This window comes from Hyperoodon ampullatus (genome assembly GCF_949752795.1).
Source record: "Hyperoodon ampullatus genome assembly, chromosome: 11".
Lineage (NCBI taxonomy): Eukaryota > Metazoa > Chordata > Mammalia > Artiodactyla > Ziphiidae > Hyperoodon > Hyperoodon ampullatus.
In genome coordinates this window covers 58625403-58696914 of record NC_136924.1, presented here as the reverse complement: position 1 = coordinate 58696914, position 71512 = coordinate 58625403, and the positions used below count along the sequence as shown (strand labels likewise).

General features: G+C 50.0%; 1 protein-coding gene across 2 annotated transcripts; it reads left to right on the top strand.

The window, feature by feature from the left end:
* Positions 1-39217: 39217 nt before the first annotated feature.
* CALCOCO1 (calcium binding and coiled-coil domain 1) lies at positions 39218-51524 on the top strand (the record flags this gene model as incomplete). Of its 2 annotated transcripts, XM_079716007.1 has the most annotated exons (14): positions 39218-39373; positions 39711-39813; positions 40768-40958; positions 42533-42691; positions 43079-43227; positions 44885-44975; positions 46842-46997; positions 47200-47454; positions 47916-48041; positions 48543-48638; positions 49008-49116; positions 49350-49552; positions 50152-50258; positions 51216-51524. In XM_079716007.1, the coding sequence occupies 14 exons, from the start codon at positions 39218-39220 to the stop codon at positions 51391-51393; spliced, it is 2079 nt and encodes a 692-aa protein (XP_079572133.1). In that variant the 3' UTR covers positions 51394-51524. The 2 variants fall into 2 exon arrangements, with proteins under 2 accessions (XP_079572133.1, XP_079572134.1); XM_079716008.1 differs by lacking the exon at positions 46842-46997 and having other exon boundaries at positions 40867-40958.
* Positions 51525-71512: the final 19988 nt, after the last annotated feature.

Here is a 71512-nt window from a genome sequence, read left to right as displayed (position 1 = left end):
CTGAAGAACTATTCCAGATTAAAGGAGAATAAAGAGACATGACAATGAAAAGCAATGCATAACCCTGGATTGGACCTGGATTGGGGAAAAACATTTTACAAGAAAAAACATTATTGGACAATTAGCAAAATTTGAATATAGAGTGTATTTCATATATATGTATGTATATATGAGAGAGAGCATGCAAGTGTAGCAAAATATGAACAATTGGTCAATTGTGGTTAAAGATAAGTGGGTGTTAATTATACTATTCTTGAAACTTTTCTGTACATTTGATATTTTTCAAACTAAAGAGTTGGGAGGAAATCAAGAATGTCCCAGTAGTAAAGGTTATGAAGTCTCCTTCCCTGAATGACCTTTATAAACAAGCTGGCCATCATTTTTGTTTGAAAGAAAATCTCACCCAGAACAATCCAGCCCCAAATCAGGAACTTTAGATCAGAGGGGTGGGTAGGAAGATAGAACTCCTTTGCCTTTGATTTACAACCAAAATTGTCAGCAAGTAAAAATGCCTGGAAAGAAACCACAACCTTGGCTCGTGTTGGTATGGTTATAAAAACTACATACTGTTATTGTCATTTTGTGGGACTAACACAAATTAATAAATCAGGGCCCTAGACTTGAACTCTGTGAGGCATTGGGGAAGATTTGCAGAGGCTGGAGGCAGAGAAAAATGGTATCTGGAAAAGAAGGATAGCAGGTGTATGTGTAAGAATTACAGAAACCTGGAGAGGGAGGTGAAAGAGAACCAGAATTTTGTTGAGCTGCAGGTAATGCACATATGTTATTTCATTTAACTCCATAACAACCCAATGGAATAAGTATGATTATTCCACTTTACAGACCGAGAGATTAAATAACTTTCCCAAGATCATATAGCCAATAAAAAGAAGAGTTGGAATTTGAACTTGGTTCTTTGTGACTTCAAAGCCCATGTTCTTTCTACTGCCGGACTCTGCCTCCACAAACATTAAAATTAATGGCTATTAATGGAGAATTTGAGCCAATTCTTATCGTAGTGTCCAAGTCAGCCCCTGTCAATGACTTCCTTTTCTTCCCTAACAGATGCTGATGGACCTGGGCCAGAAGTAGTTGGATCATTAAATCTGAAGGCTCTATCTAAACCATGTCCTGCTAAAATCCTAATCCAATTTAGGGCCAAAATGTCTCCAGATTGTCCTTTTAGATGCTAAGAAAGGAGATTCCAAAGCATCCTTGTGGCCGTTCCAATAGTTCCCGGATATAATTTTACATCTAATTATAACTCTTACCCACAACTTTAACCCATCTCCTTTTGCTTGGCTTTTAATGGAAATATAGGCTAATATATCTAGATGTCTATATGTCACCCTTCTGAGACTCTTTTCCTCATGCTATTCCAAATCTTTTCTATTCACTACATCATTCTTAAGAAGAATAAAACCATATTCAGTTCAGGTTAGAAAGTGCTAGAGAAGGAAATGAAATCTTGATTCTCCTTGGCTAAAGGAAGATGGGGGTGGGGGAGCAAACAATTTTTTAAATGGGAGCCCAGTGGCAGGAAGACGGTTGAAATTTCCCTGACAATCTAAATACCTCCAGATTTGGCCTTCCCAAACCTCAGCCATCACCCAAGGCTTCCAGATGTTGCCGGCACACACTGTTAGGAAACATCTGTCACAAAGGACAGCCTCAACTGGGACAAAGGAGAGTGGGAAGGCAGACGGTGCCAGTTTAATGAGGATAGTTTAACAAAGCATCTTTTAAGCTTCCTAATTCACTTGGCCATTTGCTCCCCAGACTTGGCTGCCGATCAGGAGCAGACGGGAAATGTTTGCCAGGGAACAGCGATCTCCTCCAGAAGAACCCAGTACCAGAAAAATGTCAGTATGTCAGTCACTCTAAAACATGATTAACCTCATTCCAGAGCTAAAAATTCATGATGATTCCGGGAGAAAGGAATTCAGCTATATCAGGTCGATCAGTGTGGTTAGATTGCTGTTGACAACCAGAGACCGGACTTAGTAGAATATAAAAAATGGGCATTAGGACTTCCTGGCTGGCGCAGTGGTTAAGAATCTGCCTGACAATGCAGGGGACACAGGTTCGAGCCCTGGTCCGGGAAGATCCCACATGCCGCGGACTGACTAAGCCCATGCGCCACAACTACTGAGCCTATGCGCCACAACTACTGAAGCTCGCGCGCCTAGAGCCCGTGCTCCACAAGAGAAGCCCACGCACCACAACGAAGAGCAGCCCCAGCTCGCCACAACTAGAGAAAGCCCGCACGCAGCAACAAAGACCCAGTGCAGCCAAAAATTAATTAATTAATTTAATTAATGTTTTTTAATGGGCATTAGTGTTCCCATTGTAACCCATCTGTGACCAGCTCTGAGCTCATAACACCTAGAACATTCTTAATATTTATTAATCATCTATGGAAATAAGCACAAAGACCAATGGACATCAGGCATCAACACAGACCTCTTAGTCTTTATTTGGGATCTCCTCGTTATTTTGTAAAGGTTATTATGGAATATGGACTCCAGATAAGAAATAGTGGGTATTCTGGAAATGCTGTGAGTATAGGAAGATCAACAGAGAGATAAAGGATTGCCTTTCCATTTTTGTTTCAAAAGGAAGAAAGCTCCAGATGTGTCCAAAGACAGGGCATTGGCAAAGCAGCTTCTAAGGATCCTGATTTTATTCAGGGAAATTGCATTAAAATTTAGATTAAACCTAAGGAATTTCAACTGAAATCATTGGTTTCAGATATTTGGGAATCACTCTCCTAGCCCTCAATTCAATTCAGCTGACATGAAGTCACTTAAACACTCAGCACCGTGTCTCCACTCGACTTCTATCTAGTAGGTTCCTACAGCTTGCAAATACTGTATATCCAGGGCCAGCCTGCAGCCATACTCTGTGGTCCACCCTCCTGGTCCATAAAATTGGTAACTCTAGACAATGAGATGCTCTCAGATCCCACTCCGATTCACTCAGCAGCCATCAGAGAGTGCTGTCCTTCCTTGAACCAGGCTACAGCCCTAAATCACATTCACCCTGACTGCTGCATTGCAGTACATAACTGAAGTGTGAGTGCCCTCTACCCTCCTTCTAGAAAATGACATGTTCCTCAAGTCTTAAAAAGACACACACACACACACACACACACACACCCTTTCTCCCAACCAGACCTGCAGCTTCCAGCTCTCTGTTAAATCCGAACTTCTAAGACTGTATTTCCAGGACTTTCTTTTCACTGCTCTTCTACCTCGTACCCCTACTATTAACCTTTTCTGTGGCTCTCTGCTTGAACAGGACAAATCTTTCCCCACACGTAAACATCTTGCTGTCATTCACCTCAGCCCTCACACAGGCTGTCCCTCTCTGCCTAGAACACCCTCTTTCCAAATCTTTTTCAGCATGACCCTCCTTCGGGAAGCTTCTCCAGCCACACCTACAGATATCTGATCTCTCCAGTATGCTCTCCTTGGCCCCTGCTCTCCCCTCCTTCGTGTCCAGTGGTAAACTCACTGGCCTAGAACTTGGCACTGGGAGAATGCCCAGTTGGGGAAAAGAGCAGGAGTAGTGGATGGTGACATGGAGCGGAGGAGTGCAGCTTCAACCTGAGGAAGCTTTCAGCTGACCACTCCTTCCCACTGAAGCCTGAGGTACAAAGAGTCACCTGGCCACAGCCAGGGAAATATAAGTTCCCATAACAAAGTGAAAGTACAAAGGGAATAACCCAAATTGTCTGAGACAAAGCACATTATCTGTGACATTTATCATTTGCCCCAGTGTCATCCCCTTGATGTCCAATGACTGAACAGACAGACAATAGAGTTTTATTACTTTCATTGTTTTACTTAATTTGGAAAATAAATCATCTAATGCTTTGCCATTGGGCAACATGATATGATACTCAAACTGTAATAACTAAGCTTAAGATTACACTGCAGAAGGGAGAAATGGTCCAATAGTCAAATGGTTGGATATTGTTTAGAATAGGATTTTACTTGTTTCAGGAAGATAGGGAGATATGCACAAAATGTCCTTAGGTTGTAAGCTCCCAGAGAAGAGAATTTTCTGAATGTGCTATCATTTATCCCATGCTGTCTGTAAATTAGTACACTGATAGATTCTGGGTTGGGTCTAAAGTGAGAAACTGGATAATCCCCATGTGGATTTGGGTTTCTCGTGGAAACCACAAAAAGTTTCCATGTGAGAAAGACTGTATTCAGACTATTAAAAATCAGATGTCAACTAAATGTAAATGCACACAAAGACAAATTCCAAATTAGAAAATTCAGACACCAAAATGATTCTTTGTGCAAAAGAATTCAAGCAAAACCAATGTCTTTTTCCCCCTAAATCATTAACATCACCACCATTACCTCCAAATCACCACACACTCGTTTATATGCAGTGCAAGACAATGGTGACAAACAGAGAATTCCCCTCTCTGGGAATTTACAATTAGGGGCATTTCGTGAATTCTTCCCCACCTCCCAAAAGAAGTAAAAGAAACATAAACCAGGAACCGGAACGGGTATCCCTAAATCAGAAGTGAACAGTATGATATTTACATCAGAGGCAAGGGCATGTCAAGATCCCAGATGACTTCACAGTTGATAGAAGAAAAGAGTAGTGGGCTTCATTTTCCAGTGCTGGCAAGATTAGAGCACATCTTCTGTGCACCATGGGAAGTCTGAGAAGGCTGCATGGAAGAGGGGGGAATTGCTCCATTTTGTCTAAGTGTTTCCCAGGGAAACATCAGTTCAAGCTATGTCTTCATGACAGTGTGATGCTTGGGCTATGATTCAATAAATCCAGCCTTACTGAGGGCTTCCTCCCAGCCCCCCACCAAAAACACAAAACAAAACAAGCCCTACCACACTTTGAACCAGTAAATCCAGTTTGCCCAACTATACAGATCCAGCTAAATATTTGCTACAGATACAAATACAGATCTCGATACTAAAATACAATAATAATAAAAATTCTCAGTCCTGGTCTGTGCAGAAAAGTAAGAGTCTGTCAGAAAGAAACCATTTTAGTGCAATAAGTCTTTTACTTCTTCCCCTGGGGAGAGAAAAGAAAAGCTCAGAAAGCTTCCCTGAAAGGTCGGAAAGAAAGCTGAAGTAACCAAATTCAGCCCATACCAAAGAAAATAAATATGCAAGCTTATATCCCAGGAGTCTTCCAAAAAAACGACCTCACCAAACAGATCGCTTACAAGGCATCTTCTCTCCACCTATGATTTTACTTTGTACTGCATTCTGTTTGAATGTTACTTGGGAGAATACTTTGTCTCCCTTTCTAAAATAAAAACTCCTTAGGGTAGAAGCTGCTTCATGTTCTCTCACTGAGGCTAAAAACCATAATTCTGCAAGTAAATATTGTCAATTGCAACCAAGACTTGAACTTGAAAGCTGTGGCAGCCCCCACATGGCTACCTCATCCAACTAAACTACCTACCCTACAACCGCCAGCACTACACCTCTCAAATCCCTTCCCAGTCTGACAGAGGTTGAATTCCAAGTGAGTGAAAACCCATCCTGATATAGACCAAAACACTCCAGACCAAATTTACACCAATATGGTGTTGACAAAATCCACCCACCCGAATGTAGACCAAAATGCATGCAGATGTAGACCAGAACATTTTTGCTTCTTTCCCTCAATATTCATGGAGTCTGTACTGCAGACACTACACTAGTATCATTACACCATTATTTGGGTAAACAATCAGAGAGCCAGAGCCTCTGATGTTAAATCCAACATTCCTCATTCATGACCTGACACAGGTTTAATTTCAGTCAGAACCCAGTTTTGGAAATTCTTAACCTTTCTATCACACCAAACAAGATCACCAACAAATCCAAAAGCAGAAGCAGAAGCCTCTGCTTATAGAGCCCTTCAGTAACTAGATGGGCTACTAGAAAGAATCAGAATTAGATTTTCCAAACAGGATTCAGAAAGAGAGCTGCAAAAATCCAAGAAGGGTGTAAAATTAAAGGATTAGAAAATGATGTGGTATGTTGACGTCAAAAGTGAAAGTCAGTTCCTTCTCTCCTTCCCCCTATGATTCTCTACTCCCCTTTTCTCAACCCTGCATCCTATCAACCCAGAATTTCTAAATAAAGACCTCAGGAGAGGACAGTAAAAGGAAGTCCGTCTGCCTATCCACCTTATTTTCCAATCTACAACTGTAATACAGGATGGCCTTTGTCTCAGTGAGCACTAATCCACACTCATTTTTTTCCAAGAAGCCTTGCTAAATAGCTTTAGTTCTGTTTCCCCCTCCCCAAACCTTCCTTTCCTTGTAAACATAGAATCTAGAAATCCACCCAGTGGTCCCATGTATCACTATATCCTGTCTCTACCTTTAGACTAGCAGGTGTGAGCAGCCAGAGTCCACGGGCCCCTTCTTCCGTGGACTTCCTCCCAACACCCACAATAGCGCATTGCACACAAGGTGGCTTAGGAGACACCAACTATCTCTCTGGCTATCTTCCTTCATATCTTTAATGGTATCCTTCTGTCCCCCCATATAAGTAGATGACCATCTCTCTTTCTGTCCTCTCTCACCAGAGTTCGCTTGGTTCCTCTTACAGCCCTAGGCTGCTGCTCCACACCCCCACCATCTCCTTTAGAAAGTTAATTTTTTTTGTTTTGTTTTGTTTTGTTTTGTTTTAGGAAAGACACCAGATCATCTGTCATATGAAAGTTGTATCATGCCTCAGAGTCCTGAGGTCTTATCCAAATATAGATCAATATGACTTCTCCACCAAGACCCACCCAGCTCATGCATCATAATCTACAGCAAAGAAACTTCACCACCGTGCTTTTTTTAGGAGATACTCTCTATCCTTTTTCCCTGGTTCTTTCTTTCTTTCTTCCTTTCTTTCTTCCTTCCTTTCTTTCTTCCTTCCTCCCTTCCTTCCTTCCTCCCTCCCTCCCTCCTCCCTCCCTCCATCTCTCTCTCTCTCTCTCTCTCTCTTTCTTTCTTTTTTTAGACAAGGCCCCTGCAGTGGAAGCACAGACTCCTAACCTCTGGACTTCCAGGAGTTCTTTCTGTTCTCCAGTCTGCCTTGTGATTTCTGTGATAATAAGAGGGGGGAAAAAAGGACAAATAGAATGGAATAGAATCCAAAAATAATTTTTATTAATTTGGAATATACTTTTTAAAGGAAATTAAACTTTCCACATGATTTTGCTTAAACTAAAGTTAAAATGAGTCTGCCTTCTGGAAGCATACATCACATGTCAATTGGTAACAGAGGGAAGCTGCCTAAGAGCTGCTGGAGGGCAATAGAAGACAACTTAGAAATAAACACTTGCCACATACAATCAATAAAAAGGTGTCATGCATGGATAAGTGTTGTCTGGGCTCCTGGAGTTGGGGTATTAACCAAAGTGTATGGGGGGTGCGGGCTAAGGAGAACAGTTTAAGACTCCAAGTGCCTTAGAAATCAGAGTTGCAAACATGTTTTGTGATAGCAGCAAACTGCCTCTTGGAGACCCAAGAAGTCAGTCCTACTTCAGGCTTCTCCTCCAATGCTTTATCAATCAATAAATATGCCTATCATGTACATAAAATTCACAGATTCCAAGAGAGAGAACAGAGCCATCAAGTTTCAATGTTTCTTTAGCACTGGATCATTTATAATATACTTGGGACCTCAGACAAGCCTTCATACAATGTTTAAAGACAAGTAGGTGGGGCTTCCCTGGTGGCGCAGTGGTTAAGAATCCTCCTGCCAATGCAGGGGACATGGGTTTGATCCCTGGCCCGGGAAGATCCCACATGCTGCGGAGCAACTGAGCCCGTGCTCCACAACAAGAGAAGCCCACGCACCTCAATGAAGAGTAGCCCCCACTCGCCACAACCAGAGAAAAGCCAGTGCCGTAGCAACAAAGACCCAACACAGCCATAAATAAAATAAATTTTTTAAATAAATAAATAAAGACCACTAGGCAGCCAAACCCCCAATGGAATTTGGTCATCTTTCCTCCCACAATCCAACCTAGCCTATAGTCCCCACCTCAGTTTTTTAAAAATAGATGAGAAAGGCAAGGAGACTACCTTCAGCATATGTAAAAATACATATCTAGCTCCTTGAGCATCCAGCAAGAAGCCCCTCCAAACCTCTCTCATTAGTGTGGACTGCCTTATCAAGCTGGACTAATGTTCTGCAGCGTCCACATCAATGTCCTCCCTAAGAAGATTAGATACAGATACTTTCAGAACCTCAAGTGAGAAAGGGTGTCAAACATGAAGGAGACAGCAGACCCAGGAGGAAGAATCTTCATTCATTCAAAGGTCATGTCTAAGCACACCATGTGCTAGGCCGTGTGGGAAAGAAAGATGAATAAAGCAAGCCCCACACCAGTCCAGAAAGGAAAGGCCAGGACGGAGGACATGGCAGAAGAGGGAAGCACTCTGGAGAAGAAGGGCCAAGGAATAACCTCCCCTAACTCATATTTTTCTAGGACCCACTCTGCTGAGGACTTTTCTGGTTTGGAGGAGAATGTACTGTAGGCCTCCAAATCACTCTAGCTCCAGCAAACCTACCCGCCCCGCCACACCCACCAAGCTCACGAGGTCTCGTCTGCACTCTCCAACCCAAAGTCCTGCCCTGGCACTGTGGAGTACCCTCTGCTCAAACCCCACAGGACTTCTACAGGCAGCAGCCCTCTGGGTCCAGCCTTCTTCCTCTCTGGTCCTGTCTATTTTCTTACCAAGTCTATAACCACAAGAAACCACTTACTGATGGTCTTTTTCTACCTCAAAGGAGAAAGACCTGAGGAGAAAAAATAGGGAGAGGTAAGGAAGGGACTTGGCCAAGCAGCTCGGGGGAAGAAGTTCAGGGCACCCGGGGAGGGGGGGCTTTGGGAAGGGGTGGGAAAGTGTGAAAGCCGTGGTTTAGCCTGGAATCCAGCAGGAGCTGGAGGTGGGCAATGGAAGCCAAGCAGGGCCCTGTATGGGTGAGGAGGTGGAATGAGGGTTTAAATGGAGCTTGGTTGGAGACTGAGCAGGAGGCTATGAATTGATAAGTAAACACGCTTTCCAGGGTCCTGGGTATGAGGGAGGGTTCGAGGAGGGTCTGGGGAGGTGGTGGAGCCCTACACGTGGAGATTTGGGGGCCAGTCCCAGATTCAGTTAAAGGACCTCCACTCAAGAGCCCTTTAGGGCTTCCCTGGTGGCACAGTGGCTGAGAATCTGCCTGCTAACGCAGGGGACACAGGTTCGAGCCCCGGTCTGGGAGGATCCCACATGCTGCGGAGCAACTAGGCCCGTGAGCCACAACTACTGAGCCTGCGCGTCTGGAGCCTGTGCTCCACAAAAAGAGAGGCCGCGATAGTGAGAGGCCCGCGTGCCGCAACGAAGAGTGGCCCCCGCTTGCCACAACTAGAGTAAGCTCTCGCTCAGAAACGAAGACCCAACACACAAAAATAAATAAATTAATTAATAAACTCCTACCCCCAACATCTTCAAAAAAAAAGAGTCCCTTAAACAAGGATAGAAGCAAAACCCCCCACCAGCCTGTTCCAGAATCCTCCTACCAGGTCGCTCTACCCTCACCACCCAGCTGAGCCGCCCTCACCCACATTTCCCATCACTCCAGAGATAAAATAATTAATAAAAGAGAACTGGTTTAAGCTTCACCACAAGGTGAAGACTGAGACAGTCGTTCAGCTTCACAGCATCTTCTAAGTGAATATGCACTGAGTATTGTGCTAGAGGAAATAACGATGAAGGCTACAGTCCCTGCCTAGAGAGCTTCCTGCTCGAGACCTTCAAAAAGTAGGGCTTCCAAGACTCTGAAATAGTGACCAGAGGAAGGTGCCTGCTCCTTCCCAAAATGTTAATCTTCAAACAGAGGCAAGTCTGTGAACTGGCAGCAGTGGAGAAGGTAAGGCAACTTAGGAACTGAGGGCTGGATGGACAAGTGATCAGCCCAAGAAGCCGTCGGTCTCAAGAAAAAGGGGTGTCCCTGCCTTTACTTGATAGTGCTGCTATTCCTCTAAACCCTAAGTTAGGTGCAGTAAAGACTGGGGTGGAGATGGGAGGAAGGGGAGGAGAGGGTCAAGGCAGGACCCTGAAGAGTTGGAGTCTATACTAACTATATTAAAACAGATATTGACATTGGAGTAGAAAGAATTGCTCCAGATCTCAGAAAGAACCTCCACCTGAGGAAAACGGAAAAGTCATTGACCCTGCCCTAACGCGTCTCCGTAGGGCATAGAGCATTAATTGAGTGCCTCCTTTGTTCCAGGCACTATGCTGGATACTGGATGAGTGGCCCCAGCCAAGGGTACAGAACCAAAATTCCTAGAGGCAAAGGAGACAGGCAGGAATTGGAAGGATGTCTGTAATGACAGAACAGTAGGGGAGGGGCATCTGCGCGCTTGATTTATGTCTGTTCCAACAGTCCTAGGCTGTCTTCCCCTGCCTCAAGCTGGGATTTTCCCAGATGTGCATCTGCTGGAGGGAAAGAAGGGCGGGTGCAGGGGGAGGGTCTCCACGTCCTTGCATCTGGCCCCAAGAGCAATCCCTTCCCCTTTCTCCCCGTGCTATCCACTGCCTGCTGGGTAGAGGGTGGAGGCTGGGGGAAATGCCAGGGCCCCCAGATAATCACCAGGTAATGAAAAGAACTGGCCCAGGGCTGGGGGGAATGCAGAGGATGCAGAGTTGGGGCCATAAATCTCCCTTGGTGGAGGGGGTACAGAATGGGGGGACCTGACAGTTGGAGCCCATCCAGGTGATTTCACATGAAGTAGCTGAACCTTGAGGGGTGGGAGGAGGGAAGATGAGAGGCGGGCAGGGGTAGGAGCCAGAGACGGGGAAGAGGCCGAAAGAGACACAGATAAGAGAAGCAAAAGAGAGAGATGGAAGGGCAGGCAAGAGATGGGAACAGTGATGGGGGAGGCAGCAAAAGGAGACAGATGGGAGGAGGTGGGGATGGAGAGACTAAAAGGCACACACGGTGAAACTCATAAAGATGTGATGGTCTGAGAGACCCTCAGAGAGAGGGAGGGAAGGGAGGAGGGAGAGAGGGAAAGAGAGGAGCTGATGGCAGACAGAGTCCTAGAAAGACACAGACCAAAAAATATCGGGAGTCAGAGAGACAGACAGATAGACCCGGACAGACAGATCTGCCTGACAGAGATGAAGGTGAAGGAGGCAAAGAAGAAACAAAGAAAACAGGGATGCGGTTAGGAGAGGGGAGGGAGCGAGACAAAGAGAGAGCAGGAGGCAAGTGCAGAGCAGGAGGAGGGAGCGAGGCCGGGGAGGAGGATATATATTTTCTTTATGATCCTCTTCAATCTCACTCGGCTCACTGCTGAGCGGTTCCCCTCTCAGGTGCTGCTCGGTGGTGGATGTGCCCAGAAAGCTGATAGGTTGAAGCTGCTGCCATAGCTGCCCCCAGGCTCTCTCCCAGTGCCCGCCGGGGGATCCCAGAGACCCCTACATGAATATGAAAACCCAGCCCGCCTCCCTTACTTCCTCCCCTAAAATGCTGCAACCAAAAGAGGCCTGAAGCTTGGCCCGAAATTTTGCAGAGTTAATGGAGCCTGGCACAAACAGTGCGAGCTGGAACAGGGCAGAGGAGAGAGAGGAATAGAGGCAGGTGGGCAAGCAAGGCGGGCAAGTCCTAGACGAAGTGTTGGGGACACACTTTGCTTAGGGATCACTTGGAGAAGAGAGAGGAGAGGGAAGGACTGGGAAGATGTCTGCCTTTGAGAGCTAAATAAGCAGCATGCAAAGGATAAGTGAAATAAGATACTAGTGACTGTCCATTAACTGTGGGTCAACAATTTAGACACATTCTGAGTAATCATGATCAATGCCTTCAAGCAACTCTCCACTATAAAAGGCCCCCATGAATATACACATGAAACATGAAACCCACAAAAAGGAGAAACTGAGGCATACAATAGCGATCCTGAGGCCAGTGTACTTGCGTGAATCTAGGTTTTAAGGGACCAGTGATCGAGCAACCAGCCAAGTTTCTGAAGACCTAAGACTTAGCATGGCAAGCTGGACCCTGCCTTCTTTCCCCAGGCTTTCTTGAGCTGAGCTCTGCAAAGACTAGCTCCCCCAGCTCCTTTCAGGGCAACAACTCATGCAGTCTGAAGGGGACTTGTTCTCCCCACCTTTCTCCACCAGCTGCATTTGAAGGTCCCAGAGGCCAGATGTCTGATTATAGCTAGAGCCCAAAGAGTCTCTTTAGCAGCAGGAAGAATCTTAATGCAGTGGGTTTGGGCCTCCCAGAGGTAAATTCAGAGGCCGCAGGACAATAACTGAGGTCACCTACCTCTTCCTACAGCCATCTCAAAGGGGTATGGGTGGATGGCCACCAGAGGACGGGAAAGGAGGTACACCACGAACCAGGGAAAAGGAAGACCCAATACCCAGGGTCCCTGTCAACGGCTAGGTAGGTCAGTACTTCTGGTATAGGGACCAAGGTTGGGCAGCCCAGGTTCCAGGCCAGCTGATGGACGCTGCGAGGCAGCTCTAGATCTGTTTCTTGGCTGGATCAAGCAAAGCTGCAACTGGGGAGCTCTGTAATACTAGAGGGGATCGCTAGGGAGTGCTCACCAACAGCCAGGCTCCGGAGAGGCAGGAGCAGGCTGACTTGGAGGAGACCGGAAGGCAATCGATCAGAGTCGCCCTGGCAACCAGGCTGAACCTGAGACAGACAGCACGTCGATAATGAAATCATCGTTAAATGACTTCAAGCCCTAATTAATAATCCGGGCCAACCGAGGCCATGCCTGACTGGGGTCGGGAGGAGGGGATGTCATTGTTGGGGGATCACTGGAAGCTTCTGGACAATTAATCAATTAATCCACTCACTCAATAATTGGCTCCTTTGTCCTGTGCCGTGCCCCCCTCCCCCACCCCATCCACCTCTACTGCAGAGAGGGTAAGAAGAGCTGTGGGGCTAATCATTTCCAAGGGTCACGTGCCTCCTTCTCTCCTTTTTATTCACAAGTCTGTTTCCTGGACCAACTCCCAGAAACCTTCCCCAAGGTTGGACTTTGCTATGCTCTTCTGCAAGACCTACCAAAGGGTGAATATTTCAGGACCTGGACCCCTAGCTATCCAGACACCTCCCCGTAACCCCCTACTCCTTATTCCATCGCATCCCCCAAGCGCACGCACACACAGGCACGCACACAGACGAATCACCGACCCACAGCCCACCCTGACTGAGGAAAGAGCACTGAACTCCAAGCCCAGAGGGTCAGGTAAATCCCAGCCACACCAGTCCACCACTAAATATGTGACCTTGGACAGATAACATCTCCTCTCCAAAGATCTCATTTTCCCCATCTCTTACCTGAGGGGATCCAACTGATTTGTAAGATTTTCTAAGATTCCTTCCTGTCCTATATATAGTATCCTATTATGCTAGTAATTGCAGCACCTGGATCATCTCCCACTCCTCTCTACTCAGTTTCTTTACCTTAGGGAGGTAAGGGGGGATTGGAAGAAGTGCCAGGCACTGATTTATCAAGTTCCGCATCCCCAAAGAATTCACCTTGAGACCCGGAAAAGGAGAGATGGCAGAAGAATGTATGGAAGGACGATTCCCCCAGCCCATCCCCCACCTGCAGAATCCGTCTGGTCCTTGCCACCCACCTTGCTTATTGCTCTCCACAACCCCCAGCAGGAAATGAAAAAGGTACAGGAAATTGCACTTTAAATCCCCCAGCTCCTGGCTCCCTCCAAGCCAGGGAGCTGGGGACAGACTAACCTCACAAACCAGGCTTTCTCTGCTTGTAATTAGTAAGCCACTTAGGAAGGGAGGGGGCTCCCTGCAGAAAGAGCCCCTCCCTCCAAAACAGACAGATGGGCTATCCAAAAAAGGAGTGTTGGGGAGAGCGTGTGGGTTTGGAGAGAAGGAACCAGAAGATCTTGGAAAGATAAAGAGAGTCAGTGAGACACCTGGACTGGACGGGTGATAGCCTCATTTCTGGGAGAGCTGATTTATAGTGCCACCTGTAGCTGGGTGAAACGGGGTGTAGCCAAAGGCTGGGATGGGGAGGGAGGGTGGAGAAGAAACCCTCCAGAGAAACCCTGCAGAGAAGACAAGGGAACAGAACCCACCAGGTCCATCCCACTCCCATGGACACTTAGTAGTTTAATAAAGTTCAGAGTGTCCAGGGCTTATGTGTAATTAAAGCCAGGAGCTGGGTAATTACATTTCTTCTCCAAGTTCTACCCTTTACCCTCTTCCTCCCCCACATACACACATCTTTTATGAAAGACATTGAACTTTAGAAAATATCTCCACTAAAGAGAGGGGCTTCATTTCTGCAAAAGAAATTTAAAGTACACTTTGAAAAGTATTTCTTTAGAGTTAGGGTTGGTAAATGCTAGAACAAATAAGAAGAGAAGCACATGCACACACAGGAACACACACACACACACACACAAGTACATACCCCAAAGAGGAAAAGGAAAACACACTCTTGACTGCCATTTCTTTTCATGCGGGATTGACCTCCAGATGATGTGTCCCACATCATGGGGCAAAATACAGTCTCTCTAAACATGAGGAAAGTAATTTCCCCCTAACCCTAAGCTCCAGGAGGGAGATGACTGTTTCCCTCCAGGGTCATGGCAAACATGCTGCAGAAGGAGTATACAGCCCATAGGTAAGAGCCCCACATGCAGGTGCCTAGCCTGGTGTCCCGTCCCCCAAGCCCTCCCTCTTCTGTTTTATCTCAACCTCTCTGTACCTCTCAGTGTCCTTCCTTTGAACTCACCCTGTGAACCCAGTCCTGGGGAAGGGAAAGGGTCCAAAGAGAGGAGAAGACAGGGCCCTGACCTCTGGAATGTGAGAAGAGAGACACACAAGACAGGAGATCCAGGCAGAAAAAAAAAAATATGCATGTAAGTTAATAGAGTGTAGCCAGATCCTTCAAGTACTGAGAGGCCTATGGAAAGGAGAGTAGAAGTAAAGATTGAGAGTATAAAGCAGTATCAGAGAGGAGGAAATGCCCGGATTAGAGGCTAGAAGGTACAAAGGACTTGTGAGGCAAGAGGCTGAACTGTCCAGCAGGTATGGAGAGAATAAGCCGGGAAGATAGCAAAGATGAGGATGAGGATGATTTAAAATGCCGAATACCTTTAGATTTATAAATCTTTACAACCGTACACAGTTCTTTTGCATAAATCTCATTTTATCCTCAATCACAAGCCACAGAAGCAGGTACTGGTATCGCTATTTTATAGATAATGAAATTAAGGCACAGAGAAGTTGAGGAGCTTGCTTTGGTTCACAGAGCTGGTAAGTGGCAGAACAAGGAATCAAGTTGTGTGTATGGTGCCAACTCCTGCTGGTTCTGTTTCTTGGGAAGTAGCCAGGCTTGGGGTCTAGTTCTGTAAAGGAGAGACTAATCCCCAGAGGGCAAAAGACCTGCCTCCTGGTGCCTTTTTCAGCATCTTCTGCTCAGGAGACCCCTGTTAGTCAACTTGTCTAGGCCTTATCTGTGAAATGGGGAAGTAATATATTAACCTCTGAAGATGGAAGGCTAAACCAGGTAATTGATTGAAGATTTTTAGCTTTAAAATGCATAACCCAATCCATGAAAGGGGTGAGTAGCCAGGATAAAGGTCTCAAAGCCTTCGGTCTTCCCATTACGCTCCCCATTCCCACCTCCCTCTCCCTCTTTCTGTCTACTGACCCCAGGAGGCCTCTTCCCCACATTTCACAGTCTGAGCAGCTGTCTCCACCCAGCCGCGTCTCACTAGCCCATGAAATCCAGCCTCATTTATCCTCACACTGTAAGAGGCCACAGCAAGGCCAGGGAAGTCAGCCTGGCTTCCCAGCATTTTGTCCACCCAGCCCAGGGTCACTGTGGAGCTACAACGTGGGACACATATTGCTGCTCCACAGCATCACCACCACGGCCACCCCATCACATCCCATCCCTGGAGGGATGGTCCTCTGGGACATCTCAGCTCGAAGCCCAAGCCCCTCCCTCCAGCAATGCTGCCCTCCCAAACCCTGCCTCCTCCATCCCCCTGCCTCCCCAGCACACATTCCCCAGAGGAGAACACAGGCGCATCTACATTCCAATCTGCCTGTTTCTTCCTCATCTGCCTCCAAGGTCCACATTCCCTACCCCAAGATAATGCACTCACTGAGTGCTCAGACTGTCCCTCCTCTCAATTTTCCTGCTCCAAGCTAACTTAATGAGTGCCATTTTCCTTGTCTTCTAGGACGTCTTCTAGACCTCCTCGTCTTCCTCCACCTTCCCTCCTTCAGTCATTCCCAGTCTCCTGTCATCAGAGTCATGTTGGCATGACTGTTGACAGTCATGTTGTTGGCCCAGTTGCTTTTGACCAACTCAACTCACAAGCCTTTGATGGGGGAGTGCCCAGAGTGCCTCTAGGTCTTGGCTATTAGCCTCATCTTACCCTCAGCCTAGGAGCTCTCCCAACGCAGGGCCCACTCTCCTCCCTCTGGATCTCCCCTCACTCTACTCTGGCAGAGTGTGTGACTCACTGATTCTGCTCCCTAGCAGAGAGGAGGGAAGTGAGAAAGAAACCCAAGCAGGGATAGAATTCTGAGCCCACACTTGGCCCTGTAAGGTTTAGTGTCCAGGCAGCTGGAGGGAATTGCTCTCCAGCGCGGGACTGCTTTCCTTTAGAATTCCAGGGCACCTTTGGATGTGTGTGTGTGTGTGCGCGCGCGCGCTTGTGTGACCCGCATGGAGGGGAGAGGAAGATGTGGATCCGAGGCTCTAGGAGTCTAGTTCCTGTCTGTGGTTGGAGTACTGGGGAAACTGGAGTCCTAGACACACTGCAGCCTCCCAGCAGATCCAGTCCCATGCCTGCATCTACAGAGAGCAGTCGCTGCAGGACTGACACAGCTTGGACTCTGGGCATGCCCCATACTCCCTGGGTTTGAATCTGCTCAGTCCAGTGCACCAGTCCACGTGGTTTCCTATGTTCTGCGGTTCAATGCAATCCCCATCCTCCCTTCTTGTCCACACTCAGGGTTCAGAGCTTAGAGCATTTGTTAGGTTGAACCATATAAAATTCCTGATATTCAATTGGTTTGGGGCCTATAAAGTCTATTACTTTGGTTCTTCTCTCCTCGAAACATTTTTTAACTCCAGGCTAAGGAGACGGGGGGAGCAAATTGAGGAAGGGTGAAGAATAATAATGGTCTAATATTTATTGAGTACATTCTATGTGCCAAGTGTGTTACATCTATATTCGCAGTGCTAATCGCACCTAAGATTATTTCCCACATTTTACAGGTGAGTAAGCCCAGGTTAAAAGGCTACACGGTGAGGAACTAGGGCTGGGATTCAAACTTAGCCCAAGACCCACTGCTTAACAACTGCCACCCACAACCAGGCAAGTCCTGGCAGAGACTGGGAGCCAGCAATCCATGCCTGCAGCTTCACAAAAGGAAGGCAGAGAAAAGAACAGACCAAACTCAAACTCTGGCTCAGACCAGAAGAGCCCGAATCAGGATGGGGTGGAGGCAAAGCCCAGGGACCACACCTGAAACCTAGGGGTAGACAGGTCAGAGAAAAAACCCCGGGCAGAAACAGAGGGCCCGGTCGGGGGCTGGGAGGCTGCGGCCGCCGGGGGCGGAGCGCGCGAGAGAGGAAAGAGAACGTGGAGGAGGAGGCCAAGGCGCGTGTAGACAGAGCTGAAGGACAACGGCGCGGAGGAAGCGGGCTACGCCGTCTACGAGGCGAACGAGAGATCGATGGCGGCGGCAGGGGGAGGAAAGATAAAGTTCAAGGGAAAGTGTGAATCGGGGGAGGGAGGGAGGGAGGGACCCTGTGGAAGAAACACGGAGACTGGAACAAAAAGACGACCCGAGGGTTAGAGGCAGAGCGCGGAGAGGGGGAAGTCAGCCGCAGTGAGGGAGAGTGGGAGGGAAGGACGGAGAAGCGAGGAAGAGAGAGACCCGAAAAAAAAAAGCCAGCAGCTCACTCTGGCCGTCTGGTGGGGGAAGGGACCTTCATCTCAAGGACACTGAGAAAGGCAGATGAATGGTGAAGAAATGGGGGAGCCGCGACCCCGGCGGGGCGGGCATCGGCCCAGCCGGCCGCCCCCGCTCCGCGCCCTGTGGACCCCGAGCGCGCCCGCACTCCCTGCCCACCCCTGCCTGGCCCAGCCCGTGCTCGGCGCTGGCATGAAATTGGCTGCAGCTGTAATGAGTCCGCGCCGCGCGGAGGAGGCTGAGGGCCCGCCAGGGAGCCCTGCGCGCCTCGTTTAGCTTGTTTATTGTTCAGGCCTAATTAAAACGTTCCACCGCGCTGCGTTTACATCCGCCCCCCGCTAATGAATTCTCAGCCGCCGTGAGATTTCGGAAACTGCGGCGGGAGTGGGGAAGGAGTGAAGGAGGGGGTGCGCACAAACACACACCCTTACACAGCCAAAGGAGCAATTAAACATCGGGTGATTGGCTCCGAGGTCCGAGCGAGCGTCCCCAGCGCCGTGGCCCCAAACCCCGGCAGGCAGGCAGGCAGGCGTTTGGAGGGGATGGAAGGCAGGGCTCGGCGGAGGGGTGGGGAGAGGGAGGTCACGAGCGAGTGTGTGTGTCCTGTGCGTGGCAGGCCTGCGTGTGACTGAGTACGTGTGCGTGTGAGTGCACCTGCTACCGGGAGCGCGACCGCGGAGAGGCCTGTGCGCGGGGACTGTGTGTCTGTCGGTCTGTCCTGGCTGTTCAAGCCGGTTTCTCCTCCGCAGGGGGAGTCTCGCTTGGCTTGCAATGTTTCTCGTCGCTCTGGGCGTAGCATTTTGCTGTTTGCCCCCTTGTCACGACCTCAGCGAGGGCAGATGGAGCCAGTGGAGGGAGAGAGACAGACGGTGATGCTTGGGCAGCCAGGGCTCCCTGCCGGCCCCATTTCTCCCGTAGACACGCGCGCGCACACACACACACACGCACACGATCCCGCGCACCTACACTGCCCTTCACTGCATGTAGCCAAATAAAACACACAAAACAACCGAGATGTCATTCACACATAGACTACATGGAAACACACAAATGAACAAACGCTCTCAGGCACAGCAACTTGCCAGTCACACATGCAGATGGAAAGACGAGAGCCTGGGGCACAAAGCCAACTGGATCACGCTCCCCACACACACACACAGAAGACATGCAAACTTGGGTACACACTTCTCCAGACAGTTGTGCGTGAATGTGTCACTGCCTGACACGTCAGTGTACCATCCAGTGGGCCCCAATGCCTCTCACAGCAAATTCAGATCACCCAGCCCCACCTTCAGAATGTGCCCCTCTCAATTCCCCTTCATGCTGGTTCCCCACCCCAACTTTTTATTCCAGGCCAGCAAAGCTATCCCCTGCCTGGGTGATGGTTTGCTCCTGCTCCAGAACCATCAGAGAGGTGTTCTTCCTCTTTTCCTACTCCTTTCCACGCCTAGTTGGGTTTCTCCCTCCACAGCCTACATATAATTCTCCTCCTCCAGGCAGCTTTCCCTGATGAACTAATTGACTTTGAATCTGCCCTGGTCGTTTGCACTTGTTGATCTGTGCAGTGGTGTGTGTCACCAGGTTACTTTGACTATTAAGTTGGCAGGGAGAGGGACTGTAAGCTCCCCAAGGGCAGGACCACTTGACCAAATATTTCAGGTCAATGTCAGGCTTCAGTGCCAGGCTGGAATGTTCCTGGGAGTACTGTTACCTGGTTTTAACAGACAGAAAAATGAAACTGGTCCTCAAGAAGCCATCAGGAAAGTCTCCTTCTGTCACATCCTGCAAGTATCTCCTTCAGAATGACCTTTGAGAGCCACTTTGGAGGACATACCCTCCACTGGGTCTTCCCACATTCACCTGTTCTTAACTGGAAATACTGCTTCCCAGTGTGGCTTCCCAACTGGGTGCTACCTCATTCTGCACCCTTGGAGAAAATTTGGCTCTTTTCAAAAATTAGATTCACCCTAAAGAATAAAAATTTGCCTCTGGTGAGAATGCTCAGAGCTGTACAGCAGGCTCTAAAGGTGATCCCCAAAGAGGAATGCCAGGAATGACCAGGCAACTGCAGTAGCAGCAGCTGAAAGTGTTACTTTGAAGAAGATGGCATGCATTGGAATAGGTTCTTTATATATATATATATATATATATATATATATATATATATATATATATATATAAAAAGACAAGGTCACCCCAAAAATCCACTCGTTGACTGCCTCCCCAACTCACCCGAAGAGTTGTTTCATCCCAACCCAACCTCTTTGGAGAGACAGGTGCCCTGCCTGCTACCCACCCCCTCCCCCCGCCTTAGTCTGCCTTCTTCTCAACAGCCAAGTCTCTCTCCGTGCCCCTCTCCCTCCTGCAGTTAGAGGCTCCCTCCCCCTCCGTGTCTTTCATCTACACACGCCTCCGTCATATTTCTTTCTCCACCTCTGTCTGTCCCTATCTTCTGTCAATTTCTCTACTCCCTTTTTCAGTATCAGTTTCTCTCCCCTGATCTCTACTGAGGCTCTGCCATTCCTTTTTCAATCTCAGTCTTTCTCTAACTTCCATCTTTTTTCTGTTCTCTCCTCCATGCTGCACCTCAATTGCTCAGAGCAGTCACTGCAGAGGGAGGGTGTGTGGAAGTCTAGTTCAGCACCAGATGATTCTGGCGTTTTGACTAGAGCTCTTAATGGCTGTGTTCCTGCACACACACACACACACACACACACACACAGCCTCTCCTCCCAACAGAGGCCCAGGTTCTGAGAAGCCAGCAGAGCCCCAGACTCGGGGTCTCCATCCCATCCTCTGCAACCTCGACCTGCCCCTTCTCACTGCCTCCCCACCCCCTCCTCTGTCTCCCATCTCTTCTCTTCCCTTCTCTATCTCCCTCTCTCTTCGCCCTGGCCCCAGGTGGATCTGCCTTTGGCTCTGGGTCCATGACTTTCGGTTTCCCCGTGGCTTGGGTCCAATTCCTGTCTCTGGGTCCCTGTCTGTCTCTGCTGTCTCTGGCCTCTGGGTGTCTCTGTTTTTGTGTCTGTCTTCCGTTTTTCTCTCTGCTCTCCGGATGCTCCTCTCTCTTTGCTCTCTCCTGTCTCTGGGTCTCTCTCCTGTCTCTTCGTTTCCGCTCTGCCAGTGTCTGTCTCCGTTCCCTCTGTGTCTCGATCTCTTTTCATCTCCAGGGTGCTGTGACCGACTCTGCCATGTTGGTCCCACAGTGTCGATATTGGCTTGAAGTTACTGGGCCTTTCTGTCCCTGTCTATGTGTCTGTCTCCCTCTTCTTTGCCTCTCCGCCCTGCCCCGCAGTCATGGGTGGGCTGCCGCGGAGGGCTTCGAGGGGACGGGGGCGGGCGGCCCTTTGTGTGGAAGATTGACGGCCGCGCGGCGCAGCCTCCGCAGCGCTGATTAGGATGCAGCGCTGGCTCCGACTGCAGCCTTCTCCTCGCCCAACATTCTCCACGACTCCAAACGCCTGCCCCTCCCTGCCCGCTACCCTGCCGCTCAGGGTTGTGTGGCTCACCCCTCCCCCGCCCCAGTTCGTCTACTGGGAGCCACTGGAAATCCTGGGAGGGGACCCGAGGGCCCCTTCTCTCACTCAGGTATCCACATGTCTTGCACATTTTAAGAGAAAAGGAATGAGGAGAAGTGAGAGGTCGCCTGGAGGTGCTTTGTCCAAGGGGGGCAGGTGTCGGGCGGGTGAAGAACAGAAACGCGCCCGGGGGCTTTGTCTCAGCATCATCCCGGGTCGAGAATAGCCTAGCAGCTCCTTGCACCCCTCAGACAGGCACACGTGAAGCAACAAGTCCAGGGAGAAGAGAGAGATGACTGCCCCTCTTTCATCCCCCCACGTAGCACCTATAACCCTTCCTTGTGCATAGGAAGCTCCCAATAAAATTACTGACTCATATTTCACCAGTTCTCTCAAAATTAGCACCTAAATCTGTGGAGCTCAATTCCCTTAAATATGCCTCCCCATTCCCTCTCCTCACTCACCCCCAGCAACTGCCCCCTTGACAATTTCCCCTGCGAAGCCTTCCAAGCACCCCAGGGATCATCGGACCCCAGTTCCAAATCCCAGTCATTCCAACCACTCCATCCCATCATCTACCTGGTGTTCCTCCCACCTCCTCTCCCTCCCCAGTGCAGCCTGGCCCACGAGGTTTCTCCCCAAAGATAGTCACTAAGGAGCGCTGAGTACTAGAAGGGGAGGGCCAAGGGCAGCCTGGTGGGTGGGAGGGGATTCCAGAGCTAGCAAATAACGAGCCCTGTCAGCATCTGTCAAATATGCCATCTCCCTCCATCATCCCTGTCTCCTGCCTCCTGGTTCCTGCCAATCCATCTCCCTGCTGATGACTGAGCTCAGGTGCAAATTCGAGGAAGCCCAGACGCATAATGCCTGGTCTGCTCCAGACCCATTTTCTCCAGGAATGTCACTAGACCCTGATATCTTTCTTTGAGAACTCCCGACGATCCTAGGAAACTGGGGTTGTAGGTGGAACCCAAGGAGGAAGAGAAATCGCCCTCTCTGGTCAATATCTTGGTCTCAGACCCTTGTCTCCACCGCACATCCCCAAAAGAAAAACTTAACATGTCAGGCAATGGTATGGAGGGTCGAATGTCAGGAAGACCCTCCCAGCTTTAAGGAAGTCATGAAGGCCTCCAGAAACTAGGAAGCTGGTTGAGGGGGAAAATGCTGCTGAACAACCAAAGATCGCTTCTTGTAATATACTCAATTTCCACCAGGGGGCGAGGGACGTAGCTCTGCTGACTTAGGTGGAACCTTCTCAGCGGCGACCTGCAAAGGGCTCGGCGGCCACAGGAGGGCGGCAGAGCATGGCGCTCCCTGCAGAGCCAGACCTTGGCCCTGTGTGCTGAGATGGGGCTGGACAGCCCAGGCTGGGGGAGTCTTGCTCCAGCAAGAACCCATGAATTTCCGAATTCAGGAAATCCCTCTTGCATCCCTCTCCACCAGCATCTCTCCTCTGGTTCTCAGGCCCCTGAAAGGCCATCACCTACCAACCACCCCAGACCCCTTCCATTTTCTGGCCTCCCAGCACTGGGTCTGCTGGCACAGAAGGGCCCTGTGGCTTTTCCATCACGGTTGTACAGCAAATGACACCCAAGCTCAAAGAAGGGACGTTTCATAGGGTCCCAGCTGATAACTGAAGCCAGACCTAGAACCCAAGTTTTCTTGATTCTCAATACAGGGGTCTTCCCATTATGCTGGTTGCCTTTCCTGAAAGAAAAGCATACTTTACAGGCCCCAATGGAAAACCAGCTTACAACCTTTGGTTTAAAAAAAAATCAGTGTCAGAAATTCCCTGGCGGTCCAGTGGTTGGGACTCAACACTTTCATTGCCATGGGCCTGGGTTCAATCCCTGGTTGGGGAACTAAGCTCCCGCAAGCCACACAGATGCGGCCAAAAAAAAAAAAATCAATGTCAAAGCTACACTCTTCCCCATGTTTACATATATAACTGGTGCACATGGGACTGTTAACCACAGAGCACAGCGTTGCACCCCCCTCATCCTTAGGCGCACACACCCCTCCGCCCCTCTCTTCCTACTTCCTGAACTGCAAGAGGAATTTCTCTTCATTTATAACTTGCGATTTTCACCGTATCTGCAGAGGCTCCTCAAAGCTGAGACAGAGATGCACTTTCCCGGTTGTAACCTTAGTCCCTCCTACCAGTGCCCTGTTCAGATGGAGGAGAGGGGCCACTCAGGGCCTTCCACTCTCTCTTCCCAGCAATCCTCTCTCCCAGGCCCTTCACTGCTCCTTGCCTCTCCCATCCTCTGCTGACCAGCCTCCTCCTCCAAACCCTTCTTGCCACTAGCCCTCCTTTAACCTCAAAAGCTGAGTCACCTGGGGAGGTGAGCACGGAAAAGAGAGAGAAGGAAAGGTGGGAGGGACAAGGAAGAAAACCTAGTTGCAAGCCAGGTGAGGGCTCTGTCCTATTCCCTTTACACTCAGCGGGGAAGTTCTACTTAGAGTATGACCCCAGTCTTCTGGCCGGTCCTCACTCCTTCTACTCTCCTTGGGGCTAAAGAGCTGACAAAGGTGAGAGTGAGTGAGGAGGGATGGAGCCTGGGTGGGGTGGGGGGGAAACACATGCAAACTCCAAACTCATGTGTGAGTACGTGCATACAGGGGTGCCACACTCCACGCCTTCTGCATAGCCCCCCACATGTGTACTCCATGCCATTCCCCCATCCAGGACTCCTTCCCTATAAAACAAGAGGAGAAAAATATCCCAGCCTCTCAAACACCTTATTCCAACTTTCATCCTCCAGGGGAGATCTGAAAAGACAAAACCCTCCCCCTGTCTTTCCCCCTCCCCATGTGCCTCTTTGTCCACTCTGGCTTTTGAGATGTCCCCCTAGACCCTCGGATGCAGCATCCACACCCTCCCCAGTATTGAGGAGGCACCAGCCAGAGCCTCCTCCCTGCAAAGTACTGAGACAAATGCCAATCACGTTGGGGCCTCTCATGGTGCCCATTCTGCTATGAATTCCCAAGGTCAAAACCATTCTGGTGTTATTAAAAACATAAATGTTGCATACCAGGCAGCGGGGGAAAAAATTATAAGGCAGCCAGACGAGAGGGAGACGGAGGGGCCGGTAATTGTGTTCGTCTTCCCTGAGTCAAGCTCCACGGGGCTGGAGCCGCACACAGAACATTGCTTTTTAATTTAACTCAGTAAGGTCAGCGGCAGCAAATGAGGCAGGGGAGGAATGGCACCTCAGAGGGAGGGTGCCGGGGCATAGCCCCAACCCGGAGCCTGCAGAGCCAGAGCTCCTGGCCAAGATCTCCAAGCAGTGCCACCGGGAGCAGAGGGAAGATGGTGGGGAGGATTCATTGACTCTCAGCCTGCCAAGGAAGGGGGCTGGACTGGGGGCTCGGAGGAGGAGGGATCATTGTGAGGGCCTCTGAGGAACCTGGATTTGGGTGCAGGGGAAGAAGAAGGCTTCACAGGGACCCTAGGTGAAACCCGAAAGACTCAGGCTGATGAAGACAAAACCCTGCCCCCATCTTCCCTCCCCACAATACCTGCTCTACAGAAGAGAATAACGAGGGCCATGATTGGAACTCAGGGGTTCGCCTTCCCCCAGCACCTGTGAATCCTGAGGTCCAAGCAGAGAGAGTCCTCCCATGAAGTGGACCACTCTGTCCCATCCCCTTCCCTTCCAAGGATCCAGTAGGGCAGGGGAGCAGAGAATGAAGGAGAAACTGAGGCAGCACTGCCCTCCCTCAGAGCCTTCCTCACAGGTTCCTCTCTGGCCACCTTCCCCTCTGCAGATCTGCTAGCTGAATGGTGGTTCTCTCCATTTCCAGTGCTATAGGAAGGACTGGAGTTAGACCACAGAAGGGACTTCCCAGGTTAGCATCTTGGTCACAGCCACAGCACAGGCTGGGGTAGGGGAGGCTAAGGAACTTGGGCTTTTCTGAATAGGCCCAATGAGCTGAGCATGACGAGATCAGGGAAGCTGGAGAAGGTGGGCAATTTACTGGGTATGGGGGGAGGGGGTGGCTTTGAAAAAGCTGTGCAACTATCAGAAGCAGTGACATCCAAATACACTTTGGGATTTATTAGGAAGTTCTTCTGCAGGTCCAACCTCAACCCCTCCTGCTTTCGTTTCAGGCTGTTTCCCTTTTAGGACTCTTTTGGAGAGGGAGAATTTGAATAGTAGGTTTGAGACTTGAGGACAGAGTTTCAATTATCTCTCTCCATGTAGAAGTGTCCTTGCCACTTGGCTTTCCTCCCAGGTTTCTATTCCCCTGTCAGTTAAGAATTCAAAAGCTCCCTGAAGAAACCACCAATGTCAATTAGGAATTTTGAGGCCTGCTACCCTCACAGTGCACACTCCTACCGGCCTTCCCAGCTCTCTTGCCAGGAGGTCCCACTCTTAGCACTAGGCCCCCATCCCTGCAGTTCTCAGTGCCTGCCACAAGGTGGCGGCCAATACACCGATTGGTCCAGAGCTAGAGCTGATGCCTCACCAGCGCCAGGACCCCCTCCTCCACCCAGACCTCCACTCATCCCACCCCCTCCTCCCCAGGCAGGATGCCAACCCTGTGGCATCATAGTGGAGCTGCCTGTCACTCCCCACACCAGGCCCAGGATCCCAGGGTTACTAGGGCAGTAGTCTAGAGGGGCCTGTTAGCTGGGTCAGAGGCAACCAAGAATAGGAAGAGGAACAGGAGCTGGGGGTGAGGTCTAACCCAGAATAAACACCGGGAAGGTGTTTATTCTGCACTGCCACCTCCCTCCTTGGGAGGAGACCCAGTTGGACACCATTATCTCTGACATTCTCAGAACACAGAAAACAGGGCAGGGTTCAGTCAATTCTCCACAGCAGTCCTGACCTTCCTGGTGTGTGGAGAGGAGTCCTGGGAGGGAGGAGAAAACAGCCCTGCCTACAGAAGCACCTTCCATTCAGAGGTGGGAGTGGGAAACAGGGACAGGGTACACAGCTGGAAAGAGGAGACAAAAGAATGAGGAGAGACTTGCAGCTACCCTGGCAGTGGTTTAGAAAGAGAACGTTTGGGATCCAGAAACAGGAGGATTAATCAAGGAAGATTTCCCAGAGAAGGAGAGTATGGGGTGATATTGCAAAGGGTCGAGAGGCTAGTCTGCAGGAAGAGAGGAAATGGTTCAGACTGGGGATAGACCATGAGGCTAGGAGAGGGCAGGGGAAGACCAAATGCTGGGACGGCTGCCCAGGTGCATCTAAGACAGCAGATGGCGGGGTCCTGCGAGGGGGATGGGAAATTGAAGGAACAGGTGTTGGTGGGTAAGAGGCCTCAAAGGCCAGCTGGGAAGGCTGGGAAGGAATCGCTGGAGGCTTCAGCAAGAAGAAGGGAGACAGCCCCCCAATTAGCTGAAGTATTCCTCCCTCTCTCCCCACCCCCTTAAAACCAAGAGAATAGAAGCAGAGTCTAGGGTTCTCCAAATGGGACACAAGAAGGATTCCTAGACCAGGAGTCAGGGGCCTGGGTTTTCCAGAGGCGGCCACCATGGAGCAGGGGACACTGAGTGAGTATTCCCACCTTTGAGGCTCTGTCTGTAAAGTGAGAGAGTTGGAGCCCACAGTCTCTGAACTCCCGTCTCTGAAATTGTCCTGTTGATCATTGCCCTCCTCCCCAAGAATGGTCTGACCCATCTGTGATCCGCCAGGCTTTAGCCCCCCATTCTCTCAGTGTCCCTAAACTCCAGACCCACTCCCCTATTCAGAGGAAACTGTTTCCATGCCAAGGGGCAGGAGGTGCTAGGTTCCAAGTTCACAAACTCGGCCTGGGCTTACTGGGCACAGGGTGCAGCAAGAGGACTTGAGGTTAGACTCAGCAAGAACTTCCCAGCACAAGGGGTCTGAAAGCCTCAGCTTGTATGTCTCCAAGAGACAAGGACATTTATTTTGGACCTGTCTGGGTAGTGCTGACTAGAGAGAGGAGTTTTCACTGTGGTTATGGTTCCCCCAGAGTCAGAAGGCTTCACACAAAGACTTTCAGGGACTCTACCACCCTAAGGCGGAATGGGTAGAGCCTAGAGCTAGGAATTGCAGCCTGCTTAGAAGACATTCCTAAAACCTGGTGGGGGAAGAGGTGCAGAGTAGGCCTCACTCCTCCACTGTCTGGGCTCCATCCACTGGTCAGAGGAGGGCCTCTGAGCACATCCAATACAAGCCCTGAGTGAAGACCTCAGGGCCCAGTCTTCACCCAGCCTCAGAACTGGGACCCTGACGCATGCCTGGCGGGGCAGAGGCACCCAATGATCAGGCTACTCAATCCCTCATGCCCCAAGCAGAAACAGCCTTCCTCTCCTGGCCTTTCACCTCAGCCCCACCACACACCACATCCTGGAACGTGCTAGAGATCTGAGCAAATGAAAGACATCTTCAGCTGTGAGGCTCCCCCCGGGGCACCACACACATCATACACACACTCACCTGCACACATGCAGATACACACACACCGAGGCACACACTCATACATACCCATAGACACATACCTTCAAAATACACACATATCCACAACCAAACATCACAAACATTCTCACACGTATGCAACACAAAGACACATGCTCATAAACTCATACATTTACAGGCAAGCATATACACACAAACTTACACACACTCCTACATTCATCAAACACACATCTATACATACATACATGTGTCTCTACTCCTTTCTTCTGACTAAGGATGAAGAGCCCAGCCCTCTAGATTCTAGAGGTCTAGAATGCCCCGGGGGTGGGGGGCAAGCATGGAATTACACAGGAAACCTATTTCCAGTTTCCTGACCCAAACTGAAACTCCTTTGCTGTGTTCCATTTCCTGCCTCCAGAGTCTCTGGGACTCTTGCCCACACCATGGAAGTGGAACCTGCAAAGCTCATTCATTCATTGACACAACAAACATTTTGGAGCACCTATCTGTCACACACACACACACACCTACGTGCCTGAAGCTGAGGCGGACACATAAAAGAGTGAGACCTTCTGCCCAGTGGTGTGGTGGAAAGAGCAAGAGCCCAGGAATCAAGGACCCGAGTTCAAATCCTACCTTTGCCTCTTAATAAACTGTGTTACTTAGGACACCTTACATAACCTCTCTGAGCCTCAGTTTCATCACCTGTAAGATGGGGTTAAATAAAATTTACCCAATAATCCTGTGAGGATTAAAAGACAGGGAAAGCCTCCATCAGCAACGTGTCCACCGTGGAAAGCCACCTCCTCTCCTTCCCCAGTCCCCCGTGGTGAGCGTCTCCCCAACACCCTCCCAGTCCTGCAGTCCTTGAAACAGAAACCCAGTCTCCCTCAGCCTCAGACCCCCAGTGCGCGCACCTCGGAAAACCTGATCTCGGACTTGGCCGGCTCCATCCGACTCCCCCGCCCCTCCTGGTCCATCATGCCTCTCGCCCGTTTGCAGGTCGCGTTTTCCGTAATAACCTTTAATGCGGCTGGCCACGGCCCAAATGTTCGCAATGGAGCGATGGGCCCCGCGCATCAGATGGACGATGAAGTGTTAATCATCCCCCAGGGAGCAGTCCCGAGGAAAGTCGTCATTAATTTCTCTGAATTACACCAATTCCGAGACATTCTTTATGGACAGACAGTGCGGGAGACAGTTATATGACAGGACTTGCTGTGCTAAGCAGATGTGGGAGAGATTGCGTCGCCCCATGAATACTAAACAATCCCTCGGAAGAAACCCCACTAGCTTCTGCTCTCGGAGCTGGGAAGTTGCCCAACACACCCCCACTCCCATGGGCACACCCACCCCAGCTTCTTAAGTGGCCTCCTCAACTCCCTCCAGAGTCTCGCCTCTGCCTCAGAGTGGGAAGTGGCTCTGGGGGTCTTACCCTCACCTTCCTGGGACCCTCCAAGGACCCACAAACGCCCTTGCTTTCTCTGCCACAGCCTTTGCTCCCTACATTCCTTCCAGAGCCTGACCTGCTTCCTGAACTCCTGTCTGTCATCCCCACCATGATCCTCCTCCATCTCTCCTTCTAGAAGACTCACCACCCTGACCATCTCTGAGTTTCCATCTGGCAACGCCCCATCCTCGTTCTTCCACCTCCCCACCCCACCCCATCTCTCTACCACTCCATCCTCCTCCACCTGCTCCATCATTCCACCTCCCCACCCCGTCCCACCCCCCATCTCTCTGACCCCCTCATTCTGCCCACCTCCCACTCTGCTCCCCTCCCCTCCTGGCTCACCTCCCCAGCCTGACCACCTGCTTCTCTTACCCATCTCCCAGCGGGCTCTGCTTTCCCATTACCTCCATCTCTCCAACCTGCTGCATTCTACCATTTTGCCCCATTTCAAGTCATTGCCCCTACATCTGCTTTCACATCTCTGCCACTCTTCAGACTCCAGAGGGGAAGGGCGAGGTTCAGAGCAGAATTAAAGGAAGGTTTGCCCCCCTTTCCTCTCTCCTCAAGCCCTCTGCCTGCCCTCCTCCCTCTCTTCCTTCTGGCAGACAGGACAAGCGTAAACGAGAGCTGAAGCGACTTCTCCCCACAAGCAAAGCGGTGGGCGGGAGGTGGGGGAGGTAGAGGGTGACCAGGGAAAAACCTGCCGAGGAAACTCGGTCACACCTGAGAGAAGCCCCGCCCACTAAGGCGCGCCCCGCCCCCTCCTAAGTGGCCTCGCGAGGCCCGGCCAGGCCAGCCCACAGCTCGCCCCGCCCCAAGTCCGAAAGGACTCTTGGCAGCGCTGGGACCTCGGTCACCCCAAAGCCACTCCCTCTCGGAGAGGGCAGAGGCAAAGGGTGACTGTTCCCCCATCGGGTGGTCTCACCACCCTCGCCTCCACTCGGGCTGGAGGGAAGAGCACCCCCTCTGCTCCTAGCTGGGTTTGGGGGAGAGAAAGGAAAGTGCGCAGCCTCTGCGTCTTTTCCCCTCGCAGATAATTTATGTCTGAGAGCCGAGCAGATGGCGGGTAATTTAGCAATTACCGTGTGCAGGAATGGGACTCGCGCCTCCACACGGAAGCCAAAGATTCCCTGCCGCAGTCTCGTCTTCTTTTCTGCCCGTTTTCTCTATTTTGTCTCCCCTTCCCCACTCCCGCCCCGCCTTGCTGAATCCCACCGCTCAAGGGGAGAGGATCTCCTTCTATGGGTCCCTTTTCCTTCTGATCCCTTCCTGTATCGGCGGAGGATTTCTGCCTCAGGAAACGAGTAGAGCTGCCTGCTCACTGGAAGTTCTTCCTCTCCTCTCACCTTAATCCTTCTTGCTGCTGTACGTGACCACACTGTTCTGGGAAATTGTGAGGCTCTCTCCCAACCTTCTCCCCTCCCCGTTTCTTCGGGTTTTCCATGATATTTCTCCCAGATATCTAGGTTCCACATCCCAGGCTTCAGAAGAGGCTGCTGGGCTCTTAAGATAGACCCAGGAGCTGAGGAGTTTGGGTCTCTATCTGCAAGGGCGGCAAGGGGGAAGGCAGTGGTTATTACGGTGAGAACGGTGAGAGAGGCTTTTGGAGCTCTGTGCACACAGTGAGTGTGTAATAAGTGTGAAATGGCTGATTGAGAAGCTGGGCTTAGTGAGGTGAGGGAGGGTAGAGGGGACAGGAATGAGGCTGGAAGGGTCTGGAATGCCTCCTCCCTGTTCCACTCCCTTCCTCTTTGGGCCACCTGGAGAAAGGATGCTCTAAGACAGGCCCTGAGCCTGGAGAGCTCCCTAAGCTGAGGGGGCTGTCCTCCCCTCCATCCACCTCCACCAGCCCAGCCCAGGACACCCACCACCAAGATCCCAGTACCCCACACTCCCTCTCTTCAGCTAGGGCTCCCAAGTCTCTGACCCCTAACTCTGCACACCAGCCTGATGCCCCCATTCCCGCAGAACGTTAGGTGACCTCTGGGCTCTGAAGAGCTGGGCTCTTGGGCTTTGAGACACCCCCACCATCACCTCCCCCAGATCCTCCTCATTCCTCAACACCAGAGGAGCACTAATTAATTAGCGTGTGCAACCAGCCATGGGCACGATCTCGTTACTCACCACAGGGACCCGCTGTTAACACACCAGACCCCTGGGACGCGGGCACACACTAATTACACAGCCAGCAGCTCAGCTAATCACAGCTCCTGGTGACACTGTGGCTCACAGAGGAATCCCCAGCTTCCCTCTCCTCTCCCCAACACCCACCCCTCCACGCTCCTGTCTCCTAGAACAGAAGGCTGGAAAGGAGGGGGTAAAGACTGGTTAGGAAAAATTGAAACTTGCTGGGAAACAGGAGGCCAGTCATGGAGTAGCTGAGGGGAGAGTGGGGATGACAAGTTAAAAAGAAAAGAGAATTTTCCTACTAATCACTTTGGGCTATAAACAGTCACTCTGAAACCAGTAACTGCAGCAAGAGGGAGTGCTGGTTAGACTACAGGAAGGACTTCCTGGGGAAGTGCTAGGATCGGATTGGGCCTGGGAAAGAGCAGTTTTCTCCCTATAAGCAGGAGGCAAGAGACGATGGCCACCGAGTTGAAGGAGGAAGGGAGAGAGGGGCAGTTTCAGGAACTCAGGTATCTGGTTCCATCCTGTCCCCAGCTGTAGTTCAAGGGTACAGAGAGGAGGCAGCCTCACCGCAGACACAGATAGACGGCTTCCCCCCCACACGTCCCATTGACTTTGCCATTCCGCTGTCACTCCACAGCTTCTCCAAGATTTAACATATTGACTCTTCGAGCTGCAGAAAATTGAATTTTCTTCATTACGACTGTCTCCCGACAAAAGCAGCTCATAAATTCTCCCATCTTTTTCAGGCTTCCCACCCCCTCCCCACCCAACATCTCTCTGGGGGATTCACATATTTGAACATACAATTCACACAGGTGTAAAGGCAAGGCATGACCAGCACTCCCCAGGGACATACCACCCACCAAGACCATCCCTTGCTGCCCACACCCAGATACAGTCTACACCCGGACCAGGCCGCTGCTTTCAGGCATGAGGGTGCATGTCTTCTACAACCAGGGTCCGTGTATATGGTACTCATGTGCCCCATAGAGCAGATACAGTTGGTCCATACCAGGGGACTAAAAGGCCCCATGCCTCAGCCATACGTGTACTTCTCCTGTACCCTAACAGCACTCTCACAGATGTCATTCCCGCATGGGACAGATTCATATATCCTGACATGCAATATTCACTGCAGGTTCACCTCTGCGCTGCCTGGGCAGAGCTAAAGGCCCCTCCCCACAGCATCAGAGCTCTGTGCACGGTCCCACCAGGGGATAAGCCCACAAGTAGGAAACAGGCACAAGTTCACATGATTTGCACAGACACAGAGAGAAGAAGGGAAACATCTCCTAGGACCTAGTAGGGAGTCTTCCTTCACACCATAGCAACTGATGCTGTCTCCTCCCAACACTACCCCCAGCCCATACACACACTAAGGTGGTCCTCCATGGACTGCAGCCTAGCACCTCAGCAGTCCTCCCCAAGGCCTAGACACCCTCTTCCACCATGGGGGGTGGGTGTTGGGATTGGTTCCCCACCCAAGAGTGTGCTCTCTCCATCTGACTCTCCTTCACTTTGGCCCCAGGAACAGAATTGGGGGAGGTCAGGGCCTAGTAGAATTTCCTTTTGATACCTGTGTCAGTCTGGCAGCTGAGGCTATAATGGATGGGCAAGAGGCCAGGCTGATGGCCAGCACCATGTGGCTCGTGCCCAGGGCCAGATTGGGGCGGAATGTAGTGGGCTGGGTGCCCAGGCACTCCACCCTCCAAAATGCCACACAATCTGTGAGTGGAAAGAGACAGAAAGAGGGACCCAGATACATACAGACAAGGACACCCCCTGAGACCAGACTAAGCCAGTCTCTGCCCCCATCCTGGCCCCTCAACAGCTGCTCCCTCCCCCATAACTCTGACCCAGGCACAAAGGGAAGTTGCCCTGAAATGGCAGGAGGGAGGCCAACCAGTTTTTTCAAGTATGAAGAGCCCAAACTTACACAACAGGAATTAGGGGTTTGGCGGTGCAACCAGAAAAGAGGAGGATGATTCCTCAATTAGAAGAGGGGCTGAGACTTGGGGGGGTCTTTTTCAATGCATTTTTATGTGCACTAATTAACATGCAAATGTTATGCACAGTGAGTGCAGATGAACATCTATTGTCTTTGTAATCCCAACCTGCTGCTAATGGTATTTATACACAAACACACACACATACCCACACACACACACACTCTTTATTTTATCTATGATTGGCTCCTCTGTTCCTCCCAATGCCTGAATTTCTGAATCTTCTCCTTTAAGAGCAAGTCTGGAGCAACAGAAAGATGGCCAGGAAGGCCTAGCTCCACAGTACAAGGAATGGCTTTCTGGAGGCTGGGAAGTATTTCAGACCATGTATGTCCAGAAGCAGAACAACTTCCTCCACCCAGCCTCAGCCCCACACCTGCTCCTTCCACTAAGGTCCCCATCTCAAGGAGGAACTCCCATCCACCAAGCCAAGAACCTGGGATCAGCCATGACTCTTCCTTCTCCCTGGGTTCAGGAGAGAACTAGGGAGTCTGTTGCACTCATTGATTTAAGTGACAATTCTTTTAAGCTAAAAGCTAACTTTTTTAGAGTCACACATCCATAGGCATCAAAATGACTTGCCTCCCTCTCCTTCACTCCCAAAACCTGCCCATGCTACCTCCTAAAGAACTCTTGAGCCTACCCACTTGACTCCATTCTCTCTAGCAGATGAGAAGCAGCTCTCAGCAAGATGACTCACTTAGAGGGAAACTGAAAAACGTGGTCCAGCTGTGTGTCCAAGAAAAAGAAGGAAAGAGATTCTGATAAACACATAGCAGGCCCTGCTTCACCTGGCATTCAAGATTCTTCACACCCTGGCTTAAACTTAGCTTTCACACTTGATACCATTTACCTTTCAAACTTTATACCATTACCCAGGTATGGCTATTAGTCAGCTTTGCTGCCAGAACAACCAATTCCAAAATCTCAGTGGCTTGTGGCAACAAAGATTGATCTCTGACTTACATATATGCAGACCAAGGGCAGCACTTCTCATTTGGGGACACAGGCAGAAGGAGAACCCTCATGTGGAATATGCCCATTTTAGTGGCAGAGAGAAACAAGAAAGTGTAAATTCACATGCTCAGACATGACATGAGTCACATCTGTTCACAACCCATTGGCCAAAACACGAAAAATGATGGAGTCCAAAATCAATGAAATGAGACATATACTCCTTCCACAGGAGACACTGCAAGTTACATGGCAATGGGCAGAGGAGAAAGTAAATAATTTCAAACAATAGGTCAATCTAATACAACAGTCATCTTCCATCTGGAGTACATGACAGACATTACTGATTAATCCTAGCACTCTTTCCTCAGAATCCTCCTCAACACAACATTTCAGGCAGTCATTATCAATAATCTGAGTTTGGGGAAAAAAATGTTGAGATTGATGTGCTGTTCTTATATGACTTTCTAGGCTCCAGTAAATTTTACACATTCCCACCGCTGCATCTTTGCTTCAGCCTGGCATAAGCTTATCCTTCCCAGACCCTGTCCTGTTAAACTATCCAATCCCTCCCTCAAATATCTATACTGTATACTCATTCTTTCAACAAAATTTATTGAATACCTAGCATAGTACCTGACACATCTATTTGCTGAATTAATCTGTTTAACATCACCTTGCACATAAATGTTCAGTGAACACCGTCCCCTGAATAACAGCACTGTTCCTTAGAACAAAGGGTGTTAGTATTCCATAACAGGAGTTTCTGGGGTGGTAATACGGTGTACTGACTAGCTGTGCTTGAATCCTGATTCTACCACTTACTAGTTGGATGACCCCAGGTAACTCTCTTAATTGTCTGTGCCTCAATTTTCATCATATGTAAAATGGGGTTGATAATAAGGCCTACTATATAAGACTGTTGTATTAAATGGAAAAATCCTTAGCATAGTTTAAACACATGGTAAACACCCAGTAAATGGAAGTTGTTATTATTTTTAGCTCCAGCTGAGACTGAGTAGGGGGAGCAGATGCCCAAGCCTTTATTCTGGGTGGAAGACAAAAACCAAGAACAACTGAGACTTGGGTCCCTGAACAGGCCTCACTCTGAACCCACCCCCAGGGCCTTGAGCCATCTCTGCAACCACCAGCTTGTTCCGTAACTCATAAATCCTGACTAATGACACAGACATGTCACCTTAATGTTTGTGAAGTCCAGTGACTTACTGTTAAGTGCTTGGAGATCTTCAGATAAAAGGCACCCAAGGGCAGGCACCAGCCACCCTATTCAGTCATAAAAGCAAAATACTACCCCAAAACTTGGAAAAGGCAGAGGCTCCGAAACAACGCAGCAGAGAATTAAAGCAGGCACCCAGGAAGATCAAATCAATCTTCAGACTGTAATCCCTAATACGGAGACAGAAAGAGAGATCATTTTGAATGCCTCAGACTACTTGGAGGGTCCAGAGCAGGTAGGGGGAGCAGGATGCCCAAGTCTTTAATGTGACTCGGGGGGGTGTGGGAGGAATGTGAATCTTTCACCTCTTCTAAACAAAAGCACATGGATTGTTATCCTAATTAATTTAAACCAGTTAAGAAGCTTGGGCAAACTAGCCCCACAAGTGCCTTGTCTCTGAATTGTGACCCGTCCTGAATTATGCCAGGTTCCCTTTTCAACTTGATTCTTCTCACTTCAGCTTCCCCCCTCCTCTCCCCACACCACCACGTCAGACAATGGATCCTCCTCCTGGACCTAGAGGCCATTCCAGGGATGCCCAGGCCAGGACTGTGAGTACTGGCAGACCCCTGGCAGTGAAACCTCCAAGTTGGAAAAAAAACGGTCAGCGGTGCACACAACAGTTTTTACAGGGGCTGTCCCTGAGGTTGAAGCAAAGGAGAACCTGCTACCACAGCTCTTATACAGTTTCGTATCCCCTAAATGGGACGTAGCTGTGATGTAGGGGCGAGAGCACTTGGAGTCGTGCAATCCTACCATCTCATAGCTTTGATACTTTAGACCGGTTCCGTAACCGTTCTGGGCTTTAGTTTTTTCATCTGTAAAGGGTGGATAACAAAACTGCCTACCTCGCAGGTTGGTGTTAAAAGTAAACTGGAGTCCGTACCCAAACTCCTTCGGCCCTCTCTGAAGTATTACCGTGAGGGCATTAGAGCCGTAACTCCTCCCCACCGCCCAACCACGCACGGTACCAACCAGTAGTCGCCACTCATATAGCCTGCCCCCTCGCAAGGAATCTTGGGCCGTGAAGTCCTTTGCTGGCCACACCCTCATTTGCTGCCGCGGAAGTGAGAACTACGCCTCCCAGGATGCGGCGGTGACGCAGCTATTACGGCCGCCCTCTACTCCGCCCCCCTTGCGCACAGCCTCCTGGCACATGTAGTCCCAGATCTGCTCAAGCTCACTGGCAAAAAACGCGCGGAGGAACCACAAACCCCAGAAGCCCTCGCGCCCACCCCTCTCCCTCCCCCTCTCGGAGCCGAGTGCTGTTTTTGTTGTTGGTGAAAGGTGAGGGGACAGCTGATCCGTCTGTGGGGTAAGAAACTTGGCCTAATTTGGGGGCGATCTTATGGGGGATCCCCCACTTCCCAGTCTGTGAAAGGATAATCTAAGGGAACCGTAGAAGGGGGAAGCAGGAGCGTTTGGGTGTTAACACTTTCCGTACTGGAGAAGCCACCTCGCTGTTTCGGGAGTTCTTGGTCTCAAGGGGGCCCTGATCAGGGGCTGCCCCCTGACTGTTCTCGCCTCCCTCTCAGTCCTTCTCTATAAAGCTTGATAGACCTAAGGGAGTTGTGAGGGAGGCTTAAGTCTGCTCGTTCTCGGCCCGGCAAGACTTGACCCCACAAACCTTCCCTTACCCCTAATCCCCCAAACCGCCAGCTCCCGCGCCCCGCCACCAATCCAAAGTCCTTTACCACGCTGAATCCCTTGGCGGGGGGGAAGCTTCCAAGGTGTAGAGTGTCAAAGAACTCTAGAGCCCTACAGCGTGGGGGGGATGGGGACACCCCCCTCCCTGCCCCATGCAAACACCTGAATCTGGCTACACATAAACACCTTAGTTGCCCAGAGCTCTCATTCAGGCCTGGGGGATATTTCCAGCTTTTTTGAATTTTGTTTGTGGGGAATAGTTGGGGTCCCCAGGACAATGTCTTTGAGGACAGTTCACCCCCTCTTAGAAAGCCAGAAGAATTGTATTTGGAAAAAAAACATGGACTAGTTTTAACTAGGGATTTTTCAGAGAGATGAAAATTCAGAGAAACTTCTTGTCGTCAATTCAGTCTCTATTTTGGAGGGAGAAGTAGCTCCTTTTGGTAGAGCTGACCCACCTTCCCTTCTTTACTGATTTTCTGTCCTCTTTTAAAGTCCCTACCCACCTGGCTTCAGCCTGGTGTGGGTTTGTGTATGTTTGGGGGCGTGCACATGACTAGTGGCCATGGTTGATTGGACGTGCATTACTGTGACTGACACAGGACAAAGCTCAGTGGGCTGGAGATGAGATGGGCCATCTCACAGCCCTGGGCTTAGGAGTTCTCTTGACTGTTGTTATCTTTCCTCACCCTAGCCTCATATTTTCCATTGAACTCTCCCCACCTAACTTGGAACACTTCGTCTTAATCCCATCCTATAGCATGCCTCCAACTACCAATCCAAGCAGATGGAAGGGTTCAGGCACTTAGAATTGAGGCTAAGGGAAGCAGAGAAAGTGGGGGGGGGGGGAGGAATACTAGCGATGGATTAACGAACCGTCAAACCAGTAGGTTTCTAGCCCTGCACCTGGCAAGACCTGAAGAGAAGAATATGAGGTTCTTTTTGAACCATTTCTCCTTCTCTCAACATTATGTGTACATTTCCCTTCCCAGGGCCCCTTACTTCCAGGCTGTCCCTACCCGGGGGTGGGGCTTTCCTGGCTCCAGGCCCCCACATTCCATCTCCCCGCAGCACCACGTTCCTGCTGAGTGTTTCACTCCACCCTTTGAAGCAGCCGCCTCCAGAATTCTTGACTTCCTGGAGGAATGAGTGAGGAACAGAACCTATCTTTCCTTTTATCGTCCCTTTCGCTTTGTCTCTTGGATGAGAGTGCGGGCTTTTTTTTTTTTTTTTGCTCGTGGCGGAAGACAGCTGAGAGACGGGGAGAGAGGGTGAGAGTTCAGGGGCTTGAAGATTGGTCTCTTCGTACCCCCAGCCGTATTCCAGCTCCAAAGACTCACTCGTTACTTTCAGAGAGAGTTGCTGTTTTCAGGTGTCCTAAGTCATTCCTGGGTATAGCTGGAGTGGGCAAGGAGGCCTGCTCAGAATGAAGGGGCCCCCCGCCTCAGTTGGATGTTGAATTCAAGAGCCAGAATATGTAGGGGATGGGGTGGGGAGATGGAGGCTGAAGAATTTGGAAAGGTCAAGGCTATTAAGAGATGGAAAAGGAGGGACTACAGGAGGCCGAGCCTGGGAGACTGAGGCTTGGTCAGTGGGGCTGTGAAAAGGGAGCAGAAATTAGAGAGCTCTTACCTCTAGGGAGAGTCTGTGACTCAGAGGGTACAGTGTGAGCCGGGATGGGTACTGACCCAGAAGGCCAGACCTATGCCCTAGAGACTAAGATTGATACCTTTAAAGGGTCCTGTAACCCTCAGGGGCTGGAAACCAGATACGCCTCCATCTCCAGGAGCAGGGGCTGTGGGTGGGGACAGAGTTGGGGGGCAGAGAGGCGGAGGGGGAGAGACTTCAGGATATTCAATCTTCGTTTCATAGGAGGGCAGCCATCTCAGGGCCAGAATGGAAGAATCATCGCTAAGCCGGGCACCATCCCGGGGTGGAGTCAACTTTCTGAATGTAGCCCGGACCTACGTCCCCAACACCAAGGTGGAGTGTCACTACACGCTCCCCCCAGGCACTGTGCCCAGCGCCAGCGACTGGATTGGCATCTTCAAGGTATCCCTGGACCCCCTTTTGGCTCAGGCTTACGGGCCATGGGTTGTCTGGAATAAGGGGAATGATTTGCTTTCTGAATTCTCAACCTCATGATGATAGAGAGGAAGGGAGAAAGATGTCACAGATGACAAGGCCATGTGTGTAAGCAAAGCCCATCTCCCCATCTTAGCCTTGCTCTCCCCTGACACACTAGCATCCCCCCACTTTCCCTGTCTCTCAGCATCCTTGCCACTGCAACACCATCCTACCCACCCCTGGTTCAATCCCTCAGCCTTTTCCACCTTCCGGAGCTGGTAGTTGCATCACTATACCCCTCTCCCACCGTGGGCTTTGACAGGTGGAGGCTGCCTGTGTCCGGGATTACCACACGTTTGTGTGGTCTTCGGTGCCTGAAAGTGCAACTGATGGTTCCCCCATCCATGCCAGTGTCCAGTTCCAAGGTACAAGGGAAGAGGGAAAACCGCGAGGGAGGAGTCAAGGGGATGGAGGTTTGGAAGAGGGTAGTGGCCTCAGCAGATACAGAACCATGGGATTTTCAAAGAATCAGGGATTCAGACAAGAAAGGAACTGTAAAAGGGCCGCTAGTCCTGCCTCTTACCAAAAAAGGAGGAACTCTTCTTGTGGGACTAGGGGTTAGGGAAGAGGGAAAAGTGGCTTCATATATTAACAAGAAGATGGTCATTAGATTTTAAAAGACCCAGGTTCAAATCTCAGCTCTAATTACTTACAAGCTGTTTGACCTTGGGCAAATTACTTACCCTCTCTGTGTCTGTTATCTTAGCAGTAAAAGGGGATGCCTGGCTTACAGGGACAATATGAACATTTTAAATGATACAGATAAAGCTGTTAGCAAAGTGCCTGGTACGTAATGGGTACTCAAAAAATGATAACTAGCGGGCTTCCCTGGTGGCACAGTGGTTGAGAGTCCGCCTGCCGATGCAGGGGACACGGGTTCGTGCCCCGGTGCGGGAAGATCCCACATGCCGCGGAGCAGCTGGGCCCGTGAGCCATGGCCGCTGAGCCTGCGTGTCCGGAGCCTGTGCTCCACGACGGGAGAGGCCACAACAGTGAGAGGCCCACGTACTGCAAAAAAAAAAAAAAAAAAAAAAATGGTAACTAGCATTGTTGTTGTTTTTGTTGTTATTATTAAGGAGGGTAGGTTTGGGAAAGAGAGGAAAGAGAAGGCCAGGCAGAAAGGAGGGAGAAGAGTATCCCAGGGATCAGAAATAGCCTGTGGGAGGTGGAGAGGAGAGAAAACAGTCTATAGAACAGGTAACAAGGGGCTGGGGCCAAAGACAATGGATAATAAGACACATCAAGGGGAAGGGGAACCTGCTGAGCACTTGAGGGCCTGGGATCATATTGGGGTCCTGGGTCTGTACTTCTTCCCACAGCCAGCTACCTGCCCAAACCCGGAGCCCAGCTCTACCAGTTCCGGTATGTGAACCGCCAGGGCCGGGTGTGTGGGCAGAGCCCCCCTTTCCAGTTCCGAGAGCCACGGCCCATGGATGAACTGGTGACCCTGGAGGAGACTGACGGCGGCTCTGACATCCTGCTGGTTGTTCCCAAGGCAACTGTGCTGCAGGTGAGAGCAGAGCAACAGAGCTGCTCCCGGGCGAGGGCGCCGGAGGATAGCATTGCAAGGGGCCCCTTCCCGCTTCACCCTCCCCTCGCTGTAGCTTCAACTGCAGACCTCACTGGGAGTTATACAAAGCCTTGCCTACAGGAAAGTCTCAATCTGACACAGACAGACACGAACACATAGGGTAGGAAAGCAAGCCACCCACAGGCCAAAGTCACTCAATATTTCCTAAGAATTTTTTGAGCCTTCCTTCTCCAGGAGCCTTCCCTAGGCACTAGAGGAAGATGCAAAGGGTAGAGGGAGGCCACGCGGGGAAGGAACACTGCAAGGAAGGGGAGGATGAGACCCGCTTCCAGGGCAAGTGAGGAGTGAGAGCAGATCAGTAGGGCCCCAGACCTGTGCAGCCACTACCCACATGTGGCTCTTAAGCACTTGAAATGTGAGTGGTCTAAAATTGAGGTGTTCTGTATGGATAAAATACACACCGGATTTGAAGACTTAGTATTTAAAAAAAGAATGTAGGGAACTCCCTGGCAGTGTACTGGTTAGGACTCCACACTCTCACTGCCAAGGACCTGGGTTCACACAAGCTGCGTGGCACAGCCAAAACACACACACACACACACACACACAAAGAATGTAAAAGATCTCAGTAATTGTTTATGTTGATTACATATTGAATTGATAACATTTTGGATTGACTGGGTTAGATAAATGAATTCCATCTGCTTCTTACTAATTTTCTTAAGTGTCTACTAGAAAATTTTAAATTATTTATGTAGCTTGTATTATTTTTCTGTTGGACCAAATAGAGAAGAATTAGGGAGTGGAGGCAGATGTTAGCAAGAAAGACTTCCTGAAGGAAGGTGAAGGACAGGACTAGGTGGGGAGGAAGTACATTCCCCAGACAAGAGGACAGGCCTGAGGAAAGCTCAGCAGGTGGGAATGAGTAGTTTGTGATTTACACAAACTCCTGCCCTATGGAACCCTCTAAACATATGGAATCAATACAAGAATAGGAAGATGTTTATATCTTACATAAGTCAGAGGTGGGTGATCTCCTACCCGTGTTCTGTTTTTACATTCATTGTTCTCATTTAAACCTTAAAACAACCCAGGCTGAGGGATCACATTACATATGAAGAGAGAGACTCAGAGAAGTTAAGTAACTTGTTCAAAGTCACCTAGCTAGTAAAAATTGTACTGGAGATTTAAACCCACATCTGTCTGACTCCAGAACAGATAGGGTAAAATTAGGGGAACCATCCCCTTTGTCTGTGTGGATTGAGAAAGACTTCTGCCAGACAAGGGGTTCCTGCAATTGCTGGGCAAAGGAGGGACCAGGCCTCAGCAGGGAAAAGATAAGAGGGGTGGGCAGTTCGGCGTGCCGGGAGCTGGTGTGTCTGATGGGTGGTGGGCAGGGTTCAGTAGCACACCAGGCCTCCCCTGACTCGCCTCTTTATAGCCTGTACTGATGTAACTTCCCAGCCCTGACGTGCATCTGCAGAGCGGTGGGGATGGGACCTTGGAATGGGCGCTTCACAGGCAGACTCCCCTTCTCATCCCGTCCCCTGTAGAACCAGCTGGATGAGAGCCAGCAAGAGAGGAATGACCTGATGCAGCTGAAGCTGCAGCTGGAGGGGCAGGTGACAGAGCTGAGGAGACGAGTACAGGAGCTCGAGACGGCTCTGGCATCCACCAGGCAGGAGCATGTGGCGCTGGAGGAGCAGTACAAGGTGGGAACAGGGCTGCTGCGGGGAGGGGGCTGCCTGCTCACCTGGGGTCCAAAATCTGAACCCAGTGAAGACAGTAAAGGGGAGACATCAGTGGGCTGTTAAGATGGTGCTGGCATCTAAGATATAGGTTTAGGGGGTCACAAGTAGTGTTAAACTGGATATGATGGGAGACACGTCTCAAATTTGTAGTGAGACTCAGTTCTCTGAACACAGGAGTGCTGAGTTAGGGTGGAGGTGGCCGTCTTCACCGGGAAGGTTTCTTCTTCAAGGAAGGTGACTGGGTAGAAGGGTGGATAGTCAAACTTAGGAATTCTCCTAAGCCTTTACTGCACTCTTTGAGAGATGAATCTCAGCTTCCCTCTTCTTCTTGGGGAACCTTAATTCCAGGGGCTTTCCCGGTCCCACGGGGAGCTCACGGAAGAGAGGGATGTCCTGAGCCGGCAACAGGGAGACCACGTGGCCCGCATCCTGGAGCTGGAAGATGACATCCAGACTATCAGTGAGAAGGTGCTGACGAAAGAGGTGGAGCTGGACAGGTGAGGAGACCCCTCTATCCCCATTACTTCTCTTTGCTTCCTGTGACCCTCGAACCCCAGCCTCCCATGTCAGGTAGGCAAGACCTGCTCTCCATCTCACATGGTTTCTCTTTCTCTTCTCAACCTCACTCAGGGTATTCCAATTACTGGGTGTAATTTTTCTGCCAAGCTCGCTTCCATCTTACCTAACCTGTTCTGTATTCCTCACCTTCGGAAATAATCATCATTACCATTTATTGTGCAGCAAAGGCAAAGCAGGAGCTAGGAGTGGAGGATTTGGAAGAAGAGAATGGATAGGACGGTCCAGGCAAGATAAGAGAGGATGGATTTCAGATTTTACCTCAGCAAAGCATAAGATTAGACTCTGTTCTCACTATTAGGAAATCCCAGAAATGTTATGGGATCTCTGCCCTGAAAAAAAGGTACAAATCATAGAATCTTAGCATTGGGAGGAATGTAAAGTATTTAAGAGGGTACGTGAGGGAAGATCCTACCTCAGAAGGCAGCCTCTTTCAATATCAGACAGCTGTCATTTTTGTATCTGTTGTGTTGTATTTACCCTCCTATAACTTTCATTCCTTGGTCCTGGTTTAGACCTCTGGAGCCACAGAGAATAAATTTCTTTCTTCTGCCAGACAACTACTCTTTCTACCAAATGGCACGAATATTGACCACCTCCCATGCCTGTCCTTCAGATTTTCACCAGGAGAAACACTTCTTTCATCAAATGACATAATTAAGTTTCTTTCATTCAGTACTGGTAGATTCAATATTTTTAGAAAAACTCTTTAAAGGAAAGAGGCATGCTATCAAGACCCAGAGTAAAAAGTGAGTTGATCACTAAGGCTTCTTCAGTCCAGGGTATGTTAGCCTTGCCCTAGGGAGATACTAAATGTCTAGGTTCTAAATCATGGAATAGAAAAATTGGGATCAAACCGAGCATCTGGAAAAGATCACGGACTGTGTAGACCAGGGGTCAGCAAACTGTGACCCACATGCCAAATCTAGCCTGCCATGCACGTGGTTTATACAGCCCACAAGGTAAGAATGGTTTTGACAATTTTTAATGGTTGAAAAACAAAAGAAGAGTAATATTTTGTGACATGTGAAAATCATATGAAATTCAAATTCCAGTGTTCATAAATAAAGTTTTACTGGAACAGCCATACTCATTCATTTACATATTGTCCATGGCTGCTTCCACACTGCAGTGGCAGCGTTGAGAGGTTGCCACAGAAGTCCACATGGCCTGCAGAGCCTAAAATATTTACTGTCAGGCCCTTTACAAATAACATCTGCCGACTTCTAGATCAAAAGTTTGTCATCAATAATGACTGCCCCTTGTCTAGAAAAGACTGAATTCTGGTCTCTTGATTCAGTGCAAACAACTGGGAAGCCATCAGCAGAACTTCCCTTAAAGTGATACATAAAGAGAAAAGAGCAACTGTTTATTTCTATATTGTGCTCTAAAACTAGGAATCTTGGGTACTTGGGGCTTAGAACTGGATCATCTCGGTTTGGGGATTTGGGCATCCCAGAGAGAAGTGGAGGTCTGGGCTAGAGGAGCCCCAACAGAAGGGCTCAAGACAGAAGTCTGAGTCTTTGTTCCTTCTCTGGTGACCAGTCGGCCTTCTGACATTGCATCCACCACTCACAGGGTTAGAGACACGGTGAAGGCCCTGACTCGGGAACAAGAGAAGCTCCTTGGGCAGCTGAAGGAAGTGCAGGCAGACAAGGAGCAAAGCGAGGTAAGGGCTCAGAGTTGGTTTGCTTTCTCAATTATCCATCCAGTGCTTTACTATAAATTTACTTTTATAAATTCAAATGCATAACATTTACTTATAAAGCAATGAAAGCAATTAGATAATTTTGATGGATACCAGACTTGGAAATTGGAGGTTATGGATGACTGTTTTGTCAGCCTCAGCAGCTAATATGTTTCTGTATTGTGTCGTGGTTGTACAGTATTGAGAACACCTTGAGTCTCACGCACAAGCAGGTGCAAATGATAATTTTTAAGCTTCTACCTTGAGATCTCAGTTTGCTCTCCACGTCAATAGAAAATACAATTGAAACTTTATTCTGAGCTTTGCACAAAAATGAATTAACCTGGAAGCACATATCAGTGCTTGATGATCTCCAGTGTGCTAACTTGTGAGTTTGTGCATTATTTTTCAACATAATTTTTCATAATTTGGAAGAAGTTGAAATCAAATATTTCAGCTTCTAAATGGCTTCATCAGAACCCTAGGCTTCTATGGGAGATGGTCTGAAAACCATTTGTTCAGCAGTGAAGAGTAGGTAGAATTTGAGTGAACAGAGATGAGAGGGAGGCCATTCTAGGAACAGAGAAACACATGAGGGGCTTCCCTGGTGGCTCAGTGGTTAAGAATCCGCCTGCCAATGCAGGGGACACAGGTTCGAGACCTGGTCCGGGAGGATCCCATGTGCCACGGAGCACCTCAGCCTGTGTGCCACAACTACTGAGCCTGCGCTCTAGAGCCCGCAAGCCACAACTACTGAGCCCTCGCGCCACAGCTACTGAAGCCCGAGCGCCTAGAGCCCGTGCTCTGTAATGAGAAAAGCCACCGCAAGGAGAAGCCTGCGCACCACAAGGAAGAGTAGCCCCCGCTCACTGCAAGTAGAGAAAGCTCACGCGCAGCAGTGAAGACCCAATGCAGCCATAAATAAATAAATACATAAATAAAAAATAAATTCTAAAAAAAAAAAAAAAACATGAGCAAAGGCTTAGAGTCCAGGACACTCAGAGCAGTTGAATGTGTGGGTAAAGAGTTTGAGGTAAGGCCTAGGTCAGATTGTAGAGGTTCTTAAGTTTAGTCTTTATTCTGTAAGCAGTGAGAGGCATTGATGATTTTCAAGTGGGGGACACATACTTAAAGAATGTTCTTAAAGAAGATTAATCTGGGAATTCTGGTCCAGTGCAGTCCAGTGGTTAGGACCCTGCACTTTCACTGCTGAGGGCCTGGGTTCAGTCCCTGGTCAGGGAACTAAAATCCCACAAGCCACGTGGCGCGGCCAGGGGGAAAAAAGAAAAAAAGATTATTAATCTGATTGCCTTGTGGAAAATGAGCTAGTTGTGAGATTATTCAGTAGTCCAAGCAAGAAATGACCAGAGCCTGAGCTAATGTGGTCGTGGTAACAGTAGAAAAAGAGAAAATGGCTGTGAACAAGATGGAGGATGGAGAAGCGTCCATCCTGTGGGCCACGAGGGAGAGAACAGAACCACGTGTGGCACTGAGGTATCCAGCCCAAGTGACTTGAGAAGTAGTGCCATGGACAGAAACAAGAGTGGCAAGTACGGGGGTGGAGTGTGAGAGGCCTGCAGGACATCCAGATTGAGTTTTGATCGAAAAGGAAGAGCGGGGAAGCAGACATGGGGCAGGGGAAGACCCCAGGCTGTGCCACTGGAGACGGGTTGCTCAGGATTGTAACGCTTTTCACTGAGAACCCAGGAAGGGCTGGCCAGGGTTGAATGCCTGAGTTTGTGTTAAATCTGAGGAGTGGAACCTTGGCTTCTCTCATCACAGAGGCCCACCTCCATGGCCACCCCAAATATGTATCCCCTTTCCTTACCTGCTCTCTACTGCCCTCAGGCTGAGCTCCAGGTGGCACAGCAGGAGAACTGTCGCTTGAATCTGGAGCTGCAGGAGGCCAGGGGCCGGCAGGAGGAGCAGAGTGCTCAGGCCCAGCGACTGAAGGACAAGATGGCCCAGATGAAGGACACCCTCGGCCAGGCCCAGCAGCGGGTGGTGAGTGAAGCCCCTAGGCAACAGGGAGTGGAAAATGTTCCAGGGCTGGTTGTAGACAAGTAGGGGAGAAAGACATGGCTCAAGATTAAACAACCCAGTCCTGAGTCCTGATGTGGTGGGGGAGTGGAGGGAGCCTAGTTACCTTCCGGGCTCACAAATGACTCACTGGGAGCCCTGATTCCATCTCCTCCTTTCTCCTGAGGCTGAGCTGGAGCCCCTGAAGGAGCAGCTTCGAGGGGCCCAGGAGCTTGCAGCCTCAAGCCAGCAGAAAGCCGCCCTTCTGGGGGAGGAGCTGGCCAGCGCAGCGGGAGCCAGGGACCGCACCATAGCCGAGCTGCACCGCAGCCGCCTGGAAGTGGCTGGAGTCAACGGCAGGCTGGCTGAGCTCAGTCTGCACTTGAAGGAGGAAAAAAGCCAGTGGAGCAAGGAGCGGGCGGGGCTGCTGCAGAGTGTGGAGGTAGAGGGATGGGGGGCCCTACAGGCCCCTGGCTGCTACTGCCCTCACCCTCTGTGTGGTCAGATCCCCTGGGAGGAGAGAGACGGGGGTGAGAACCTTAGAGGACTTATGGGTGGGCAGAAGCTGTGAGGGAGGTACAGTCGCTGTCCAGGTGTGGCCCCTCCCTGAGCAGAGTGTCTAGATCCTGATCTCTGTAGCAGCTGTCTTGGTTACCATCTTGATTCAGAAACATTTACCGTCCTAGGCACCAGCCCTGCCATGATACCCATCCCTGATTAGCAAGGCGCCATGCTGTCAGGGACCTTCCTCCATTCGGGGGTACAGGGGATGAGGAAGGCAAGAAGGGGAAATCACTCCAAAATACTCAGTTAAATAAAGAAGAGACACAGTGAGGAATGGTGCTGTTGCCAGTGGCATCCCATTTCCTTTACGCTCCCGTTTTCCTTTTCGGTGTCTCCCAGGCCGAGAAGGACAAGATCCTAAAGCTGAGTGCAGAGATACTTCGACTGGAAAAGGCAGTACAGGAGGAGAAGACCCAGAACCAAGTGTTCAAGACTGAACTGGCCCAGGAAAAGGACTCTAGCCTGGTGAGGCGCCCGGCCACCTGAGAGGCCCGGGCCCGGGCCTTCTGAGGCATCAGTGCTGCTTCCCTCTGTCTTGGCTGTGGGCTCAGAAGTTCTAGGCACTCACTTCTCTGTTGGGCAGCATCCCACTTGCATGCCCCCCAGCCCTCGTTGGTTTGAAGCATGCCATGTCCCTTTCTGCTCTCGGCACACATTCTGGGCCCAGTAGGGATGACTTAGGAGAATTCTAGAGTGCCCCCTGCTATGACCAAGCCCTCTGCACCCCAGCCCAGAGGCAGTCATCCAGGTCCCCACTTGGGAGACAGAGACTAGGACTCAGCTGAGGCACCTGCGGCCAAGACAAGGGACTCGTGGAAGAAGAGTGTCGGGGCCTCCTGTGTGTCAGGGCAAGAGAGGAGTGAAGGCACGGAGAGTTGTGGTTCTAGATAGTTGCATCCAGGCCAGAGCCCAGGTTCTGGGAGGTACCTTCTAGGCTCCAGGTTCCCTCTGACCCTTTCTGCTCAGGTGCAGTTGTCAGAGAGTAGGCGGGAGCTGGTGGAGCTGCGGTCGGCCCTGCGCGTGCTCCAGAAGGAAAAGGAGCAGCTCCAGGAGGAGAAGCAGGTGAGAATCCATAACCCAGCCCCCTGGAGGCCCCAGCGGGGGACTTGAGGGCTGGAAACTTTGTATCTTCTTGTCACCTCTTGGCTTAGAAACTGGCATCTGTGAAGAGGGCCCCCGAGGCTAAAAATGGGACCATGGCTCCTCTTATTAGCTGCCTTGGCAGGACAGGGGAGGGTTGCTGGGGGAAGAAGGGGTGAAAGAGGGCTGGGGGCTGTGGGGGGAGGATCTGCCTTAAACTGCCCCCCCCTTTGGCAAAAGCGTCTAATCCTGAGGTGCTCAGAGTTCATCCTGGACGCAAGGGAAGGCCGTGCAGGGCTGCACGGTTCACATCTTCCCAGCCTCTCACACGTCTTTCCTCCCCACCTCCAGGAACTGCTAGAGTACATGAGAAAGCTGGAGGCCCGCCTGGAGAAGGTGGCAGACGAGAAGTGGAATGAGGACCCTGCCACAGAGGATGAGGAGGCCACTACAGGGCTGCGTCTGTACACCCCCAGTCTTGGGACACCTCTTCCCCGCTCCCCCTCCCTGTGTTGGGAAAGCTCCACGTGACCCCTCTGGGAGCTGCCTCTGCCCTCTGTGTTTTGCCTTTTTCCTTCCCAGACCCTGGCCCCTGATTAGCTTAACTGTATCCCTCATCCAGAGAAGCCAGAGCTGATCCGACCCTCTAACAATGCTTCCTTCTTTCTTCTCCGCCCTCTCCCTCACCTGCAGGCTGCCCAGCGGCTCTGACAGACTCAGAGGATGAGTCTCCAGAAGACATGAGGCTCCCGCCCTATGGTCTGTGTGAGCGTGGAGACCTGGGCTCCTCCCCTGCCACAGGGCCACGAGACGCTTCTCCCCTAGTTGTCATCAGCCAGCCGGCTCCCATCGCTCCCCACCTCTCAGGACCAGCTGAGGACAGTAGCTCTGACTCTGTGAGCACAGAGGGGAGATGGGGCAGGGGCAGGGATAAGAGGTAGGACCAACCCCAAGTGGCCCAGCCTCCAGAGCAGGGAGTCTTAGCCATACAGGGCTCTCTTTTCTCTTGGGGGAGAGCAGGCAGGCACAGGCTCTCTTCAGGGCCACCAAGTGGACACCAGTCTGACCCAGTAGCCTCAATGCTGCCAGCCGCTCGTCCCCACACCCGTTCTCTTCCTGTGCACCAGCCCTCATCAAAACACTTCTCCTGGGCTTCCCTGGTGGCACAGTGGTTGAGAGTCCGCCTGCCAATGCAGGGGACACGGGTTCGTGCCCCGGTCCGGGAAGATCCCACATGCCACGGAGCGGCTGGGCCCGTGAGCCATGGCCACTGAGCCTGCGCGTCTGGAGCCTGTGCTCCGCAACGGGAGAGGCCACAACAGTGAGAGGCCTGCATACCAAAAAAAAAAAAAAAAAAACCCACTTCTCCTGCTCCACTCTTACTACAACTCTCTGTTAACAGTCCAGGCCTAGACTTCCCTTACCTGTCCCAGTGTGCTGCTCCCCAGTCTGGGGACACTACCCCCAAACTCAACCCTATCCCTTTGGTGCCCAGGAGGCTGAAGATGAGAAATCAGTCCTGATGGCAGCTGTGAAGAGTGGTGGTGAGGAGGCCAACCTGCTGCTTCCGGAACTGGGCAATGCCTTCTATGACATGGCCGGGTGAGTGCCAAAGGGGGAGGACAGGAGGGAGGTGGGAGGATGCCCGTGGGTAGGGCATCCAGGTGAACAGTCCTCATGCCCTTCCCCCAACCTCCCTCTTCTTGGCCCCAACCAAGAAAAGAAGATACAGTTGTATTGACACAGAAAATGACCCACCACTCCAAATCACTGGTGCCTATCAGTGCACGTGCGCACTCAGAGGCCCTGCCTTTAACTGGCTTCTGTGTAGTTCTAGCAGCACCATCTTCCGTGGAGCCCAGATTGCCCTGCATCCCCTCTCTCCTGCCCCTACCCCTTCCCCAACCACCAGGTAAGTACCTAGGCTCTGTCAGGAATTGAAGAGTGGTGACCAAGGCCCCTTGAGACAGGAACAGAAAGAAGACTGGGGTCCAGCATCCATCTGGTCACCCCTTAGATGCTATCCCTCTTCCCTGACTTCCCTGGGGGACCCTTTGGGTGGGGAATTCAAGTATCAGATTGCCTCTCTACCTTCCCTTCCACAGTTCAAGAGGGGGAGGCAGGGGGGAAGAGAGATCTTATCATCCCGCCCCCCACTTTGCCTGGATGTGAGATGGGCTCAGGGCAGGGAGCGGGTGATGCTGTCATCCTTCCAGGCTGGAGCAGGAAGATGAAGGACGATGTCAGACTCATTTTCAGCCTCATTAGGCAGCAGACGGAGATGGAGTCAGGAGAGCAGGAGGTTGGGGGATGGGCTCTGTACTAGAGAAACCAGCAGGGACTAAAGAAAAGAGGGCATGGGGAGCTGGGAAACGAAGGCTTCCAGTATTGCGGGGAGAAGGATACTATGAGAGGCTAGCAGAGAGAACTGCCAGGTTGCTGCGTTAGGAACAGGGTCATCTGGGAGCCCACATGTGTGGGTCCCTCTCCCTGAGGTCCAAAAGCCAAGAAGGCAGTGGAGCACACTGACCTTCTCCTTTCTCCTCTGTCTCTCTTTAGTGGCTTTGCGGTGGGTCCCTTGTCAGAGGCCAGCACTGGGGGCCCTACCACCCCCCCATGGAAGGAGTGTCCTATTTGTAAGGAGAGCTTCCCAGCCGAGAGCGATAAGGATGCCCTGGAGGACCACGTGGATGGACACTTCTTTTTCAGCACCCAGGACCCCTTCACCTTTGAATGACCCCACCCCCTCACCCCCAGTACACACACAAATACACACTTACACACATGCACACACTCATGCATAGACGTACACTTAGGTTTCATGCCTCTTTTCCAACACACTCGGCTCCATGATATTCTGTTGCCTGAGACCCGCTCCTGTGTGATTTCATCCGAAGATCTCCAACTTCATCCTCTCCTACCTGGCTCTTCTGTCCAGGAAGGGGTTCCTTCTTGGAAGCAGTGGCTGAATTTACTCCCTGAAAGTGGTTTTGGAGGAACCCGGATGGAGGAGGCCTTCTCCAGGGGGAATCAAATCACCCCTTCCTGGCCCTGGTTGCTTCTGTCACTCCCACCAGCCACTACACCACCACCACATACACACACACTCACACACTCACACTCTCTGATGCCCCGAAGCCAATTCCTGGGGCACCCCACCCTCTCTTGTTCGGGGTCTGCGTTTGTTTACCTGAGTTTTCCCTGGGGCCTGGACTGACATCATGACCTCTTCAGGTCTCTACGAGTTCTGAACTTCCCTGGTTCCTCCTTCTTTTGCCCCACTGCCTTTCATACCCCAGCCCAGCCTTTTCTATACCATTAGATATTAAGTTTGGATGTTTCTTTTGTATTTTTGAGGTTTTCTGTACTCTATCTCCTGTCCCTCCCTACCACCACCCCCCAGGGTCCTCACATGGAAAGAAATGATGCGTTTGTGCCTTCTGTGAGGGATGGGAGAACAAATGGTCCCAGGTGTCCCCACTTGCCAGCCCTCCCTCCCTCTCCAGGTGCCCCCTCAGCAATAAGAGCTTCCCCCCCATATCCCTCTCCCTACCTGTAGCTGGACAAATATATTTATATGATATGTATAACTATTCTAATAAAATGTGTTCTTATCATGAGGTGTGGCTGGATCAGAGAAGGTCAAGACCTCTGGCTGTTAGACCTTAGTGGAGGCAAGAAGGAGGGAGGGAGGAAGAGACCCCCACCACCCCCACCGCTGCCTTGGGGAGGAGGCTGTCGGTATTTTCCCATCTTGCCCCCCACCCCGGTGTGCTGGCCACCAGTGGGAAGAGAGGAGGGAGGAACCTTTGTCTCAGGTGGGGTCTGGCTTGGGGCACACTGCAGTGTGGGAGGGAGCAAACTGAAGGAGAGGGAAGGGTTTAGTCCCAGGGGTGGGGCAGTGAGGGACCTTGGATGGGCCAAGGTGAGTGCCTTGGGAGTGGGGGGAGGTTTCCACCACTGAGACCTTCACTCTCCAAAGCAGCCTTCACTGTACTTTGAGCCAAAGGACAGACATTACTCCTATGAAGAGGGCACACCTTTGAGTATCCGCTTCGTAAGAAATGTCCTAAACCTCCTACCTCTAGAGATTATTTGAATTCCTCCCAGCCCTGCCTCTCTCCCTCTGTTGCCATCCTCACACACCCATATGTACACGCAGACTCCACAATCACAAAAACACATTCATCCACTCTAGCCAGCTTCACAGACTAGGCAGACACACACACAGCATCACAAAGCATGCATTAAGGACCCACGTGCTCACCGAGACTCTCAGCAATGCCGGGCATTAACCGTGCCTACAGCCCCCTGGCTTCCATCCCAATAGCTCCCTTATCAGCCACCCCCATTCCCTGCAGGGCCTGTGGGTGGGCCACCCCCACCGTCCCCTCACTCCATCCACCTGAAACCCTCCTGCCCACCCCCCTTCCAGCCCCACCTGGGTGACATCTTACATCCTTCCTTCTTCCCTCACGTTGCTGTCTCCTAGCAACCCCATCTCGTTCCCTGAATCCCTTCCAAGGAAATTAGAGATAATGGATCTCTCCTCTTTCCATCTCAACTCCTCTTTATTGATCCTACTCTAATGAAAGTTAATTATAACAATGATTTAATTAATAGAATCCCTCTCTTCCTTTATTGCTTCCCGTATTAAGACTATTAATAAATACGAGCCGGGCTGACAGAGGCATCCATCACCGGCCTGGGATGCCCCCCATCCCTCCTTTTTCCCTCCCCCTTATCCCCTCCCCCTCTTGGCCTGTAAACTTGCCGGGGTAGCGGGGGTTAATCAGAGAGGAATTATGAGCCAACATCCCCAGCAGGAGGTGCATTTAATGAAATCGCGTGTGATTTATGTCTGGGGGAGGTTGGGGAGGGAAGAATCTGGAACCCAGACATCCTGCTTCTAGAAGGGTGCCCCCGCTAGTGCAGAAGAGGAGGAAGGGCGACAGAAAGAGGGACCCAGGGCCTTTACTGCCATCCCACATCCCCTGCAAAGCTGCACACACACCGGCAGGAGCCACACGGGTAGCTGCACAAGGCCATTGACACAGACACTGCCAGACTAAAAGCACTTACGACGACTGCAGCGTAAGTTTTGTTCTTTCCCACCTCCAAAACTGCATGGGTCATTTTCACCTCTTTCCTTTCCCCCCAGCCCAGTTCTGCCTCACTTTCCCAAACCTGTTCCACACTCCCCTCCTCCACGAAGTCCCCCAGTCCCTCACTGGCCCCCTTAACCTGGGTATCTAGAGTTTCCAATCCCTCCTTTCTGCCCTTCGTATGTCTTCAGGTGTGCAGTTGGCACCTCAGACTAGGAGTTCCCCAGAAATGTAGAGCCATTTCTCTTTGTCACTTACGATTTGTCTACCCCAGGGTCCAGTGCATGGCCCCAACACGGGGAGTTCAGGGGAGAGTAACTGACTGCATGGGCAGGGAGGGAAGACAGCTGGGTTCCAATTGGAGTCCTTTCTCCTACTCACCATGCGGTATTTGGCAACTCAGCCTTCCTACTGTATCCCTCCTGTAAGGGATCGTCTCTCTCCCTCTGCTTCCCAGTATTCTTGCAGAAAGTGATGGACCTGAATGGGCTCAGACCAGGTAGCAGCAGATAGGAACTCAGGTGTCAGTATTCGGTGAGAGATGAATGAATCCAAACATCACTCCCCACTTACAGAACCACAATGGCTGCCTATTACCTACAGGAATGCGATGTGCAGATCGTTCAGTGTGCCCGTCGGGGTCTTCACCAACTTGCCTTTCCATTTCCCATCCTACCCTAAGGAACCCTGGAGTCTAGTTTTACACAATCACTCCATAGAAATAGGCAATGCTCTTGCATGCCTCTGAATACATGCTTTTGCCTCAGCTCAAAAGATAGCTCCTCCGTGAAGCCTTTCGTGATTTCCTCCATTATCCTCTGTGATACTATACATAGCACTTTGTAAAAACTCACTGTATCGGCTTTCCCTGGTGGCGCAGTGGTTGAGAGTCTGCCTGCCGATGCAGGGGACATGGGCTCGTGCCCCGGTCCGGGAAGATCCCACATGCCGCGGAGCGGCTGGGCCAGTGAGCCATGGCCGCTGAGCCTGCGCGTCCGGAGCCTGTGCTCCGCAACGGGAGAGGCCACAGCAGTGAGAGGCCCGCGTACCGCAAAAAAAAAAAAAAAAAAAAAACTCACTATATCATGTTCACAAGTTTTTCTTCTCTCTCGACTATAAGCAGCTTGAGGGAAGGTTCTGTGTTTGTACATCTCTTGTCCCTGAAGTCCAGTACAGAAACTGGCACATAGGGCCAGTCCTCCAAAAATAATTTTTTAGTTATTTTAATAAAATACTCCATACATACAAAAGAAGATATATATGTCCATATACAAGGGATAAAGAATAATAAAGTGCACATTATTGGACTTACTAACCAGCTTTAAAAACATTACCAGTACCTTTGAAGTGCCCTGTGTGGCCTGAAAGAACAAGATGTGATATCAGTTGGGATACAGAGATTCCATGCAAGCAACTATACTGCAATGAAAACTAATTTAAAAAAAGAAAAAGAATGAGCAAAATACTCTACATTTTAAAAAATTAAAAAATAAAATCTTTACAGGAAAAAAAGAGATTTCATGCATTCATTCAAAAAAACTTTATGGAGTGTTCTTTATGGGTCAGTTGCTGGGACTAGAGATGGAACAGTCAAAAACCCTGCCCTCGGGCCTCCCTGGTGGCGCAGTGGTTGAGAGTCCGCCTGCCGATGCAGGGGATACGGGTTCGTGCCCCGGTCTGGGAGGATCCCATATGCCGCGGAGCGGCTGGGCCCGTGAGCCATGGCTGCTGGGCCTGCGCGTCCGGAGCCTGTGCTCCGCAACGGGAGAGGCCACAACAGTGAGAGGCCCGCGTACCACAAAAAAAAAAAAAAAAAAAAAAAAAACCCTGCCCTCAAAGAGCTCACAGTCAACATAAACCAACAAATAGAAGAAAACAAGGTAAGCGCTACTTTAGAGATACTCACGGTATGCTGTGGGACCACAGAGAACAGGTACTTAATTAACCAAGACTCGGAAGACAAAGCTTCCCTTGGGTGATGATATGGGGGCTGAGTCTTAAACAGTGTGTACTGGGAGCCCAGAGTGTGCAGGCAGTCGGGACAAGACGGCAAAGACCTAAGTCACTCAGAAATCTCAACACTCGGGGCTGCCAAGTGAGGATCAGACACGATGTGGGAAGTGAGGCTGGAATGACGGATAACAGACCTTTACTCATACATTTCCTCAACAAATACTCACTGAATGCCCACTATGTGCCAGGTGCTGTCCTAGGCACTGGGAATCTGCATGAACAGATAGGAATGCCTGCCCTCAAGGAGCTTACACTCTATTGCCAGATCATGAAAGCCCAAAGAAGCCAGTTAGGAACCCACTGTAATAACCCAGGCCAGGACAGTGAGCACTGAACTAGGGAATTCTCTGGCAGTCCAATGGTTAGGACTTGGCACTTTCCCTGGCCCGGGTTCAATCCCTGGTCAGAGAACTAAGATCCTGCAAACCGCATGGCAAGCCCCCCACCAAAAAAAACAGTGAGCACTGAACTTAAGTAGTGTCAAGAGGAAAAGAAGCAGAATTCTTCAGGATGCAGAATTAATGGGACTTGATAATCAGATTTGGGAATTGAACAGAAGGAGTCCTGTTGATCCCAGGTTTCTGGTTTCAGTGACCAGATAACCAGTGATGCTGCTCACCAAATTAATAATACAAATGGAGAAATCATACACTGAGGGAAAAGATGATTCGTGCCGTTTTGTCTTGTTGAATTCCCAATGTCTTTGGGATCGTTCAAAGGAGAGAACTCCAGTAGACAATTGGATAGATATTTAAGTCCGGAGCTCAGGAGGGTTTAGAGCTGGAGATAGAGACTTAAGATCCTTGTAAATAAAGGTGATACAAGTGAAGGTAGATTACCCAGGTCTCCCTGCATGTAGAGTAAGAGGTAAGAGGACCAAGGGCAGCACCCAGGAGACCATCAACATGGAAGGGAAGGATGGAGAGTGCTGAGTCACGGAGAAGATAGAAGGATCGATCAGAGAGATAGGAAGCAACTGGGGACAGATGAGTCAAGGAGAAAGCCCAGCAGCGGCAGGTGTAGCAGAGAAACCAGGGAAAGTATCCCTGGAAACGGCTGGTTTAGCAGCCAGGAGGTCACTGGCAGCTCAGCAAGAGGCACTTAAGGAGAGTGTTGCAGGTGGAAGTTATTGTGCAGCTGGATTTCACAGAGCCTGCAATAGATACCCTGCAATAGATAAGCAATTCTTCTGACCCGTGGGATTTGGGAATATGTCTCCATACTCATAGAAGAACAAGGACTCCTATGTCAAGGTGTCAGAAGAATCAAGGGTGGGAACCAAGATGTCTGGATCTAACATCAAAGATCCTGCTGCCTGTGACCAACCAGGCTCGAGGCACGCTCTAAGCCTGCACTCCACTATGGTGGCCACCAGCCACATGCCACTACTGAGCACTTGATTTTTTTTTTTTTTTTTGGCCACGTGGCATTCGGGATCTTAATTCCCTGACCAGGGATCGAACACATGTCCTCTGCAGTGGAAGTGCAGAGTCCTAACCACTGGACCACCAGGGAATTCCCCACTACTAAACACTAGAAATGTGGCTAGTACAGATTGCAACTGCATAACAAATTTCAGATTTAACACTAAAAAAATGAATTTAGGGCTTCCCTGGTGGCGCAGTGGTTGAGAGTCCGCCTGCCGATGCAGGGGACACGGGTTCGTGCCCCGGTCCGGGAAGATCCCGCATGCCGCGGAGCGGCTGGGCCTGTGAGCCATGGCCGCTGAGCCTGCGCGTCCGGAGCCTGTGCTCCACAATGGGAGAGGCCACAACAGTGAGAGGCCCGCGAACCGCAAAAAAAAACAAAAAAAAAAAAAAAAAAAAAAAAAAAATGAATTTAAAATAATGTTATATTGATTGCATGGTTTTTTTTTTTAATATTAGTTTCTGCTTTAAAAACCTGACTCTTTTTTTTTTTTTTTTTTGCGGTACGCGGGCCTCTCACTGCTGTGGCCTCTCCTGCTGTGGAGCACAGGCTCCGGACGCGCAGGCTCAGCAGCCATGGCTCACGGGCCCAGCCGTTCCGCAGCATGTGGGATCTTCCCAGACCGGGGCACGAACCCGTGTCCCCAGCATCGGCAGGCGGACTCTCAACCACTGCGCCACCAGGGAAGCCCTGATTGCATGTTGAAGGGATATAATATTTTGGATACATTGGGTTAAATAAAATATATTATTAAAGTTAGTTTCACCTAGTTCTTTTCTACTTTTTTAAATGTGGCTACTAGGAGACTTTATGTATGTGACCCATATTAAATTTCTACTGCACAGGGACTTCCGTGGTGGTCCAGTGGTAAAGAATCCGCCTTCTAATGCAGTGGACGCAGGTTCGATCCCTGGTCGGGGAACGAAAATCCCGCATGCTGCAAGGCAACTAAGCCCACGCACCACAACTACTGAGCCTGAGCGCCTCAACTAGAGAGCCCATGAGCTCTGGAGCCCTCACGCCACAACTAGAGAGAAGCCCGCGCGCTGCAACAAAAAAGATCCCGCATGCCGCAATTAAGACCCGACGCAGTGATGGCCAGTCCTGGTGTCTGAGTGATTCAATGGGCCCAGCACAGGGACCAACTTTCCAGAGCCCTGAAGACAAGGGGTAACACCCCAAAATATGGACTCATTTTCCACTCTACCTTCATTGGCTGAGCAGCTGCCAAGAACAAAGGCCGCATCTCCTGATACCTGGCAAACAAATGCAGTATTGCCTCACAAATTGATTGCTTCTCCGAGGTACCTACCAGTGTATTTGGGGAGAAGCTTCGAGAACAAGTTGAGGAGCGGCTGTCCTATGAGACTGGAGAGATTCCACGAAAGAATCTGGATGTCATGAAGGAGGCAGTGGTTCAGGCAGACGAAGTGGCTGCTGAGATTACTAGGAAGCTGGAGAAACAGGAGAAGAAACGCTTGAAGAAGGAAAAGAAAAGCCTGGCTGTGATTGCCCTGGCGTCTTCAGAAAACAGCATTAGGACCCCGGAGGAATGTGAGGAGACAAGCGCAAGACCCAAAAAGAAGCAAAAGCAAAAGCCCCAGGAGGCTCCTCAGGGGAATGGAATGGAAGACCCATCTGTCTCCTCCAAACCCCCCAAAAAAGAAATCTTTTCCCAAGGAGGAGCTGGTTAGTAGTGATCTTGAAGAGACAGCTGGCAGTGGAAGTCTTACCAAGAGGAAGAAATCTTTCCCCAAAGAGGAAGCAGATTGTGACCCTGAAGAGTCAGGAAACAAGAGGGTCCCCAAGAAAGAGAGGAAATTCTCTTCCAAGGAGGAGCCTCTCAGCAGTGGACCTGAAGAGGCTGCTGCCAGCAAGAGCAACAGCTCCAAGAAAAAGAAAAAGCTCGGAAAGCTATCCCAGGAAAATTAGAATGGACATTTCCCTAGTAGGGCATAACGTACAGAGATATTTCCCAACCCATCCCCTATAGCCCAATAAAAATTTTAAAAAATTTTTTTAAGTTTAAAAAGACCTGAAACAGTCAAAATAAATAAATAAATAAAAAGACATTCTTCTATTTAAAAAAAAAGAATTTCTACTGCACAGCACTAACACTGAATAGGACACCCACAACCTGGACATCCCTAGACTCCCAACAACCCTCCTAGCAGAAAGAGAAATGCCTGGAATTCCCAAGACTGCATTCTATAGGCACCGGTATGTCTCAAGCTCCCAACGCCAGGCCAGAACGTATGGTAAGAGATTCCAGTGCTCAGTACCCGACCTCTGGGTTTCTCTGTCCCTGTCCCTCTTTCTCCAGGTCTGTTGATAATCAGGTATGATAATCAGGTAAGAGCAGAAATGTCCTGTTCTAACTCTCATAAAAGTGGATTTTTTTCCCAGCTTAGAGTTCCGAATCTCTCTCCCAACCCTAAATTTAGAAGCCATGTCTTCTCCCTGTTTTCCCCATTTCTCAACTCCTTCTTTGCCTTTCTGAAACCCTGGAAATCTCTCAAACTGGTAGAAACACAGTGTTGTGGCAATCACCAGGCTTTAGAGATCTCTAGACTTAATTTGTCATAGTTTCTAACCATGTGACTTGGAGCAAAACACCTCACCTCTCTGAGCCCTCACCTGCGAAATGTAGATAACACCTAACTGGAACAGTTAATGTGATGATTATATGAGATCAGATGTGTAAAATGTCTTGTACAGAGCTCTACCCGCAGTAGTTACTTTGGAATTTGGGGTTTCCCACTTTGTGTCTGTCTTACCCCTGCATATCTGGAGAACTGGGAAAAGAAACAGTAAACTCAGGTTCTTATATATGGGCTGATAGAACCTCAAAACCAAAAAGGTGCTTAGAGATATATCTCCAACTTCTCATTCAGTGCAGCAATTCCCTGGACTCCACCCCTCGTTGTTATTCATCCAACCTCTGCTTATACATCTCTAGGGGCCATTCATTGGTTCACTCAATAAACAAGAACAAGGCACTATGGGCGCCACAAAGAAGGGCAGACACATATCTTGCTATTAAAGTCTATTTATATATTAGCAAAAAGGATATACAGAGAAATTACTATAACATAAGGTAAATGTGGTATGCACCAATCAAGGTGCCATGACAGAGAGCCAACAACCTTGCAAGTTAATTCATGTGCAACAAAGTGTAGCTCTAGGGACTTCCCTGGCAGTCCAGTGGTTAAGACTTCGCCTTCCAGTGCAGGGGGTACAGGTTTGATCCCTGTTTGGGGAACTAAGATCCCACATGCCTCGTGGCCAAAAAACCAAAACATAAAACAGAAGCAATATAGTAACAAATTCAATAAAGATTTTTTAAAAAATGGTCCACATCAAAAAAATCTTAAAACAAAAAAAAAATGTAGCTCTAATGTTAAAATCCCTCCCAAATCCCGGACCTCAGTTTTCCCATTCATTTCATGGAAAATGGGACAAGATCATTCCACACTAGATCATGGATCATTCTTAAGGAGGACATTTTTGTAATAAGCTCTAAAATTCCAGGAGGGTGTGAACATGGAAAAGGCTAAAATGGATGAATGGGAGCACAGGTGTGAGGAGAACTGCAAGATCCTCTGGCCTCTTCTGTATCAGAATTTCTGGGAGTCCCTAGAAATCTATCCCACCCTCTACATATTACCAGCAATTCCTGTCCCCCTGGAAAGCCCTGCACATCCCTACTCTCAGGACTTATCCAAATGTTTTCCTGTCTGCTTTTCTTTTCCTTTTCACCCCATCCTTCTTACATTTTTTTCTCTCTTTTATCAGCATCTCTATAATTTTCTTTGGGTCCATCTCTGCTTTAGTCCCTCTCGTCATGTTGATTTGGGGTATCTGTTATTCTCGAAGTCCTTCTGCCTCTGTCTCGGTCTCCCTCTCTTTTACTCTTTCATCATTCCCAATTTCTTGGTTGGTTTCCATTTTCTGTCTCTGGCCTCGCTTTCTCCCCAGCTGCCGCAAAGCCATAAACCCAGTCGGCCCTGCAGCAGGCAGCCGCCAATCACTGGGCTCCAGAAGTTGCGGGGAGGGGGCTGCAGAGAGAAGGGGGCATGGAAAAGCTGGGGCGCTGCTGCTACACCAGGGGAGGGGAGAGGCAGAAAAGAGCAGAGAGATGTCACTCCCAGAAGGCAGCCACAGCTTTCCTGCAGGGAGCAGACACCTGGCCCTTCTTTCTGTTGTGAGCCAGGGTACATGGGTCCCTCCGCTGTACGCCCCAAATCGTGGCTTCTCATCCAAAACCACAGGCCACAGATCACCCACTCCACCAGAGATTTGCCTCCTCCTTCATTCTTAGGTTCTCCCAAGATGAGGGAGCTAAAGGACCCTGGGAGTCTGAGGATGTTTGCGACATATCCTTACACGAACATTGGGACAATAAAAGAATGGTCATGACAGGGTGTTGGGAAGGCACTGAGAGGAGGAAGAAGCTTAATTGTCCAAGGGTGAACCAGAAGGTTGGGCACTCCACGCTCCTTACCATCTCCCTTGCATCACTAAAGCAGGATGACAGCCTGAATCCCTGGTCCCTGGTCTAGGCTGGGATTGGGCAGTTTAGGTGCTACATAAGGGGCAACTATCCAGCTCGCGGATATGAAGCTACAGGGCCTGGGGAAGGGGAGGGGGGGCTAGAAAGGGAAAGCAGGAAAGGGGAGGGATCAGAGAGAGATTTTAGGAGAAGAGCAGAGGAGGAGGAATATTCTGTCCTGTTAGGGCAGAAGGAGACTGGCCCAGCAAGTGGTAATTCCTGGTGTGCTGGCGACCCCTGCTGGCTGCACACTCCACCGACTGGGAGAAGGGAAGGAACAACCAGCCTATGTTGAGTCCCAGCATGGGTTAAATGTGACAGTGAGTTTTGTGAGCGTGTCACTGTACAGCAGTGACGGTACCTGTAACACCACCCATAATTATATATGGGCACCCCTGGGTGATGACAGTAATGTGACCGGGCACAAAGGCCATAATATTCAGGCTCTGAACCCCTGGCTCCCCTGCAGGGAGTCAAGACTGGGAAGGGTGAGGTCTTTGAGCCCCACTTACTCCTCACCAACGTCATGTCAGTGTATAAATCCACTCAGTGAGGCTCTGCTTGCATCAAAGTAAAATTAACCTGTCCGAGTTTAGGGGTCTAAGTGTGGGCTTTGGAAGCAGACTTACCTGGGTTAAAATCCTGATCCCTGGTACTAGCAGTCTGACCTCAGGCAAGTTACTTAACTTCTTTAAGCCCAATTCCCTCACCTGTAAGGTCATAAGAATACCTATCTTACAGGGTTGTTGTGAGTGTTTAGCACAGTGCCTGGCAATGGGAAGCATTTAATTTTCTGCCTCTCTCTTCCTTTACCTCGACCCCCAAGGTCGGGCAGGGATTTCAAAAGGCAAATAAACTGAGGATGATGTTGACAATGATGATGGTGGTGGTTTATATTTACATCACTCATGCAAATCATTTTAAACATATTTTTAATATGTGTCTTTTTTCCTTTTTATTAGCCAAGCACATCATTATCATGTTTTATTGGGATAGAAATATCCTGATGTTATGGCAGGTATCTAGAAGGATGGCCTTATGAAGGGATAACAAGGCATGACAAATCTTTCTTTATTGTGATACATTTTCATTACTCAGGTTAATCAGGAATTACCCATTAGAACAAGGGCTTAAGATAAGTACATGACAGTCATCTGTGGAGATCAGAATCTCCTGATTTTCCAATGGGTATCTAATTGTTATTGCTGTGATGGGGGGATGATTAACGCTTTGATTGAACTGGTCTTAAAACATTAGAATAACTCGAAATAACAGGCAGTTAGAAAGAGTGTATTCTGAAATTTAAAAGAAGACGGATTTCAATTCTACCACAGAACAGTCTAACCATTACAGCAGTCCAGTGACAGGGGCAAACTGCTTATGAAGTAAAGAGCTCCTTTTCAGCAGAAGTATTGAAGCAGAAGCTGGCTGATGCCCTGGCAGGCTTACTGTGAAAGAAATCTGGGCTGCAGAGGGAGATTGGATAAGAGGTCCTTTGAGGTCCCTCCACAAATACACTGCAGTGCATAATGAATACTTAGCTCGGTAGAAGTGTCGTTCCAAATGACATTACTGCCATACCCATGGCCATTGTTTGTCACCATGGGGTGCGATGGGGGAATAGTAATAATAACAGCTATATGCTTTTCCAGTTTGAGACTTTGTTCTTCCCGAGGAAAGGGAAGATTCCAGGATTGTTCCCTCTTAACCGTTCCCACATTCCTCTAATTCTTTTTTTCTTTCTTTCTTGGCTTAATAGGATCCATCTTCAACTATCTTAAAGAGAATCTCATTTTTTTAAAAAAGGCTTTTTTTCATCTTTTAGTTTTCTGCCTCTAATAGGTGGGCAAGCAGTGGATGGGGGTGGAGGAGGAAACAGACATTTGTTGAGTTCCTATTTAATGCAGATGCTATAAGTTTTGCATTTAAGAGAAGTGTGTATCTGCTTTCGTGCAGGTAAATGTGTGTGTATATTGTTTTGTAAATGTGATGGGTCTGCACAAATTTTTTACTGTTCAGGCCTCTCTGTGAGATTTTAGTATCTAGCTGCGTGTGGGGGAGTCTGTGTGCAGCTCCTCCGAGGATTTCAGTTCCTCCTGTGTGTACACAGACTAGCCAGGAGTTATTCTTCTGGCTTCAGGATCTTTGTGCAGGATCCCAGCTTGGTCCCTATCCTGGGCACAAGGGTGTTGTCACATCAGGACTCATCTGCCTCCTTGCCTTCCACGTGTGCATGATTGCATTTTCCATCTTTGTCACAGTGCATGCAGATCCTTGAGCCCATTCCTGTGCCACATGAAGCCATGTGTGTCCCACAGTCCCTCTTCCCACCTCTGTGAAGAGTCCTTGGCACCCCTCCCCTTCTGGCCACCCCCACTCCCCACTTTCCATGCCAGGAGAGATCTAATTACACAGAAATTAGTACAGAGAAGGATCGTTTGCTTTTATGGCATCAGAGCCAGGACAGCTGTAAATCTGGGGCCGCTGCTGCAGCCGCCTCTGGGCACTGTGCAGGTTGTAGGGGGGCTCTCACGTCCGCACCCCCCTTTGCTCCATCTCTGCCCAGCTGCCTGGGGCTCTACCTCTGCCCAGGACCCCAGAGCCCTATTAGATACCCATCTCAAAAGGGGGAGGAGGCCTGTGAAAGGGGAGGGTGTGGTCAGTCAGAAGATGACACATACTAGGTGCTCAATAAATGTTCCCTGAATGAGAGAAGGGTTAATCCCAGCAATGCTAACTACTACCCAACTACCCAGCTGTGGTGGCCGAGGGAAGAATATTCCTACTAAGATTTCTCCCAAAATATTTAACACTTACTAGAATGTCTTCTCCACCTTCTTATGAACTCAGATGACGTATACGGAGCAATCAATCATCTTGGCTTCCACTTTAGAGACCTTGAACACCTTCTCAGGCAGTATCAGTTAATGAAGACAGCCCAGGGTTCAGATCTTGATTCTCCTGTTCACTAGCTAAGTGATCTTGAGTACCCCACACACAGTCACCTGATCCTTGGTTTCCTCATCTGTGAAATGGCAGTCATAAAACCTACCTTTCAGGTTGTTGTGAGACATCCATGAGAAAGCACTGGACCAACAGGAAAGTGGTCCACTAATTGTTATTATCACTGTTAATGTGTTGTGAGCTAACACTTCCATTTTCCCACCACCCTTTAACTAGCCTTTATCCCAACCAACTCTCACTCAAGCACCACCACACAATTTAGGTCAACAGGATATGCAGGCAGGTTGTGTCGAACCTAGAATGAATGTTTCTTTATGTTAAAAGACTTATCCAAAGCCAAGGGTCAGGACAGGTGATTCTAACAATCCTTGGGCACCTAGAGACACTGTTTCACCCATAACCAACTTTCTCTGAACTCCTACCTTGGCAATGATTATTTTGAGCTCCATTATTTTCGTGGAGGTTATGAGATTGTTCCTTGGAGTACTGGAGAGTCTTATAAATGATTGGGTAGAAAGAATCAAGGACTTAAGGAATTAGGAGAGCAGGAGCGGGGGAATTGGGGTGGTCACAGGAGGCTTAAACTCTAAACAGGGAGTAGCAGAGACAGAGGCCAAAGGTCCAGGCTCCCAACTTCCTCCCAACACAGCCTCTAAACCCAGGGACTTAGGGTCTCCTCCCTCTGTCCTCTCCTACTCTGATGTCTCCAGCCCAGGGCACTCAGCCAGGAATTCCTGACTTTATCCCTATGTGGATAACCCTGGAAAGCTCTAAATGGTGTGTAGGCCAGGAAGGGAAGAGCCAAAGAAAGGAAGGGGTACTCCCCCTTTCCCAAACCAGATCTGCCCAGATCTCCAAGCACCATTTGGATGGGACCCCCTGCAGGGGCAGTCAAGGGGCAGGAAGCGCCTGTGGCAGGAGAAAGCTGAGGCACATCATCGTCTGCGTTCAGCCTCTCACCCCATGATCTTCGTCCCAGGGAGGGTGAGGATTTGGCGTGAAGGGCAGAGCGGCGGGGGATCTCTGGCCCCCACCTTCCCCCACCCCCAACCCCAACTCAGGCTGCAGTCTCTCCTCGTTGTAGCAGAGCGAGAGCAAAGGGACGGGCAGTAAAGATGAGTGATGGCGCAGAGACAAGCAGAAATACACCATCATGAAAATGCTAATGACTCCTTGCTCTCTTTCTTTATGGTTGGAGTAATACAGACTTCAATCATAAAAACAATCTCCCAACATTTTAATGGGCTCCATCATGCCCGCACTTGTCGGTATATTTGAAGAATAAATCACCCTCCCCGCTCGGAATGAATTCGCTGTCAAACTCGGCTCCCTCGGAGAAAATGGATGGGGAGCGAGGATGGAGGGTTGTTTTTTTTGGGGGGGGGGCAGTACTCCACCCCTCTAACTCCCTCCTAAACTGGGCTTTAGATCGTTGTGTGAGATGCCTGGATCCTGAATGGGAGGAAGGGGGCAATTGGGAATTTGGAGGAGCTGAGCCCAAAGGGAGGATTTAAGGCAACAGGAGACAGGGACTGAGGGACTCCACACGGAGAGAAGCCGCCCCTTGGATGGAACTGTCGTGGCATTGGGCGGAAGGGGCAAAATCTTGACACTGAACCGAGAGAAGGCAAAGCAGACGCAAAAAGCATACGAATTCGGGCTTCCCTGGTGGCGCAGTGGTTGAGAGTCTGCCTGCCAATGCAGGCGACACGGGTTCGTGCCCCGGTCCGGGAAGATCCCACATGCCTCAGAGCGGCTGGGCCCGTGAGCCATGGCCGCTGAGCCTGCGCGTCCAGAGCCTGTGCTCAGCAACCGGAGAGGCCACAACAGTGAGAGGCCCGCGTACCGCAAAAAAAAAAAAAAGCATACAAATTCGCCTTATTTTATGCGTTATTTCGTCGAATTTCTTTCAGACTAGGCCTCAGGCAGAGGCGCCGACGGAAAAGTCTGAGATATCTCTTTGGGGGAAGAAGCCCAGGAGTTGCGGCTCTGAGCTTGCAAGTTTCAGTGCATTAAGCCACAGGTCCACGTCGCAGAGAAGCGGCTGAGTCCCTTGTAATTCTTATTTCCATACAGGTGGCCGTCAGCCAATGAAAACTTGGGATGCGCATACTGTGAGCAGCCAATCCTAGTTAAGGATGAGCCGAGCTGCCAAGCCTAATTGCATCTTGATTGGTTGTGATGTTGCTGGGCGGAAATGAGGTCTTGGAGACCGATGCGGGCAAGATCTGAGAGACAGGTGGATATGAAAGTATCTGGAAACCTACACTCTTGAATTGTCATTTTTCTTCCTGAGCTCCTTCATTCTTAAAGGATTAATGGGGTCAGGGAAATGACTCTCTCTTTTCTTCTCCACAGTGGTACAGAGCCAAATAGTTATCATATCGTTTCCCCAAAACGCCTTCAGAGAAATCTGGCTGCTTCGAAGGTCTTCTAATCCAAAAAATCTCCAGGAGGTGTTCCAGCCTCACGCTTGGTCTTCCCACTAAGGAAGTCCTTTCTGAGGCCTATCTTCAAGCCTCCCGGCTGTAGTTTAAGACCAATTTTCTCTAACATTCTCAGGAAACGGAGAAATCTTGCCCCAACTTCTTTCATACAGCACGCCTCAAAGAGCAAGAGATTTCCCTACCTCCTGGCCACTCCACCACGACCCAAAGGTGCCCTGCAGACGCTGCGAAGGGTCAAGGCGGCCATATAGGGGCTATATCGTGGCATCCCCAAACCCGCAGCTTCCGCGCCTTCATTTGCATTCATTTGCATAAACCCCGTTCTCCCCCCCAAGCCAAACTCACCAGCCTCTGCCCTTCTCCCCGCCACCCCACGTCTGTAGCTCCTCTCCCTGTGCCTGACTCGCACCACCCCACACCCTACCCCTCTCACCAGCCGGCTTGCCCCACACGCCGGCGCACCCCCGCCTGCAGCATCCGCTGCTGGAGACAGGGCGCCGGAGCCTCCCGTGGTTCCTGAGTCACAAACACCCCGGAGGCAGGAGGGGAGCGGCGGAGTAAGAGGCGGGGGCTGCCGCCTGGAGCTGCGAACCCGCTGGTCTGAACTAGACCATCCGCGAACAATATGCCACCATTTAAATCTGAACGCGCGCCAGCCGCCGATTGTGATGTTAATTCGGGGATGATTTAGGGGGGCGGGACGGAGTTGGGGGCTGGCCTCTCTCTGTCAAATTGCTGTCCGGGGGCTTAATATTTGTAATTGAAGCTGATGAGGACTCCGTCTCTGTTTACACTGATAAAAAAAAAAGAGTCTGGGAGGGAAAAAGAGCAACTAAATTATGGGGCCGGGAGAAAAACATGATTAATCAAAGCTTTGAACTGTCGCCGTGTTCGAGGCCCAGTAAATCTCGCCCGGCCGAGGCCTGTGGAGGCCGGAGGATAAACCTGAGCCGCCCGATGTTTGCCGCCCCTTTCTGTTTGCCTCTCAGTTAGCACGTCAATTAATTCGATAATTGGATTTGAAGAGATGTCAGGAGATTATCGAGGGGGAGCTAGGAGGAGTGGATGTGGAAGAAAGGGCCCGGGGATGGCAAGAGAGGAGGCGAGAGCCGGCGGGGTCCGGTGGTGGAGGGACGCGGAGAGCCGGTCCTGCCCAGAGAACAAGTCACCCAGCTCGCGAGGAGGGGATCCCAGGAAAGGCAGCTGGGCTGTGCGTTACCCTCAGCTACCGTTCCCAGCCCACCTGGCCACACACCGCTCCCTCCAAGAAGCTTTCTCAAATTTTCTCAATTCTGCCCTTGTGCCATCACTCCTTTCCCAGGTCTGTTCTCCATCCGAAGCTGTGGGTGTCCCTGCAGTGAATTCGTTTGTCATTGTTTGTTATGTTAGTTTGTAAACAAAGTTTAACTGTTCCCTCCTCTGGTTCACCCCGTCTGACCCAAAGATCCCCCTCCCCCAAAACTCGGGGTTCCCAGAAAGGCAGGTACCAAGACATCCTTTCCTCTTTTTTTTAATACATCTTTATTGGAGTGTAATTGCTTTATAATGTTGTGTTAGTTTCTGCTGTACAACAAAGTGAATCAGCTATATGCATACATATATCACCATATCCCCTCCCTCTTGAGCCTCCTTCCTACCCTCCCTATCCCACCCATCTAGGTTGTCACAAAGCACGGACCTGATCTCCCTGTGCTATGCAGCATCTTCCCACTAGCTATCTATTTGGTCGTATATATGTCAGTGCTACGCTCTCACTGCGTCCCAGCTTCCCCTTCCCCCACCCCATGTCCTCAAGTCTGTTCTCAACGTCTGCATCTTTATTTCTGCCCTGCCACTAGGTTCATCAGTACCAATTTTCTAAATTCCATACATACCATTAGCATACGGTATCTGTTTTTCTCTTTCTGACTTACTTCACTCTGTATGACAGCCAACCGCCTCACTACAAATAACTCAATTTCTTTCCTTATTTGTTTGTTTGTTTTTGGCTGAGTTGGGTCTTCGTTGCTACCTGCGGGCTCTCTCTAGTTGCAGCGAGTAGGGACTACTCTTCGTTGCGGTACGCGGGCTTCTCATTGCGGTGGCTTCTCTTGTGGAGCACGGGATCTGGGCGGGCAGGCTTCAGTAGTTGTGGCACGTGGGCTCAGTAGTTGTGGCTCGCGGGCTCTAGAGCACAGGCTCAGTAGTTGTGGCGCACAGGCTTAGTTGCCCTGCGGCATGTGGGATCTTCCTGGACCAGGGCTCGAACCCGTGTCCCCTGCATTGGCAGGCGGATTCTTAACGACTGCGCCACCAGGGAAGTTTGGGAGTAATCTTGATTTGATATTTGGGGGCATGGTAAGGTCAGAAGAGAAGTCTGCCTGCCACTCTGTTTGTTTGTGTGTGCGTGTGAGAGAGAGACAGAGAGAGAGCTCTTTAGTAGATTTTTCTCCCTGGTCTCTGTAGAATTTTATGCAGGGCTGGAGAAGAAGGTTGAAAAACATGCCTTCAGGAGAACCATGCAAATGAGTATGGAAAATGACAAGAGGAAATTTGAGGCTGGGGAAGGTGTGAGGACAGGGACATAAAGGTCATCCTGCCGGGTTGCCTGGTATTAAAGAAGCTCTAGGAAAGGACACTAGCAGGCACCCCAGCCAGAGGTTGCCCTGGGAAGAACAGAACACACAGCTACCCTTGATACACAGACAAGGGAGACTAAGGAGAGCGAGCTGAGTCAAATAACATGAGGGGTACAGCAAACCCTGTACAGGGGTACAGCAATTATTTATTATTATTTTTTTTTTTGCGGTACGCGGGCCTCTCACTGCTGTGGCCTCCCCCATTGCGGAGCACAGGCTCTGGACGCGCAGGCTCAGCGGCCATGGCTCACGGGCCCAGCCGCTCCGCGGCATGTGGGATCTTCCTGGACCAGGGCATGAACCCGTGTCCCCTGCATCGGCAGGCGGACTCTCAACCACTGTGCCACCAGGGAAGACCAGCAATTTTTATTTAAGCATACCAATTTAAAACACTGACTATTGCCAGCCAACCATGCACACTTGTTCAGATAATTATCATCCCTTGTCTGCATACAAGAGAAGAAAAATCCCATCTATGAAGGGACAAAATGGAGGATTTGGGCAGCTTCGGTTTCTGCGTGGAGGCTCCTCAGAGAAGTCGAACTTTCAAATCCACTCATGCCTGCCCTTTCATGTTACCTGGTCTCAGTCTCTTGCCTGTGTTGATCAAGCTCCACACTCAGAAATGAATCTGCCTTTTGATCAGTGCCTGGCTTTGGCTATGTGCTCTGAATGGACCCATGATAACAAGCATCCTGTATACTGGGAAATATTTTTATTTAACTAGGAGTTGAGGGATGGAGTCACAGGAAGAAGTTGGGTTCAGGGGTCCTTCTGCAGATCTCTCCATACTCCCCATCAGCCAAGACATTCACAAAGCCATTAAGGTCTTCATATATAACTTCTCAAAAAGGATACTCCTCTTATGAATGACACAGTATCACAAGCTGCCTCTGATACTATTGCATCAGAGGAGATACAAGGAGATGAAAGATGAGATTCAGGGGATTACCACCAGATTTAGGCAATTGAGGGTGGTGGAAAGACCAGAGGACTTGAATTCAAAAGAAGAGGCTTTAAGACTGGTGATCAGAAGGGGCCGAGGACCAGAGAGTTGACAGGATTTCTGCAGGTCACACAGCAAGCAAATAGCAGGGCTGGCTCAAGAACTCAGCTCTCCACTCTCCCAATTCATTGTGTAGACAGCACAGTGTGGAATCAGACTTCCTGGATTCAAGTCCTGTCTTTCCTGCTTCCTAGCTGTGCCTGAGTTTCCTCTTCTGTAAAGTGGGACAATAATCATACCAACTTCGTAGGGTTGTTGTTAGGATTTAGATAATTCATGTAAATAAATCAGCAAAACATCCAGCACATAATAAGTATTCAATAATAGCTGTTTTTTACCATGATAAATGGACACAGTTCTCATAACTCACAACCTGAATGACACAAATTGGCAAAAGGTATTCACCAATGCCCGTAAAATGTTGTGTGGTTTAATCACTAGGCCTTAAGGGAAGGAGTGAACACTGCCTTGAAAAGACAGTAGGCTCTCTGTTTTGATGACTCTAAAGATCATTTCTCCCCTCAAACAAGTCTCACACCTTTAGGTCTGCTAGAACTAGGTTCATATAGTAGGAGTACACCTGGAACAGCTGCATCAGGGGATTGTCATCTAGTTATTTCATTCATTCATTCATTCATTCATTCATTGAATGCCTAGTTAAAAAGCAGCATGGTTCATCAATCCATCAAACCTCTATTGAGGAACCATTAATATGCTCAACAC